Genomic DNA, 72,089 nt, shown 5'->3' with positions numbered 1-72,089 from the left:
TGTTTAACTGCTAAAGTGTTTGTGTTCTATTGGTGGCTCAGGGATTAGCAGTTATCTCACCATAGATATTTCTGCATACCGATGTATAACTGTCCAGGTTTTTTCTCTATAAATGGCCCTGGGAGTAGCTGACAGAAGATTTATCTGCTACAGATGGCCCTGGAAGCAGCAGTTATCTCACTCCAAATATTTCTCTATATTGATCTGTTGATGTATAACTGCCAATTTTTTTTTCAGATGGCCCTGGGATCAGCATTTATCTCACTCCAGATATTTCTGTATATCAAGTGGAGGAGGGTCAGAAAGCAGTGGACATAGTATGCAGAGCTACATGTAATCCAGCATGCTCATATAGATGGTTGAAAGGCAATGCGCAGAAAAATAGCAGTAACACTCTGTCTCTTGGCATTGTACAGAAAAATGAAACTGGAAAATACATTTGTGAGGTATTCAACACCATCCGAGGACAAAGGAGAGGATCCAACATATCATTGGAGGTCATTGTGAAATGTGCGTATTTACTGTATCATAAATTGTTGTAGTCAACAGATGATTTAGATATTTACGTGAATTTGGGTAGCAATTTTTTAAATTGAATATGATTTCCGTGCATAATTAAATTTTTCTTTTGTCATTACAACTTGAAACAATTTGATTGGCCTCACCCTTTTGATTTCATACCTGTATGAATCCAATTTTTATGAAGCCATGACCACCTGCACTACTTTTCTGTACATAATACTCAATGAGGACTATATTTGGAATATTAAGGATCACTCAAACTCAGACTTCTTGCATAAGATTTAAGTGTATGAACCAACTACTGGACCTTCTTTCAAATAAATGAGATTTCTTTGCTAACGCTACACTTTACATGAATAAATAAATATTATCTACTTACATATCTTGATGTGAGAGACATGACAGTACCATGAGAAATTCATCGGTGTGTATGTATTACTTCATGATATGAAATCTGTATACCATTACGATATGTAAATTTGAAATTTATTATATAAAACAATAAAAGGTGAAGAAAAGAAAAGAATATTTTGTGGACACAGGTGGTTCAAACCCACTAAAGTCACATTTGGTGTGCAGAACTTTAACCAATCATTTGAAATATGTGATATTATATAATATATAAAAGCCTATATAGTCTTCTTACATAATTTTTTATCTCGAAATGTCATTTTGCATTGTGATTTGTATACAGTCCTAAACATTGATGAAAATGAAGAACAAAATTGTGCTTTCCATGAATCTTTGTGGATGATAATTTAGATCATGCAAGTATGGATTTTGATATTTTAACTGAAGTGTTGGCCTTGTCTTCAACTGTGAAATGGGCGTGGCTTTGGAAAGCAAAGCTTTTCTCTGAGTAGCTGTAGATATAAATCATGAATATGAACCATTCTGTATTATTGCGCCCTATAAATGAAATTCAAAATATGATTAAATAAAATAATGTTATTAAACTGTGAATTTATTTAACTATTTAAACTGTGGTTTAACTTGCACATAAGAAAGTACATTAGAGTTCACTAATCATGGAGGGGCCCCGAGTGGCCGAGTGGTCTAAAGCGCTGTCCGTTACGGATCACTGCCATCTCACCTCTGTCTGTGTGGGTTCGAGTCTTGGATTCAGCCAGTGTGGATATGTGAGAAAGCTTGCCAGTAGCTTATCGTGGGTTGGTGGTTCTTCCCGGGGTCTTCCCGGGTTCTTCTTCCACCATTAATATTGGCCGCCATGTATAGCCTATTGTGTGCTGAAAAATGGCATTAAACCCTACAACAAAAACAACAACTAATTGTGGATCTCTCAGTAATACCATTTAATTATCATTGTTTTTAAATGGAATTGTATAATGTATCTTGATTTTCAGAAAAACGTGGTTAGGTTAAATTGTAAATATTTGCATTGTTTAATAGAATTAAAACTCTTTATTTCCACTTCCACACACCTTCATTTTCTATACAATAACTCCCATAATTTATTATTCTATTTCAGACGAAGTTTATAAGAGTTGGATACTTATGAAGGCTTGATTTTTTTCATCTTCTAGTCGATTTATGATAATAAAACAATTGGGGTGATGGTACATCCCTGTTGGGCACCGCTGATGATATGAAAGCTTTACAGACATTCACTATGGGCTCAAACATCTGATAGATTCAGTACAGAGATTTTCATTAGGTTCGTGACTTTATCAGACTGACCTATACATTAGAGTCAGAAATGTTGAGTGGCTTTGTCCACTTAGTCCAAAGCAGCTTTTAGGCTAACATAAGCTATCAATAGTGGTTGGTTGGATTCCTTCTTGTTTTGTATCAATGTGTTAAAGTAGTATATGGGGCCACCCTAGCGACAATGGGAATTAGCATTACAGAACCCCTTGGGCCACTCTAGCGACAAGGGAAATTTAACATGGAGAAAAACCCTGGGTCACTCTAGCGACAAGGGGAATTGAACATGGAAATTGAACATGGGAATGTCACCTGGGGATCAGTGGGAATTAAACATTGGTAACGTCATAGGTTTATAGGGTCAAAACCTTTTATAGGGTGAAATATATTTGTAGGGACAAAAGGTAGATAAGGACAAACATAGACATACAGAAACAAACAAATACACATTCAAACACACAGAAGAGGACAGAAATATTCTAAAGAAAGACTCACAGATAGAATAGAGACTCGATAAAGAAAAGTCTGTTGTATGGGTTCAAAACATTTATTCAAGTACATATATACATGGGCTCTCTGGCCTGTGCTTTGGTCTAAGCACTATCCATTAAATACATAAACATTTGAACATAAAAGAAACATATTTACGAGTTGTTTAGTTATTGACTTTAGTAAACTGATGTTTAAAATTAACGTGCACTCCTTTCTAAAATCACTTCATATGCAACGAATTTACATTGAATGTTCGTTTATAAGAAAAAGTTAAAACAAAACAAGTAACAAACAATCAAATAAGAGAAAGTTCGTGTTTGTCTCTCTATCCGTTACACACTTTGTTTAAAATCTGGTCAGCTACCACTTGTGTCCCAGCATAGATGTCTCCGATCTCGTATTCCCTGTCAGTCGTAAATCTGCTGTTACGTCCATCGTGCTAGGTACACTTATCGGTAAGCAGATCAAGAGCAGTGATCGTCTTCTTCCCATGGAGGTACAACATATGCCATATGAATAGTCACTTTTCCATCGGTGATGTCAAATTTTTCTCTCACCGACCGCACGTCTTCAATAGCCCTCAAAAGTTTGGAAGAAGTTATTTCTGCAGGTGTGCTAAATCCGAGACATACAGGCGAGTTCAAACTGTCGTGATACATAGATAGGCTCAAACGACCTTCATATTTGACTTGGCAATGACATTTGAGTTCCTCTAACAGTGAGTCAAGTAGATCCGTAATGAAACCTGATACTTCCTCGGCTGGAACGTCAGACGCGAAGTCTTAAAATTTCACCGTGTAGGTGTAAGTTGTCGTTCTAAATTTTCTCGAGGTCGCTGTCTGGGTCATTTGGATGCTAAAATATACTCCTTTAGGTTTATTGAATCCTTTCCCTTCTTGAAAGCACTTTGCTGTGACGGTATGGTGGTGAAAGAGGTCAATGATGTTTGTTCCTTCTCTTTTTTCTTCTGCGTAGAGTTATTCATCTTTCTCGTCGCTTGTCCTTGCAATGAAGTGTCGTTCTTGGAAGTCGTCCCTTTTTATACTGGGTGATATCAGCATGTCCATAAGGTAAAGTTTTGTGATCTGGAAGTTTCACTGGTTGCACGTAGTTTGTCATGGCATTAGTACACAACAACTAAGATGTGGTATTGCATTGGTGATGTGATCGTGAGGCATAGAATCACACCCGAGTTTTCTCGTTGGACTTGAGTCTTACGCTCTATACTTGCGGTTTGAAAGGATTCATTTTTGTCGATTGGTCTTGGTAGTGACAATGAACTATTGGTCTTGAACGTTGTCCCTTTTTATATGCTGACCAATATCGATGTGACCGTACGGCAACGTAAAGTGATTGGGAAGTCTCACTCGCTTCTGGTACACGATTTGATAGATTTTTTCCAGGGGTCGACTGACGATGTGGTGAGTGGGTAAACGTACAATCTTGTTCGGTTGGTGAGTGGTCACTTTAAAGTTTCCATCCTCTCCCGATTGCAAGGCTTCTTTCAATACCCCAAAGTTGACCACTCGACTGGTACGATAATTCAGAGTCAGTCCTTTCACTTTGCACTCCGTGTGCACTTCTCCTTGTTTGTCCCGGTATTGGTAGCCGTAATTTTTAGGACCGCCACTCGCGAAACTTAGAATCTTGTCGTTGGGATGCTCGTCTGTCCAGGCTCCTAAACGGTTTTCCTCGATGTTAGGGTGTTGCTGACCCGGTCGATCGATGTAGATGCAACTGTCCGTGTCAAAGTACAGGACGCGTTCCCCTAACAGTTCTAAAGCTTCGTACAATTTTAAGCGAGCATGAGCTGTCACGTAAGCCGCAATGATGACATTTCCAAAAGGGTCGTCTTGTACAAAGTCCAGATCTTCTTCGTAATTGACCAAGATCAAATTCTCTCGAACGACGTCCACGTGTTTCATGTATTTGGTTTTGTCGTGAATCATCTGGAAGTAGCGGGAAGGTTCTGTCAAATATTCCGTCTTGGGTAAACACGGTCGTTGTGCCATTTTACCCCACAAGCAATTTAACATCACTTTGGCAAACGATCGCCTGCCTTCGTTTTTCTCGATGTGGTCTAAAGAGATGCCTTCTTGTTCATAGTATTTCTCTTTGAATTGTGTTTGGTCTTCGGGAGTGTGACACCAGGAAGGATAGCCGCTGGCTTCTTGTTTCAGTTTCAAAAAGGCATCCACGTAGTCAGCGAAAATGCCTTTCTGACTGGGATCACCCTTGTGGTATTGTTGTGTCTTGGGAAAGTGGCAAATTTCGTACACTTCTAACAGTTGGTATCCCATGTCCAGAGCTTTGAACAATTCTACGCTGACCCAGCTTCCCGTCAAGGCACGTTCTTCCTGGGTGTGCTGACAAGGTTGGTCTTGGTTGCACGTTTCGGCACAAGTACGGCACAATGGAAACATCAGTTTGCCTTGACAATGGTGAGGTAAGACGGGATGGTATAGGTTCGTGGGAGGCAAAACTTTACACTTGATCAAGCCTTCGTATTGTCGAATGTTTTTCAGGTCGATGTGTTCCGTTAACAATTGCGGGTGCCCTACAGGAAAGCGACAATATTTGCACACGTAGGGATACAGCGAACACACGTCCAAGTATTTGATTTCTTCTCCTTTCTCTTCGTCGGCTTGGTACAGCAAACAGGTGGCATTGGTCCTTCCTCCGTACAAACTATCCCTCGGGTTCAGCGGGTCCATGAACTGGTAACTTTCCACGAGGCGTTTAAACTCGGGATCGGTTTTCATACGGTGATCGTACTCGTGTTCCCACATTTCCACCACTTGGTATCCTTCCTGTTCCAACTTTAGGCGCCGCTGACAAGTATCCTGGTACAAGTCTTCCATGGTTCGTTGTAAAAACTGATTTTTAGTGCTACGATCAGGGTAACAGACGGGACATCCGTGAAATAATCAACCGTTAAACTCGTACACGATCTTTGGGTTTTCTAAGTCCCAGCCATCTATCGAATACGTTCCGATGGTCTTTTCACCCCCTGCGTTGCGGGCATGCTGAATCCATTTGTTTTCCTTGTCGCACAAGTAATGTAACCAACGTAGGGCTTTGACCGAGTATTGACGTTTGACAAAGTTGGTCGTTTGAGGGCTGATGACAGCCACGGTGTTTTCAGGCATGAATCGTTTTCTGTACACTAAGGAACACGCTTTGGCAATGGTGCAAGCTTCTTTCAAAGGATCGACCCCTCCGTGTTCCATGAACAGTTCTCGAAATTTTCCACAGCAACGCCGTAAAATGTCCACGTCGGAACGACAATACTTTAGCATTTCTTCCTGAAGGTCGAAAGGGTCCGAGGCGTGAGCCTGGTACCAAGCGTAGAAAGCTTCTCGTTGTTCGGTACGCATGTTGTCGGGGTCGTAATAGTGAGCCTCAGGTAAATGGGGTAGAACGGCGTGTTGATTGGCTTCCGTATTGAAAAAGTGTGGAAAGTACCCTTTAGCCATTTCTGTCATTCCAAACGTTTTAGGCATTCGACTCAAAGGCATGGCCAAATAGCTCATCGAATCTTTAAACTGTACTTGTCCCACTTGCATGAAAATGATTTTGGCTCCGTTCAAAGTCACTTTAGGACGTTCGGTGCCATGTTCCGTATAGTATCTGAGAAGAAACTGTCCATCGTATCCGGAGAAATTGTGAGCCATCACCGTGGCATGACGATGACAATCTCCGTAACGTTCGATGTCTTCTTGGCTCCACGTCTTGTCGATGGGGTCTAAGACCCATCGAGCGAAATCGGCTAGCGTGTTCGGTCCCCGAAAGATTTTGTCACGTCCTCCAGGAATCTTGCTGCAGTGAGGGCAATGACTGAAGATAGGTTCTTGAATGCACTTCTCGCACGCTCGATGAGCCACGCAGAAATTAGGAATGTGAATGCCAGTCTCTTGCATGCATTCGAAATCGAAAAAGATGAAATTGCTTTTCTTCTTGTGACCATCCTCTTTCTCTGGTTGTGGTTGATATTTTTGCACGTAGCATTGGTGTTTCAAGTCCACGATGTGATGACAAATGTGACATTTTTTTTCCTGAGCATACGTCTGCCTTGGTACTATTGGTACGTATGCCTTGTCTACACGTAGGGCACAATCTCAGGAGTTGACAAGCACTTTTCTGCTGTGAACCTTGCGTCTTCAGATGTTGTTGGTAACAGGCAGGGCTGACAAACGTGCGCAGACAAGCAGGACAATGCAATGGTTTTTGCCCTTCGCTCAGACAGGGTGGAGAGGCCAAACATCCTGGACATTTCGATCCACAATGTTTGTGTTGCTCTCGATTATTATAACCACGGTCACATTTCTCACAGTAATATCTGTATCCCAGGAATCCGGGGATGGCGGTAATGGTATCGAAATGTTCATCGTGATAATAGACATGAATGTATTTTCCGTTCTTAAAGTCTTGGCCTCGAAACAACAGAGGTCCGCGCACTTCTTGAGGGTGCACTTTCAAGGTGTATCGTGGAGCTAGGGCATCTTGCAAATTTTGCATCTCAGGAATGCCACAGGGTGTGTCTTTGGACAGTCCGGCTTGTTGTAACAGGAGTTCTGCTTCATTTCGTTGTTTGGCTCGATCGGATCGTTGAATAGTTTTCCAGGTTCTTTTCCATTCTACCGTGTCGTTCTTGTTGGCATAGGTTCGTCCCACCACGATGGCACGGGCTAAACAAATCTGGTCTTGAGGGTTGTTAATTCGGACGAGACTTGTTTTGGTGTTGCGAAGGTCGTCCACCAATAAGACCTTTTTGCGTCCAGCCCCTTGAGGAGGAGAGACGTGGGCCATTTTCAGTGTGGCTTTACCATCGGTGATGTCAAACTGATCATTAGATTGTTGTACGTGTTGAATCTTGTCCATGACTTTGGAAGGGGTTAGTTCTGCGGGACTGCTAAACTCGATCCAAACAGGGGATTTCAAGCTGTCGTGATCTATGGATAGTGTCAAGAAATCGTCTTCTTTGGGTTGACATTGTCGCTTTAGTGTGGTGAGCAAAGAATCCCACATCTCGGTGATAAACCCTTCTGCTTTCTCCAATGGTACGTCGGACTTGTAACAATGTTCGTCTTAGGAGGATAGGACGAACATTGTTACATTTTTTCCTGAACCCATGTTTTGACTTTAGAATTCAGAGTTAACCATAGGCAGGGTTATACAGTGCAATGTCACTTGCTTCATTCTTGAAAAAGTCGTGTGATTGTCTTTTTTTCTGAAAAACTGTAAATCTAATGTTAGAAGAAAAAAAATTCCGTGACATGTTGCAGTTCCAAAATAGGATAAAGTTAAGATACCAGAATTGTGCAAACTCAAGCTTTTATTTTATCCAAAGATTTACTGAAGAAAAAAAATCGTTCTACAATTTTTTAGAGTGTAAACTTTTGAAAAAAATAAGATGACAAACGGAACAGTTCGCGTAATTATGGTGACCACTGATCACAATTTTGGAGAGGTATCTTCAAACGGGAACATATTTCATTAAGGTATAAATCAAAACCACAGAGAGAGAGAGAGAGAGAGAGAATGTATTCCTACTTTAAAAATATCACGACACGTACGTTTGTTTTTTTTTTACGGTATATTTTCCTTATGAAAGTTTCAAAGAAACACTCATTCCACTTACATAAGATAAGATAAGAATTCTTTATTTCAGACTACATAGTCTATACATCTAAATTAAAATACAGATATAAGGTAAAATCACTGAAAACATAAAAGAACATATAGAACATAACAATCACATCCATAGAAAAAATACACCCTTTAAAAAATATCACAAGAGTGAACTGAAGACGCATGTGATTAAAGAGTGACCACAGAAAAGTACATCCAAACAAGTCGTGATATATTTCGTAACATGACTAACATAATTTCCATGAGTCGCCCATGGCGTGATCATTTGTGTGTTAGTTTTATTGTTTGTGAAGTGACTAATGGTCAGGTACAGAAAAACGCGTCTGATCATCTCGCGGTGCGAATAACACTGGACAACAAATTTTTACAAAAGTCATGTTACTGAAATAAAATTAGTCAATTCTTATCAATTTTTATGTGCTGAACACGAATATGACAGTCAAATTGCAAAATTGGCTCTAGTTTTTTTTGTAATCTGCAAGAAATTAATGTTTACATAACGAAATGCATTCCAATAGTAAAAGGTCAACTGTAATAGCCTACCTATAAAAAATCAAGTCATTGACTACATCTTAGATTTCTTCGCCTGTCTCTTGTACAGCTGTTCGGGAGCATCTCTGAGGAGTATCCAGCAGTAGTCGGCCAGCATTGTAGTGGACCATTTTCCCTGGTATCTTTGTTCCATTGTTGCGATATCTTGATGAAAACGTTCGCCGTGTTCATCACTAACAATACCACAGTTGCTAGGAAAGAAATCCAAATGGGAATGAAGGAAGTGAATCTTTAGAGACATATTGCAGCCAAGTTTCTTATACTTCATCAACATGTCTTCTACTAGTTCCTTATAGTTTTCTGCCCTAACATTTCCGAGGAAGTTTGTAGAAACTAGGCGAAAAGCATTCCATGCTTGTTTCGCGTCACCTTCCAGCAAGTTGTTGAACCGGTCATCTTTGAAAAGCTCTCGAATCTGAGGACCCACAAAAACTCCCTCTTTAATCTTTGCTTCGCTGAGTCGAGGGAATTTTTCATGCAGGTATCGGAATGCTGGCAAAGTCCGGTCAATGGCTTTCACGAAGTTCTTCATCAAACCTAGTTTGATGTGAAGGGGTGGTAGCAAGATTTTCTGAGCCTCAACCAGAGCTGGGTGTTGGATATTCTTCTCTCCAATGGCTACATTCTGCCTGTGAGTCCATTCCTTCCTCATGTAGTGCATTTCCCTTGCTCGGCTATCCCACTCGCATAAGAAACACATGTATTTTGTATATCCTTGCTGCAGTCCCATTAAAAGGGCAACTACCTTCAAATCACCACAGAGGTGCCAGCTGTACTTGTTATACTCAATGGAATTCAGTAGCTGCCTTAAGTTATCGTATGTCTCTTTCATGTGGACAGCATACGCTACTGGAATAGATGGAAGAATGTTTCCATTGTGCAAAAGCACAGCCTTGAGACTCAGTTTCGAAGAGTCCACAAATAGTCTCCATTCTTGTGGGTCATGAGTGATTTTTAAAGCATTCATGAGGCCCTCAATATCGGAACAGAATATCAGATTACTTTCCTTTCTGAAGAAAGGCTCCAATTGCTGGTGGCGCTTTCGATATGCAGTAATTGTGACATCTTCTTCTAGAAGATTCCATTGTTGGAGTCTTGATCCTAGCAATTCTGCCTTGTTCTTTGATAAGTCCAAATCACGAATCAGGTCATTTAGTTCTTCCTGTGTTATTCTGTGTGGGGTTGATGATGCACCACAGTGAAAATCTGGATCACTGCATGCTGATGGACCAGGAGAAGAACAGGTCGACTCACCTTTGTCTTCGTCAGATGAATCAAGAGAATATTCTGCTGGAGGTTCTGGAATAGGAAGTCCCTCACCATGTGGAACTGGTCTCAATGCAGACGGAATGTTTGGGTAGACTATTCTCGACTTCTTTCGCTTCGTTATTCCGCCGGAAAGAGGAGGAACCAAGCAGAAGTAACAGTCATTTAGGTGGTTGCTTGGCTCTCTCCACACCATTGGGACTGCAAACGGCATTGATGACCTTTTGCAATTCAACCACTGTGAAAGCTGTGTTGTACATGTAGCACAGCATATATGCGGAGCCCAAGGCTTGTCTTGGTCACCAACCTTGCATCCGAAGTAAAGATGATATGCCTTCTTCACTTGAGAATTGATACTTTTCTTCTGGTTGGCAAATGTCACTTCCCCACAAATATAGCAAAAATTGTCCGCGGTATTAACACACTTTCGAGGCATTACTGTTCTTTATTGTACGTAAATGGATAAAATAATAAGTTTTATGTAACAGTAGCTTGAACTGTCTCGCACAACGTCTAAAATATTTTAAATGCTGAACCTATCTGATTGGGCTTTATATAGTACACTGCTTACGTCAGCTTCAGCAGCCGCCTGGCATTAGTATAATAGGCCTACACATGTATAGTACACTGCTGACGTCAACTTACTTCAGCAGCCGCATGGCATTAGTATTGCATTGCATCAGAAAATGATGCAATCAACTGTGGATGATGTGAGCATGATGGTATTATGCAATGTTACATCATTATTCCGGATGTTGCTGCAGTCCTACTGGAGAAATTTACACAGTGAAACATAGAAAATGAGGTATATGAATATCTTCAAAACGAGAGCCAATACAAATTTTTCACGGTTATATTCGTGTTCGGCACACCAAAATACTACAGATTAGGGCCTTTTCGAGTCAGTAATGATTTCACTGTTGACCAGTGTAACAAGTGAAACCAATTTGAAGCTAAGGCGGTGGAAAATATCGACTGACCAATGAAGTCACTTACAATGTGCAACACATTGTTTGGTTGTAAATTCAGGGCAAGTAGAGTAGCGACCAGCCGCAGAATAAAAAAAAAAAAAAAAAAACAAACAAAACACGTCCGATCTTGTCACTGTGCGAAACGGTACTGAAGTCAATTCGAAGCGAAAGCGGTAAGAAAATAAGTATAGCCAATGAAATCGTTTATGATGAGTGATGCATTGTTTTTTTCTTAGGTAGTGTGGCAAAATAATGCCAACGCAAGAGCGTTGTTACCATTGCAGTGCAGACAGATTGGAGAGTGTAAACGTACAAACCCATTGTTGCGTATTGTACCATTTCTTCTTGCCAGATCAAATACTAAACGGCCACAGTACTGGTTCGCGTTTTGAAACTGACAAACATTTTTAATCTTACTCAAACATTTTGACAAGCACACTCACATGAATAGAGACAGAAGTGTAAAATATCGGTTGGCCAATGAAGTCACTTACAATGCGTAACACAATGTTTGGTTGTAAATTCAGAGCAAGTAGTGTAGCGACCAGCCGCAGAATAAAAAAAAAAAAAAAAAAAAAAAAACACGTCCGATCTTGCCACTGTGCGAAACGGTACTGAAGTCAATTCGAAGCGAAAGCGGTAAGAAAATATGTATAGCCAATGAAATCGTTTATGATGAGTGATGAATTGTTTTTTCTTAGGTAGTGTGGCAAAATAATGTCAACGCAAGAGCGTTGTTACCATTGCAGTGCAGACAGATTGGAGTGTAAATGTACAATCCCTTTGTTGCGTATTGTACCAATTCGTCTTGCCACATGAAAATATTAAACGGCCACAGTACTGGTTCGAGTTTTGAAACTGACAAACATTTTTATTCTTACTCAAACATTTTGTCAAGCACACTCACATCAACAGAGACAGATGTGTTACAGTACCAGGTGTCAGTTTTTTGTTATTTTTTTTCCCTTCAAGCTAGTGATTTTGGGGTTTGTATGAAGTAAAGAAACTAAAAGTACAGTGAACCACAAGGATGATAACCCAAGCTGTCTATCCATTGATGTATGTATTTACATCAGAAGAAATATGATCCTAAAACAAAAAGATATAAGGCAAGCATGATTAGAACGAACACAAAGACAGCAAATTGTAGTAACAAAGGTATGTTTTCCTTCACGTCCGCGTAACTTAAAGTTTCAATCCCCTTGCAAGACAAACTTGGTACCTTTTGTAGAACTTGAAATAAAAAACTGAACAAACTTAAATACTCCTAATTTCTGCGTGGCTCATCGAGCGTGCGAGAAGTGCATTCAAGAACCTATCTTCAGTCATTGCCCTCACTGCAGCAAGATTCCTGGAGGACGTGACAAAATCTTTCGGGGACCGAACACGCTAGCCGATTTCGCTCGATGGGTCTTAGACCCCATCGACAAGACGTGGAGCCAAGAAGACATCGAACGTTACGGAGATTGTCATCGTCATGCCACGGTGATGGCTCACAATTTCTCCGGATACGATGGACAGTTTCTTCTCAGATACTATACGGAACATGGCACCGAACGTCCTAAAGTGACTTTGAACGGAGCCAAAATCATTTTCATGCAAGTGGGACAAGTACAGTTTAAAGATTCGATGAGCTATTTGGCCATGCCTTTGAGTCGAATGCCTAAAACGTTTGGAATGACAGAAATGGCTAAAGGGTACTTTCCACACTTTTTCAATACGGAAGCCAATCAACACGCCGTTCTACCCCATTTACCTGAGGCTCACTATTACGACCCCGACAACATGCGTACCGAACAACGAGAAGCTTTCTACGCTTGGTACCAGGCTCACGCCTCGGACCCTTTCGACTTTCAGGAAGAAATGCTAAAGTATTGTCGTTCCGACGTGGACATTTTACGGCGTTGCTGTGGAAAATTTCGAGAACTGTTCATGGAACACGGAGGGGTCGATCCTTTGAAAGAAGCTTGCACCATTGCCAAAGCGTGTTCCTTAGTGTACAGAAAACGATTCATGCCTGAAAACACCGTGGCTGTCATCAGCCCTCAAACGACCAACTTTGTCAAACGTCAATACTCGGTCAAAGCCCTACGTTGGTTACATTACTTGTGCGACAAGGAAAACAAATGGATTCAGCATGCCCGCAACGCAGGGGGTGAAAAGACCATCGGAACGTATTCGATAGATGGCTGGGACTTAGAAAACCCAAAGATCGTGTACGAGTTTAATGGTTGATTATTTCACGGATGTCCCGTCTGTTACCCTGATCGTAGCACTAAAAATCAGTTTTTACAACGAACCATGGAAGACTTGTACCAGGATACTTGTCAGCGGCGCCTAAAGTTGGAACAGGAAGGATACCAAGTGGTGGAAATGTGGGAACACGAGTACGATCACCGTATGAAAACCGATCCCGAGTTTAAACGCCTCGTGGAAAGTTACCAGTTCATGGACCCGCTGAACCCGAGGGATAGTTTGTACGGAGGAAGGACCAATGCCACCTGTTTGCTGTACCAAGCCGACGAAGAGAAAGGAGAAGAAATCAAATACTTGGACGTGTGTTCGCTGTATCCCTACGTGTGCAAATATTGTCGCTTTCCTGTAGGGCACCCGCAATTGTTAACGGAACACATCGACCTGAAAAACATTCGACAATACGAAGGCTTGATCAAGTGTAAAGTTTTGCCTCCCACGAACCTATACCATCCCGTCTTACCTCACCATTGTCAAGGCAAACTGATGTTTCCATTGTGCCGTACTTGTGCCGAAACGTGCAACCAAGACCAACCTTGTCAGCACACCCAGGAAGAACGTGCCTTGACGGGAAGCTGGGTCAGCGTAGAATTGTTCAAAGCTCTGGACATGGGATACCAACTGTTAGAAGTGTACGAAATTTGCCACTTTCCCAAGACACAACAATACCACAAGGGTGATCCCAGTCAGAAAGGCATTTTCGCTGACTACGTGGATGCCTTTTTGAAACTGAAACAAGAAGCCAGCGGCTATCCTTCCTGGTGTCACACTCCCGAAGACCAAACACAATTCAAAGAGAAATACTATGAACAAGAAGGCATCTCTTTAGACCACATCGAGAAAAACGAAGGCAGGCGATCGTTTGCCAAAGTGATGTTAAATTGCTTGTGGGGTAAAATGGCACAACGACCGTGTTTACCCAAGACGGAATATTTGACAGAACCTTCCCGCTACTTCCAGATGATTCACGACAAAACCAAATACATGAAACACGTGGACGTCGTTCGAGAGAATTTGATCTTGGTCAATTACGAAGAAGATCTGGACTTTGTACAAGACGACCCTTTTGGAAATGTCATCATTGCGGCTTACGTGACAGCTCATGCTCGCTTAAAATTGTACGAAGCTTTAGAACTGTTAGGGGAACGCGTCCTGTACTTTGACACGGACAGTTGCATCTACATCGATCGACCGGGTCAGCAACACCCTAACATCGAGGAAAACCGTTTAGGAGCCTGGACAGACGAGCATCCCAACGACAAGATTCTAAGTTTCGCGAGTGGCGGTCCTAAAAATTACGGCTACCAATACCGGGACAAACAAGGAGAAGTGCACACGGAGTGCAAAGTGAAAGGACTGACTCTGAATTATCGTACCAGTCGAGTGGTCAACTTTGGGGTATTGAAAGAAGCCTTGCAATCGGGAGAGGATGGAAACTTTAAAGTGACCACTCACCAACCGAACAAGATTGTACGTTTACCCACTCACCACATCGTCAGTCGACCCCTGGAAAAAATCTATCAAATCGTGTACCAGAAGCGAGTGAGACTTCCCAATCACTTTACGTTGCCGTACGGTCACATCGATATTGGTCAGCATATAAAAAGGGACAACGTCCAAGACCAATAGTTCATTGTCACTACCAAGACCAATCGACAAAAATGAATCCTTTCAAACCGCAAGTATAGAGCGTAAGACTCAAGTCCAACGAGAAAACTCGGGTATGATTCTATGCCTCACGATCACATCACCAATGCAATACCACATCTTAGTTGTTGTGTACTAGTGCCATGACAAACTACGTGCAACCAGTGAAACTTCCAGACCACAAAACTTTACCTTATGGACATGCTGATATCACCCAGTATAAAAAGGGACGACTTCCAAGAACGACACTTCATTGCAAGGACAAGCGACGAAAAAGATGAATAACTCTACGCAGAAGAAAAAAGAGAAGGAACAAACATCATTGACCTCTTTCACCACCATACCGTCACAGCAAAGTGCTTTCAAGAAGGGAAAGGATTCAATAAACCTAAAGGAGTATATTTTAGCATCCAAATGACCCAGACAGCGACCTCGAGAAAATTTAGAACGACAACTTACACCTACACGGTGAAATTTTAAGACTTCGCGTCTGACGTTCCAGCCGAGGAAGTATCAGGTTTCATTACGGATCTACTTGACTCACTCTTAGAGGAACTCAAATGTCATTGCCAAGTCAAAGATGAAGGTCGTTTGAGCCTATCTATGTATCACGACAGTTTGAACTCGCCTGTATGTCTCGGATTTAGCACACCTGCAGAAATAACTTCTTCCAAACTTTTGAGGGCTATTGAAGACGTGCGGTCGGTGAGAGAAAAATTTGACAGCACCGATGGAAAGTGACTATTCATATGGCATATGTTGTACCTCCATGGGAAGAAGACGATCACTGCTCTTGATCTGCTTACCGATAAGTGTACCTAGCACGATGGACGTAACAGCAGATTTACGACTGACAGGGAATACGAGATCGGAAACGTCTATGCTGGGACACAAGTGGTAGCTGACCAGATTTTAAACAACGTGTGTAACGGATAGAGAGACAAACACGAACTTTCTCTTATTTGATTGTTTGTTACTTGTTTTGTTTTAACTTTTTCTTATAAACGAACATTTAATGTAAATTCGTTGCATATGAAGTGATTTTAGAAAGGAGTGAACGTTAATTTTAAACATTAGTTTACTAGAGTCAATAACTAAACAACTCGTAAATATGTTTCTTTTATGTTCAAATGTTTATGTATTTAATGGATAGTGCTTAGACCAAAGCACAGGCCAGAGAGCCCATGTATATATGTACTTGAATAAATGTTTTGAACCCATACAACAGACTTTTCTTTATCGAGTCTCTATTCTATCTGTGAGTCTTTCTTTAGAATATTTCTGTCCTCTTCTGTGTGTTTGAATGTGTATTTGTTTGTTTCTGTATGTCTATGTTTGTCCTTATCTACCCTTTGTCCCTACAAATATATTTCACCCTATAAAAGGTTTTGACCCTATAAACCTATGACGTTACCAATGTTTAATTCCCACTGATCCCCAGGTGACATTCCCATGTTCAATTTCCATGTTCAATTCCCCTTGTCGCTAGAGTGACCCAGGGTTTTTCTCCATGTTAAATTTCCCTTGTCGCTAGAGTGGCCCAAGGGGTTCTGTAATGCTAATTCCCATTGTGGCTAGGGTGGCCCCATATACTACTTGTTAAGCATATGTGTGGTCCATGGTGTAAAACCACTCTGTTCTTTTCTGCATAGTTCAGGTAAATGATCTTTGATCCTGGTTAGGAGAATGGGGTTGAAGTTCCTTCCTGGTTCAGATAGCAGGGTAATGGCATAGTAATTAGTGCAGTCCTTTGTAGAAAGGCATGTCATTACTCTTTCTCCAATCATCTGTGATGCCACCAGTCTGAGGACCCACGCAGATTGAACAATCTTGGTTAGCCATGCTATGTACCCATCACTTCCAGTTATGAGCAATTATCTAAAGATGCCTCATCCTGGCAGCTTTCCAGTTGTCAGCCTCTTGAGTACTGCGGCTACCGCATCATCCATCGGTAGATCAGCATTCATGCTCGGGGTAGGAGTGAACATATTAAGGACACCTTTAAGCTGCAGGGAAAGGGGAACAGGAGGTCTAGCAGCTGATAATATTATTGTATCTATTGTTCTAGCTAGCGCATCCTATCGCATAATCGTACTCACCAAATGTTCAGTAGGGTAGGATGTTGATTCAGACTACCACCTGCATAAAGTTACTGAAATTTGCAAATGCGTCCCTGCTACAGCCTCTGCTTAAGGCCTCCTCTGCTTCAGTAGCTTTGCTATAAGCCTGATTTTGCTTATTCACTGCTGTTTCTTTCAGATCATGCCCAGATTGCAATTAGCTGTCAAATTACATTGTAATCTGGTAGCTCTACTAGATTCTGTGGCTTCCATTGTTTTCTCTGAAATCCATGTTTTTTTAACACTCTTTGCTTCACTCAAATGGGGATAGTGTCTTTCTGATCACAGAAGCTTACACCTTTCTCTGGGAACCTCGCCTGATTCTGGTAAGCTCACCTTCTGTAGAGTCATTACTGCAATATTTATGCCTTCAAAATCCATTTCCAGCACACTAGCAATGCCATTTCCTACCAGTTTCTGGACCTTTAAGGTCCCAAAATGGATAGATTACAACAGGCTGACTAGTGTTTTCAGTTTTCACTAGTCACTATAGCCCACTTGTTACTGCTGTCTTGATAGTACTTTCTTTGTTTGACCGGATGGTGAATGAGGCAGGATTTATAGGTTAATACATTTGTTTGAGAGTTGTTGTCTTTGAACTGTGTATTTTCCTTAATTTATTTGACCATTTATTTAAAAAAATAACAGACAATCTAATCAAGAAGTACTTCATTGACACAGCACTATATGCCATTATTACCCCATGACTGGTTCATTGATAGGTTTCAAACTGATTTTATGAACAAAATAATGCAAACACAGCAGTTAAAATCACTCCCCAAAATGTGAAAGACAGTGCTTTTCTATTCTTAAAACACAAATTGTTGCTTACATATCGATGTTTAAGTTTTGAAACACAAGTTGGTATGTATACATCGTCGAAAGATAATTTACAGCTATCACTTCCTTGGGAGAGTGTTTGTTGTCAGTCAACTATTAAAAGATGCCTGTGTATGTGCCATAGTTTGACTGTAGGTGCAAATTCATATCAACACCAGCTATTTGCCATGTTCAATGCATTTCAGCTTGAGCTAGAAAACAGTACTTGGACTACATTGTGACTACATGGATATGTCAAGGGAGCGCCTCAGATGTCTTAAACTATTGTCACTGAATGTAAATCTGAAAATAAAAACCACTAAGAAGCACTAAGAAAACAATTTAGCACTATAAAGGCACCAGCAAGTACTGAATGGCACTAAAATGTTCAAACAATGACAAGCTCCAGTTGGCCTTTTGTAACTAGATCTGCAAACAAAATGTGCTTAATTTATATGCCAGTACATGCATACCTTGATATATGTCTGGCACTACCTTCTCATTTTATGTTTGATCTTTGGCTTGTCAAAGTGGAAGCATTTTGCATTGACCTGCTGTGCTGGGATATCATGTAACCTGACTTTCTAGCACCCTACAAGTAGTGAACACTTCTACCGTAAAGATGAGTGCATTCAGTTTCTATGCCAAGTTTGTTGAGATCAGCATTTTTCCTAACTGGTTAATTCAGCAAAATGTAGTTATACATGAGCAGAGGTAGTTTCAATCATGTATTACTTACCTGGCTACTGTAGCAAAGATTCCCTCATCCCACCCAGCTCTGATGTTCTAGGTTTGAATCAAAAGAGGAATGTATTTGGTATGTTGGCTTTGTCTAATTTACATTTTCACTACTTCCCTTAATCAACCAGTCTCTTCAGTTTCAACTTATGACAGATATTTCAGCACGTACAAATGTTATTTCTGCAATATTTCAACCCTTGGTAGTACAATAAAGACAACTAGAAATTTACCCTTTGACCAAAGACATCCTGAAACAGGCCATGGATTTAATTCCATGCAAAATCACAGGCATCAATTTAATAGTGATATGTGTCATAATGACATGCAAAATTCGTTTCGTTATCAATAATGTTGAATATAATTGAGTTGTTTGTGTTTATTTATATATCCACTTAAATTTACACAGCTTTGAAAGAATTAGTGAATAAAGAAATAATTGACTGAATACAATTGAAACTGTGAAAACTGTGACTGGATAAGTTAAAATAGTTGATAAAGTGAAAATCTTTAATCAGAGTTTTCTTTTGTGGATGAATTGAATAAATTTGTTAATTAATTTGGAATTTTGATCTATTATTTAAACAATTGAGAGTAAAATAGGTAAGAAAAATCATGCATAGTTTACTGCCTTGGAATATAATATTAACCTAACAGATGTGAAATTTATATAAGAAAGACCTGAATTATAACAACAGTGAAATATTACGATACCCATTTCATGAAAAGTGATCCACAGAATGGAATGTAAAGCTAAATTACAGTAAATGTATTCAAATACAATTTATGTTGCACTGACCATTGGCTGGTATTAGTGCCATAACGTTGAAATGTCATCTGATATGAATATGGCAGGGAATCGTAAAGGCCCTAATGAAAGCATCTCTAAGAAATCTTTTACAAAGTCTTGTTGCAGAGCAGACACTTTGGCAGGATGAGGTAATATAGTAAAAAGATTTTGTTGTAATACACTTAACAGATATTCTTCCTTCCTCACAATCATCAGCATTTTTCAGTACAAATGTTCACCTGAAATTTGTATACTTTTTCCCTTTGAAATTAAAATATGCAACTAAATTTAGGTCAGGGCGTGGATCTCTTAGTAATTAAGCAGTTAAGGAAATTGGTTGAATTCTGTACCTGAAATATTTTCAGTGTGTATGTGTGACTTGGACTTTTAACGTAGCTTTAACACGTTTTCAGTCATATCGCTACGATGTCTGCAGTTGTACAGTTTATAGTGATGCTAGCACTGGGGCATCATGCCGCAGACATTTAGCATGATGTCCTACCCAGTCACATTATCCTGACACCAGGCCGACCAGTCGTAATACTAGCCTCTTAATGCTGAGTGCCAACTTGTAGTACCATTGTTGTAAGTCTTTGGTATGGCTCGGCTGGGGATCGAACCCATGTCCTCCCGCATATGAGGCAGATGCTCTAACCACTAGGCCACGGGAGTGGTAATATTTTCAGTAAAAATGGTGATTAAGTTTCTTTGCTTGCTGTTCTGTCCTCTACTAAGCCCTCAACTGTAATGCAAGTACAAATCCGTCACTAAATTGTCATTGCGTTTATATTAGGTATCAAACTAAGACTAGTCTGAGCTGGATTATAACGATACTATTACAATCTTGCAACCAGGGGTAAATTTAGAATTATGTTTTGCATGTACTACATGTAAAGGTAGATTGAAATAATTTCTTTAGTAGGGTTGATCAGCATAATCCTCTTTTCAGATGCACCAGTTGTCAAGCTACAGACTGCAGTACAAGGTGTTAATCCATACAGAGTCAAAGAAGGCCGTGAGAATATGGTTTTTGTGTGTGAGGTAGTAGATGCGTATCCACAACCTACTTTATTTGTCTGGACACACAATGGGAATGAAATACAAGGTGAAGCAAGATCTAACCTCAGCATCCCTGTAGCTACAAGGCAGACAAATGGAACGTGGGGATGTAAAGGACTCAACGGTTACGAAATACCTATAGAGAGTCAGCTTCAGGTTGATGTGCAGTGTAAGTGGATTTTGTGGTTCATTATCAGTTTGCCATAGCATTGTGTTTTATGTTGTTGTCGAACCCATGCAGACAGACTTAGGTGAAATGGCAGAGATCAGTAAAGGTGAGCACTTAGATCACTCCGCCACCCAGTGTGCTATATAATATTGTAAAATGCTACATAATGATCATCTTAGTTTTTACAAAAAGTCAAAACAAAACAGATATTCAGAGAACTAGAACTTTTATCCTTTTTTCTACATATTTGGAACATATACAGACCTGACAATCCTCATGATTTTGGCATGAAATGTACGACTCTTGATAGTGATTTACATATTTACGCGCATGCAAAAAAAACCCCAACTAATAACCGAATTCTCATTCTTAAATCAGGAATAAAATAACTTTATTCCATCAAGTGCTAGTCAAGAAAGCAACAGCGGTCACTGATGCCAATAACAGCCCCGTATTGCTAGCCACGATGTTAGTAGAACTGTATCCATTTGTTACAGTTTTCCCTGTAGCAAGCATTGTAAAGTATATAATTATATTTAGAACAGAAATTTTATAAATGCTCATGAAGAAAACCGGTGCCCAACTGATTTATTTAAAATGGCACATATACATATTTGTAGCAAGAGTAATTGTTTTTAAAACAAACACTAAATGAAGACAGCTTTTTCAAGTGTGGTAATTTTTGTGATATTGAAAGATTAGCATATAATCGTAATTTGCTTGAGTTCGTATTTTGACATGCATCCGCTGACACCACTAATCATTAATTGTTTGATGTTTCTGAAACATCATCTGGGTTAACACCATTTCATAATTAAGTTACAGGACAGTTAAAATGTTTTCACCTCTAAGGCGAAAGATGTGTATTCCACAAACAGTGAAGTATAGATTGGATTACACCTAAAATTGACCTTGCATTCAGCCAAGAAACTTTGATGGACATTATGCTTTTCTCATAGTTGTGTGCCACAAATTTTAGAATTGGGAATATACACGGGGGCTTCGTATCATTGCTTACAATTTACCTTTAGTGCCTCTTTAGGAGCAGGATATTTGCAACAATTTTAGTCACCCAAGATTAAACAACAGGTAAGAAGCCTGAACTGTTTTGAAAACAAATTTACCAAAGCCCAATTGAGGAAGTCTGCCACAGCATCATATCATGACACATAGCATGAAGTTGGTGTATATCAGTAAATTTGGCTGCAAATAAATTTGTACATGTAATACAGTGGTATTGATCATGTAATGTTTTCAGAAATTACAGATGAAATTAATAATTAACACATTTGTTTATGTCAAAACTCTTTATTTCCTTAGTAGGATATAAGCAGTTAAATTCTGAAATGTTTTCCACAGTCTCTTTTCAACAAACTAGGATCTGACAGTCGACTATATACAGCCATTTTCACTGGCACGTTTCAGGCATCTAGGTTTTTGTATATTTAATGTTTTAGCCACCTGGCCCTTTGTTTTGCATGGCAAGAATTCTTTGAAAACATCCTATTACCAATTTTATATCTCATTAAACTTGGAACACATTATGATGTTATCTTCAAAATAGAAGAAATAAAGCAATTTCGTTGTCAAAGAAAATTTCATCAAGAACAGATCCAGGCATGGGTATCTATCACATTGGAAATGACTACATAAATTGTCGACATTTGCCAGATATTAACTTATGGTGGCTGTAATGCATAAACATATGATTGTTGTTCTTGTTATAGCATATGTCATTTTCAACACAAGATAGGCCATACATGGTGGCCAATATAACTGGTGGAGGAAGAACCTGGCAAAACCCAGCAAAGAACCCCTGGCCCAGGGGAAGCTTCTCTCATATATCCACATTGGCTGAGCCTAAGATTTGAACCTACACTGAAACTGGTGAGATGTAATGATCTGTAAGAGTGCTTTAGACCACTCGGCCACTTGAAGCCTCAACATGTGTAATAAACACTTTGACCTGGACCCTACAGAGCTCTGAAGTAGGTTACTAACTCCTAATGCATAAACGAGGTACCAGGGGTTAATGAGTTAAGAAATCGATGACTGTGTGTGAAACTGCAACTTGTGTTTAGTATACAAACCGTGTTTCTTCTTAATATATGTGTATATAAGTGTCCATGTTAGAAGGAGTTTAATCCATAGTCAATCCAAGCATAATGCCTTCATGAAATTGGAAACTTCTGTTGTCAAGTTTACATTTTTTACCTGTGTACAAATCAAAGTTAGTTTCCTCTGTGCTATGTTCTGGACTAATAACAAGATGACAGTATATGCAAAATTAATTGATAATTGACACACATTAGATGTTAAGTAATGTTGAAGCTAACCACTTGTTTCAGGTAGAAAATCAACACAGATTTATTGTCAAGGTGTTGTACAAAGTTGTATCTATCATTGTACAGTTATCCAGTTGCTAAATAGGCGACCACCTTAAAAAATGTAATAGATGTTAGAATTCCAGTGGTTTTGTTATCATTTTCATCATGAAGCATTGATGTAAAACTTATTGCAGACCCGAACTGTTGTTGCTGTTTGTAATTACATTTAGCCATATTTTTATGCAGATAGGATACATTTTAGGTTATTTGTAGTCCATGAAATGATACAGTGAAATATGTTATTTCTTGATCAAAGTAGACATTTGTTTTTCATTTCAGATGGACCTGTCATACAGCCAATTGCAAATAAGACAGTCAATGAGAACCAGATATTTTCAGTTACATGCAACATTGATTCCAATCCATTGCCAGCATTTATATCATGGAAAAAAGATAATAATGCAACCTTCTCCCACAACGCAGCTGTGCTAACAATAGAGAGTATTCGCAGGTATGACAGTGGGACATACAGGTGTACAGCTGTCAACCAGATTCATCCCAGTGGGCAGAATGAAGAAGTTCTCAGTGGAACAGAAGGATTTTGCCTCAATGTTCAATGTAAGTTGCAGTTATTAATAGGGTTTTGTCTTCCAAAAAATTATGAAAAGGGTAATCTCATTATGAACCTACTCAGAAATGTATATGAAATGCACTTCCATGTACATCATATTTCAGGCCAACTAAATGTATTAGTGAATTCATTCTGAAAGAATCAACATTATAAATGTAATGGTCTCATTGTCTGTCAGTTTGGACTAAAATGCTTCCAACGGTGGACCCATTTGTGACTAAAACGAATGCCAAACTTCCAACAAGTTCCCTAGGCTGGATCCAAAGGCCTGGGCAGTTGATACTCTTTTGATAGACTGAAATGACCGGGATGTGTATGCTTACCTTCCAACACCTCTTATTCTCAAGGTGATACGGTAAGTTCTACTCAAATTAAATAATCTTGGAGCAATGACCTCCTCATCAATCTCACAACAGATATTTTCAGGAAAATCAATATAGTCTCTGATCACCTGCTGTAACTACCATGACAGGTGTTTATTCCCAAACCAGATTTACTGAACGTGCACATTTGGATCTTATTAAAGAAGTACTAACTTGGCAGAACAAGAGTCTCGTTGCTTAACTTCTGCTTCCTTAGTGCGTTAGTGAATGGCAGGCGTAATTTATGAAATAAATGCTCTATCAGTGGACACAAACTACATGTAGTTCTGACTTGATGGGTCAGTGTCACTCATGAAGGCCACTGCTTTCATTGCCTGTAACAGGTTCACATTCTTGGGGAATCAGACTTGGTAATGAAATTCCTGTCTACTCTGGACACTTTATTTCAAGGTTGTCTACAGTGTCTACAAGCTCCTAAGTGGTCTTGAGAGAGTCTGAGCAGTTGCATTGAGGGAAATCATGGCATTTCCTCCCCCTCATAGAGGAAAAGGATGATTTATCAGCACTGACATGTTTGTCCTGGATAACTCGCATTATCCATTTTGCATATCAGAAAATAACCCATGACCAAATAAATTTGCTTTGCAACTCAGCTCACAAAGTTAAGTCAGTAGCCAAAAGCGTTTTATTTGAAATGTTCACTGTCATTATCCATACCATGGGATGGAGATCTGAGTCCATTTCCCCATCCTCTTGGATATCTTGCATTCTACGAGGCTGGATTCGATCTGGTGGGACCTATTGCCATATCACAACAGGTTACCTTCCCGAATTGTTCAACAGCTTCGCAAGGATGTCTTAATGACTTTGCTTGATTTGTGGGAGGCACAATTGTTGCCTATCCTAGTGGCTGACCAACATACGGAGTCTATTCTCCAGTCAAGTTATCTAGAAGCTGTCTCACATACCTTATGGGACTGGAGATGGTCTCTCGAGGATAAATGGATGTCTCTCCCTCAACCTCTTACCTATTCTCCTAAACTGTGATGATCGAGTAACATTTGTGAAGAAGAAACCAATATTTTTCTTGCAAAATATGTTTCTTCAATTATATTTACCCTGATCATAATACACATACATCCTCTCAGCGTCAGCACTGCAATTTCCATATAGAGAGCATACCTTTTGCTCCAGTAGTAACTGAAGTATTTATGGAATTTGGTGAGATAATTCTGTAACAAGCGAAGATCACTGTAACTGCTACCTAGGTGGGCAGATAACTTTAAGCCTTTTCGGTAAAACATTTTAGCCTAAGAGGGTTTAATTTGTGAGGTACATGTAGTAGCAGTTCTCCTAATTTATTATAATCAGGTAAGTATTATTGAAGAGACATATTTTAATAGAACAAAATTGTTTCCTAATATGTTGAAGCTTGCCAAAATTGCCTCGATTTTGCCTTAGTCAAGAGCATGTTGTGAAATGGGCCTAAGCTGCCAAACTGATCTATTGTCACTAACAAGAAAGAGCATAAGACTGCACATTAAAAAGACCTAAAAGTCATAATTTTAGTTTGAAAAAAGTTCTTCACATATATAGTATTTAAAATTTAACAGTTGTACTTTTATCTGTCTGTGCTATGCCAGCCAGTATATATTTACTTTTAGAAAGGTCATTGGCCACTTGAAACCACTCAGAAGCAATTGTAGTTTTGACACTGGATTTGAATTTAATTGTCATGCAGCATTTTGTTGCTGAGCTCTTGCATCTCTGATGTTCAGTAGTTTAGGTCATTTTTTTTATAATGCCTCATGTTTGATATTGTAAAGTACCTCTTGTAGGCCCATATGAGCAAAATGGTAAAAGCAGTGTCATTTGTTATGCACACATTGCTAATACTGTTATTTTACATAGAAGATTTACAGTGTATCTGATTAAAGCAGTAGACTTAATTGCATAGAATTCATTTTACAGTTAGCTCCCATTCCCTCTGAAGTTGCCAATCAAACGCTTCCACCTAACATATGATGGAAAATACTTTTATGAATTTTTTTAGCCAGTGTGATGTCAGTGCATTGCCATAGAAATACTGGCATGTTTCTTCCCAATTTATTTTCAAATCTAATAGGTACTTGTTGATAGTTTCTTGCCATGTCATGACCAGTCTATTGACCTTTTCGTCACAAAAGTCAAACTCCAACAACCAGGAGATCTAAAATATAATTTTGCCAGTCTATGTTCACTTCGCTAATTTCTCATCCTTCCCAGAAATACAGATGCAGTTTGGCATTTTTCCTTATACAGTGAATCACACTTCAAAACCTTTCTGACTACTGTATGTTTTGCTTTTTATATACATGGAGAAATGTGGAGTTCCAAGAAACACTGCTTCACTAGCAAATAATCTTATATAAAGATGGCTTAAACATTATTATTGAAGGCAATGAAGATCAATGGATTCCTACAATGGTATCACTGTAGTTATTGTCAGTAATCTGGTCAATGGTAGATGTTTTTTTGTTGATTGATTACCTCTGAATCACCTCTGTGATACTCATCCATATATGCACGGTTTATCCAGGTACCATATAGCCACTATTCTGCTGATGTGACCTAAAACGCTACAAGATACTGTTTTTGCAGGTACAGACATGAATCTTGCTCTCAATCATGTTGAGGCAGTTATACTTTACTGATGTGGTAAGTCTGCCTCTGTGTGGAATACTTGGACACAAACAAAACCTAGTTTTGGGAGAGAGTGCTGTCCATTTATGATTTATATATAATGGACAACATTTGTAAGCTGAACTTAAATACAATTAAAAATGACATAGTTCCTCATGGAAACAAATATTACCGTTAAAACTGAATAAAGCATTTGATAATTTAAAATGCGTATGTACTTTCACGTCCCATTCAAGGGTAATTCGTGATAGTAATATTGCAATGCCATTAAATGTTAATCATTAACAAATTGATTATACTTATAAAACAAATAATTCCCTTGATGTTGCTTATATCGATTAGTATCCCATGAACAGCTTCAGGTGCTGATGTAAATAATGTGAAAGTTCTGATAGACACTGATACAAGAAATGTTGAAATGTAGTCAAAATGACATGAATATAAATGTAACAAAAAACAAAAATATCTGGTAATAAATACACATCTGAGAAGCTTTAAATTTGGAAATAATTGGTCTTTTCATTGAAATATTAAGGAAGAAAACATTTTATGACTGGCAGTTGAAAATGATTCAAATAGTTGGATAAGCGTATTGAATATGTAGTTGGGTCTGCATCAAGTAAAATAAGTTAGCAAAATAAACTTATGAAATTCTTACCTATGCAAACTAGAATATTGTAATACAATACCTAGTTTATTAACTGTTGTTTGATAATATGGAAAAACTGTATAAAAGAAAGAGAGTATCTTTACTAATTCTGGATGCTCCTTTTCCATGAACTGACATGGCTTCAGATAAAGGACAGAAGAAATTTTCCAAAGTCCAAAATGGGTTAGAAATCTATTTCATGAAAATCTTGGAACAAAATTCTTTGTATTATACCTCACCTGAAATTTCTATAACCCAGTACTCAACAGTTAGATAATTTTTAAGCCTGTAGCAAGGATGTACAATTGTTTGCCTACATCAGATATATCAGCCACTTCATTTGAAAGCTTTCTAAAAAGGTTTCTTACAAAAATATTTCAGATATATAAAGCTGGATTTTGAATGATATCCACATCCTTAAATTTTTCGTAATAATAATGATAATAATAATAATAATGTAATTAGGCCTTCTATTATGTACAATATTTACAAATAATACATGTACTATATATGCAAACTTACACACCACATATATATAGTTAAACCTACACACCACACATTTTCTTCCGTATCTCTACACTTTAACTGATAACATCAGAGTATGCTAAGAGAAGCATGTGATATTTTATTTACAAATGTTCAATTTGACCATGTTTAATTTCCTTTGGAATATTATTCCATACAATGGCTCATGAATACTGAAAGGTTCTTTCAGAGAGAGTGTATGGAATTTCAGCAGTTTGGTGTAATTTGAAAGAGTGGACCTCAGATTTGCAGCATATATACTCTACTCCGGTTGATTATAACGATAATGTTGATCTCTTGAAGCAGAAACTTTCCTGGGAAATGTATCAATATGTATAAATACAATTTTCAGCCCTTCCATTGCTCCAGAAATGTTGATGAATGGAGTATCAATTATGGGTATGCAAGCTCTGTTTCTTTACTTTAACAAGATTTTTTTTTTAAATATAGGTTTGTCCCAGTATAATTACTTAATAAATTATTACAGTAGTCTAAAAGTGGCTGAAATTTATTTTACAGAATATAATATGATAATAATAATGAATAATAATAATATTGATCATATCTTAGCAGTGATAAGTAACAATTTAGTTTTTGTCCATAGTAAGTAGTATTCATTCCATTTTTATTAAACCATGCCTGCAATTTGTGTTGTTGTCATTTGAAAAGCGTACATTCAAGTTCGCATTGGGATCTTTTGTTTGCATCTGAGAATGTTATTGAGAGTCTTGCGCGAGACTAGAAACATTTTTATATAGACCTGATCTTAAATGGTTTAACTTAAATGTCCACACTTTAATTTAGAAAACGTATGCCCACTGTTAATTAAAAACTCTATGACCAACAATTTCCTGTCCCTTTGCACTCAGTGGAATAAATTTACTTAGGAATGGTGCATTTCTGCCAAAATTATTGTACACCATTGTGCTAATAAAACTTTTCATGATTTGGATTTGCATCATTCTGCATCATCATTTAGAAGAGATATGGCCCCTGATATCCATCTTCAAATGTGGGTTTAACAATAGTAGTTCCATTGTTTAGAGCTTTGCCAAGTTAAATGTGGTCAGTAGGGTCATTATGTTGCAGCTGTCGCTACTAGCTTTGGTTTTGCTATAGTGGCATATCAAATATTGAATAGATTTTCAGACTTTGATGGTAAACAGATGAGCTGGTGCAGCTATAACACTCAAAAACCTCATTGCTGTACTCCAGTGGATTGCATGTATTTTTCTTTCTCAAGATCACTTAAATATGTTGTTGGGAATAACTTCGAAACTGAAGATCTGCATTTTATGTATGACATTTCACCAAAATGAGTAGTGTTTTGTTTAGTCCTTTGGAAGATAACATTGTTTTTTCCTACTTCCAAATATTTCTAGGTAAGAACTATGGAATAAATAGTTCAGAAAAAATCTATCCTAGACTATACAAGCCAAGTTTCCTTGACATGTAAGATTCTTCAGAGGGGATAGAAAACATCTTGATAAACTCTGAAATATCCCTGCCTTGTCACACAGTAGAAATGACTTTTTACTGAATCAATAATAATAATAATAATAATAATAATAATAATAATGTGGATTTTGTACAGTGCCTAATTTTTTATAAGCTGTATGGTGCACATGAGAATATGAATACAAAGTAAAATATCTAGATTTTAAAGTAAAATAAAGGATTACAGTACAGTAATATTACTGCAGATTAATGTTTCAAACAATTATATTACTTTTGGAATGTGCAGGGTGTAGACTTTATTCAAACTCTTTATTTAGCATTATTATAACCAATATGAACTCAAAAGGATTTTTTAAAAAGAAGTATGAGTTATTAATCCTGAAAATTTTTATTTACAGATGTACAAGTTTGTAGAATCAATCACACACACACACACATATATATATGTATATATATATATATATATATATATATATATATATATATATATATATATATCCCTTATTTCCTTATTTGACATATATATCAGGAGACAATACAATAATTTCTTTTTCCTGTCCCAGAACTTATGGTCAAACATTTTTCCATCAAGGTAAATGTCCCAAGACTTATGAAACAAAATAATTTTGTGTTGAATTTGTGGCCTCCCCCACTGTATGATACAATAAAATAGATAAAACACTTTTTTGAAAATAAAATGAAAGAAACTAACCTTGCATTGCTATCATTTATTCCTTCTTTTATCATCATTCTAAATTTATTAAAGAAAAGTATGTATTCACGAACGCCATATATGTAGTAGATGCCAGATGGCATATGCATCCTTACTGTAATGTATCTCACTAGCGCACTATAAAAAAGTGCTGGATGAAAACCAGAATAACCCGAAAGTTATGTGGAAAGTGTTTACAGGGTTTGGTGCAGGCAAATGTAAGAGTAAAAGTGAAATTTTCTCCCTCAATCATGAGGGCATTTATAAAGCTACAAGTCTTGATATGATTGGATCAAGGCTACTAAAGTTAGCTGCACCCGCAATTGTAGAGAGTATAGCTTTCATTTGCAAAGAAAATATTAGATCTGTTAAATTTCCAAAAACATGGAAAACTGCCAATGTTATACCATTGCATAAACCAGGAACAAATGATGATGTTAAGAACTACAGACCCATCTCTATCCTTCCCTGTCTCTCCAAATTACTAGAAAAACATGTACATATTCTTTTCTCAACTATTTGAACACTTATAATCTTATTCATGATAATCAGTCTGGCTTTTGCCAGAATCACTCCTTTGAAACTGCACTTGTATCTTTGATTGATAAATGGCTGAAAGCATTAGACTAAGGAGAAATGGTAGGCATGATTATGGTTGATTTTCGTAAAGATTTTGAATTTGTAGATCATGACATTTTCCTTGAAAAACTAAAAATCTATCAATGCTGTGAAAACTCCCTAAAGTGGTTTACTTCTTATTTTACAGATAGAATGCAAATATTATCTTTAAATGGTCAACTTTCTGAAAGTAAAAGTATTAAATGGGGAGTACCATAGGGCTCTATCCTTGGACCTCTCTTATTCATTCTATTTATCACCTATTTACCTCTTAAGATTGGAACTTCAGTTATTCCACTGACCTCTATGCAGATGATACTACACTGTCCGAGATGGGTACAACTAAAACGGTATTTGAAAATAACTTACAAGATGCTCTCAACAGACTTCAAGTATCATGAAAGGAAGACAGTATGATCATAAATACAGAAAAAATTAAAGCCCTTTTAGTTACAACGCAACAAAAACGATCAAGACTAGATAGCGACAAACTCCAGGTTATATTTGACAATGTGAACGTCAATATGACCTCTCACGATATAATTCTTGGTGTATTCGTAGATAACAATCTTACTTGGTCTGTTCACATTAAGCATGTTTCAGAAAAGGTTAATTATAATCTTTCGCTACTGAGGAAAATAAGAACATACATTCCTCTTCAGCTTAGTGTAATCTTTTATAAAAGTTATATTCAGCCATATCTCGACTAGTGTTATATAATTTGGGATAATACCTCTAATTCAAACATAACAACACTTTTAAGTGGGCTTGCCATTTATGTCTAGATAGATGTATAGACAATTTTCAGATTGCAATGAATAATATAAAGATTTTAATAATACATGAAAGAATATTTCTTTGAAAGGCCAAATTGATGTATAAAGTATCCAGAAAAGCCATTCCTGTCTATCTAAGCAATATCTTTCACCAAATTTAAGTTCCATAAGAAGTAAACATTACATTATACCAAGGCCAAAGAAGGAATTATTTAAAAAAAGATTTTAAATATACTGGTCCACTGCTATGTAAAAACATTCCCAGTGACATAAGGCAGGCTCCGGGCATTTCTTCTTTTCGTAATCAATGTCGTACATGGACAATATCTTTAGAAAATTGAACAGTTCTAGTACAAAAAATACTGCCTGCTTTTTAGTAATTTGGCATCATTTTCATAGTTGAATTTTTCACTGAAGGATGATATTTTGTTTTATATATGTTTATGTTTCCACAGATGCCTGTGCATGTGTTCCAGGCTTGAAAATTTGAATTTTAAAATTACTTAATTATTTAGTGTCAAGCCAGATTCTTCACATCATGTTGTATATACTGTATATATTGTATATAACAGATAGAAGTCCTCAAGGGAGATTAGTTCTATATCTAACTGAGTTACCTTCTCTAAATAAAGTCTTTATTATTATTATTATTATTATTATTATTATTATTATTATTATTATTATCATTATTATTATTATTATTATTATTATTATTATTATTATTATTATTATTATTATTATTATTATTATTATTATAATAGATAATAAAACTACAAAAGACACAAGAATATCACCCAATTGCTTAAATGCACGTACCTGCCATTCACGCATATGTTAAAAGGTCCAAAATGAGTAAGATTGTATTGTATTCATGATTAACCATATGACGGTATCTCGCAAATAACAATTATTATTTGAAAATACATTCACTTTGATTGCAAATGATAATCTTTTTGCTAGCAAGGGTTACAAAAATATTATTAAAGCAAGTTATTGCTTTGTATATTATTTCCTTATAAATGAACATCGATAAACGTTTGTATCAATTATGATTACATATGGCAAACAAATGGAACCCCAAGTGATGAATGAACACAACTGGCAGTGAGCAATAAACTTATTGCTTAAACTTACTGACAGGATATTAAATACAAAGGCTATTTTATTACAAAGCAAGACAACCCTGGAAAGTGACTTAAGATTCTTTTAATTGTGCCAATTTTTGTTAATAAAGTCGGCCGAAATAAGGAAGCCAACTTTGGTTACTTTGGGTTCTTTTAAATGTGCCTATTTCTTTCTTTTTTTACAAGATCAGATGACATACGGAAGTCAGCATTGATTCATTTTTACCTGTATTAGCAAGATTTAAAAATAAATGGAAACAATGGAACAGTTTTGAAAGCGACACAGTCTAGTGCTTCATGCATGCATATTGATATAAAGATGAATAGTAAATTGGTTTTCAATAGTTTCATCTAAATGTTCCCTATCCATAGTTTATAGTGTTTTATTTTTTGACAACAATAAGCATGTACTTCATCTTGTGGGGATAAATGTATGTCATTACCGGTTGGCATCCTCTATAGGTCGGAAATCGTTGATAAGGGAAGTAACAGCAGTGTATACTTATGTTTTAAGTAATTATTATCTCTTCTTAACACTGGATTATTTTTTATTCGTTTTGTGTGAGAAAATATCTAATTTTAATCTTGTAATGCCAATCGGATGTAAAAAGAAAAATGTTGGAATATGGCTGGTGACCTTTAAAGACAGCCAAACCTGGTCTTTCCTCATCTAAAAATAGATTTTGCCTGCTCTGATTTGATCATGTGATAAATGAAAATAGTAATCTACAGTTTAAACAGTGTGAGAGCGGATGTTGATGCTTTTACATTAGTTTATTTGATAATAAAAAACGATGTACTGGTGTTGTCATTGGGACAAATTTGTTTTAATTCAAAGTAATGTATTCTGCTTTAAGTATATCAGTTTTAATATGCAGTTTTAGAGCATTGGATAAAGCAAGTAGTTTATTGTGTAATGGAATTAGTATGTGTGTCATCTCAAACTGTTAACGATTGAAAGTTTTCATTGTAACGATTCTCTCTCTCAATCATGATAATTAAAAAATATGACTTCTTTATCTGTTTATTTATGTAGTACACAAACATAATGATCCCAGATTCACACACAGTGAAAGTTTAATGTTGATAAGTGAAGCTTTAGAAGAGTTTTATCATGAATAAATAAGACAGTTTCTAGGTTGTGATCCAGGAAAAGCATTCCCACAGAGACCATACATGGACAAGACCAGTGAATGTGACCCAAAGCCCACTGCATATATCATAGCCCTGACATTGAAGATGACATCAACCGATTTTTTGTTTCACCTCAGATGCTTCAAATATTTAGATTGTTGTGGAAATATTAACCATCCATTTGAAGCCACTGTGTACATGTAAAGACTATCCCCAAATAACACTACAAAGTTTCAAGTCTTCGTGTTTAACGTTTTAGGCCATGCACTACATTACTAAAGGATGGATATACAGGCAGGAGGACATAATCCCCACCTTTCTAAAAGATGCATGAGGATAAAAGTCAATGTTATATTTCGACTTAAACACTATGGTTCTCAATCGTAATTATACACAAATATCAAATAATATCAAAACTTGGAAAAATTTCTGATTGTTAACAGTGTTCACCTTTTATGATACGGCTTTTTGATGAAATGAGAAACACAAATCAAATTTACATAAATTATTAATATTATTGTTGTTATTATTATTATTATTATTATTATTATTATTATTATTATTTCCTCAGCTTTATCATTGAAAAACGAGAAAGCATTTAAAGTTTGTGACTTTTGTATGAAACTGTCTGTAGGTAATATCATGGCTTTTGTGATAGCTGAGTTCCTTGGATTACTATGTATTCAACGTACACCTCTCCCTTGATAACTCACGCACATCGGGGTCCAAAACACACTATAAGCGAGGGCACAAGTTACCGAGGGATCGACCAAAAAAAACCCAACCCGCTAGACATCCATAAAACTGCTGGGTTGGAGGGGACTGTGCTGTTTAATGGCTGAATCCTCTTTTTATTATCGAGTCGAGAAAAATTGTCAGTAAAGCGTCTTTTCTGATGAAGTTGTTTGTTATTCTCTATAAATTATTTTTATTTTCAAAGTGTCCAGTATATGAAAGATCGATAACATGATTGCAGTTGGTTTCAACAACCAAACACAGTTCGCGAAAACATTCATACGTTACGTCACGGCTTTTTGTTTTGTTGATTAGTCTGGTTCCAGGAATAATGCACAGTAGTATTTTGCAAAGGTAGGAGTGTAGGATAGAGCTAACCAGACTAACTGTTGATATACTACCAAACAAGATTCCTTTTTATCAAAAACAAGCAACATTTATTTCATGAGACCATCGTTTACGTCGAAACTTAATTTGTGTATTTTTCAATTAGCAAAATATTGATGCCATGATTTCATTGCAGATAGTAGTGAAACTTCTTATCATCCTTGAGGATATCTCTTTGTGCGAATTCAGGAATTCTCTGGAACCTGTTTTTCCCAGAATGGTCCGTATCTGTGAAACGATTTTACGAAGTACTAATTTTGCTTGTTTGCTTTGATATCTTTAATCACATTTATGACTGAATAGGTGAATTTAAGATAGTTTAATTAGATTATGTAAACAATAAAATTTTCAGTGTTCGATTGATCAATTGAAATGAGTTACCCAACGTACGTCCGGAGCCGCTGTTTCTTAAGCATGTAGGATTTGCATGCCTTTTATTTTTTTCCCCAAAAGACATAAACATCGTGATAATATAACAGGAGGCCCACTTTTTATTTATTGCAACAATACAACAAATGCTTCCACTAGTACGATATCAAAACTCGGTGGGCACTTAATTAGGTTCTCAAAGAAATGCTCTCGGTCATACCTGTTACAGTAGATTGACACATTTTACGTTTAATTACAAGAGGACACATTGTATTTATGATGATTACACTTAAAAGGAACTAAACGATAGAGCTAGATCACAAATTTCAATTGACATTTTTTATTTAATTAGTATTTATTTATTAAATTAATGTCTCTACTAGGTGTAAGTGACATTTTCATTTATTGAAATGCCCTTGAGTATAGTTAATTGCGGTGCACTAAGAATGTCATTTGAAAAGAAAATATAACAAATTATGTGACTTCTTATTAAAACATCTTATTAAATGTTGATATTTCATAATATTGATTAACATTTCCAGGTCCTATCTACCATTTTTGATGATAAAACGAGCGATATATCAGTTTCCGTTACCAATTTATATCACGATTATCTTTAAAGTAGAACAAATAATGATCAGTTGTTTGGCATTTTCTGGGTTAAGAAATGGGACCCATGTCTGACCAAGCGTTATAAGCGGGTTCATGAGTTATCATGGTGCACGTTATCAAGGGAGTTGTGTATATGAATGTTGGCAAACAAGAATATTTGAATTCTTCCCATCAACTAATAATTTTAAAATAATGAATTATAATCTATGTTTTTTGTACTGGACAGCATCACTATTTTACATGCAAATATTCATAAAAAGCATTGCTTTTCTCTTAACAAGAACACAAATTTAAATATATTTTATAAACAAAGTAAACCCATTCGTTCGAAACACCATAGGCAAAGTGTCAATCTGATCAGGGTAAAAATACACATAGAATCATTCATCATAACATTTACAGTTCTATCAGTGTAAGCGATGTTCACAATGGTTCTAAACCGAACAAATGATATTATATTCTAAAATAGGAGAATCACTGGTTGGACTCTGCTAAGCTGGCTTCAATAATACTGTTCAACAATGGTTGTAAAGGTCTTTTACGTGATGCAATACCTGAAAAAAGATACTGAATAAGGAGTATAAAACATTAACAAATTATGATACCCCACTGACTGCATTTGAAGGCCATACAATATGTTTTAAAGAAATATTGAGTAAAGAAACTGAATTGTGTCTTAACAGTAGCAGTTCTTTGAGTTAAGCAATGTTAATGACATAATGAATAGTTTCTGGTAATGTAGATAGCATGTGCTGCAATCACGCACTCAGGTAAAGGTCAAGATAATGAAAGGATATATTGATACCTTTACTCACATTTGTTTCCAGCAATGACAACTTCATTCATTACATTGAAAGCACAGCCAAGTAAAATATTCCATATAGGTTGGAAGGGTCTAGCTTTATTTATCTTTTTCCTGTCTTTTAGTTTTAACTTCTCCATCTTTTGGATGAAAATAATCCCATATGTACAATGAGATTTTCAACAAGACATGTCTACTTCTGGGATATGCATTTTTGACAATCTGAATGTTTAAGTGGAATATGAGCTCCTACGGTAACTGCAGCAGTTGTTCGAATACGTAAAAAGTTTGACTTGATTATCTATGTCGGAAGTTCTGCTTTTACAGGTACAAAACTCCTTTTCACTTTCCTGGAATTTCACATTTTTTCGTATTATGCATTAGTGCGACATTAAGTCTCTTACTGTGTTCCAAATCTTGTTGATTAAGTGGATGGTAATTACATAAAAGTGGCCATTGCTTGATTACACTGAAGTGAGCAAAAATAAGTTTTACCTTTATAAGTTTTCATTTTAGACCTCACATATTCTTCATACGTTTGCAGATGGTGCTGAGATAATAAACCTTTCAGTGGCAGAGAACAACACTGTGAATGAGAATACCACTACCACCCTAAGATGCCTTGTGGACAGTAATCCAGAATCAAACATTACATGGACCAGGCAGGGAATTCTGGGAACCTTACAGACAAATGTGTTTGTACATAAGAGTCAGATGATCATTAAACATGCTGAATGTCTGGATACAGCCAACTACACATGTAATGCAAGAAATGGTTTGGGTCATCCTGTGGAAAGAAATGTTCCGCTTTATGTCACCTGTAAGTCCGGATTAATTATGCCTTAATATTTAAACCTTTTAGACACATTGTATAGGGAGAGTTTTTAAAAAAATTTCAAGGAAAATAAAATTTGATGGTTATTTTAGAATAATTACAATAAATTAATTACTGCATAGAGTTAAAGCTTTTATTCAAAAAAGAAAACTGTTCCTGTATTATTGCTTATCCAAAAAAGTCTGATTCTTAATCAGTTCAGTATTACATGTTGTTTCACGTTGGATCATTCATTTTGTAAGGTGCAACCACAGGAGGCAAATACTTGCCCTGGGATTCACACAAAATTAGCCATTTTGCTATTGCTGCCTATCTTATTCTTTTCATTTTGAATTCCTTAACTTACTCCATCACTCATTACTCAGCCAAGATAGTGCTCTTTTGCTGTTAAACCCTATATATAGTACTTCGGAGTGTAATGATCAATCATATCTGAGGCACGTGTCACTGTAATAGTCCCTTTTAACATGCAGGAAGTCATCTTGATCATATAAAAGCTTGATATTGTTTTTATGTGCATTTAAACATAATAATATAAAATTTCTTCATCAATCGTGAGACACATGTTTACTAGTTACCAGCATATAATATTGGCATGCCAGTTCAGTTTGTGTACTAGTCAATACACTGAAGAAGCCTAACCAGCTAGAAGGCAACTGCTCCATTTTCATAGCAAATATGTATTCTTTCTTTATTTTCTTTTACCAGCTGTTTGGATTGTTGATAAATAGTATCAACATTTTGGGCTTTGAATTGCTTAAATTGCACACATGGTCTAAGGTTAATCAATGGATTGGAAAAAATAAAATACTTTTGGATGAGTCTATTTTTATTCAACCAAATCATTTTGTATGACTTTGTGATCAATATTTTTTAATTTAAAAGGGAATTTAGCTTTTAATGGTGTTTATGTAATCATGTTTTTAGTCATAGATTTTGCTTATTGGATGGTCTGTTGTCGTACATATATATTCTAGTGTTTGATGTGCATTAACTTTTCATCTGTTATCACAAGTTTATTATTGCTACTCTTTCAAACTACTTAGAGGATTTCCATGAAACGTCATCCCAAGGTCAATGTAGCCATATTAAAAATCTTATAGCTACTCTTCCTGAATATCTGGTCTTATCAACATGGGGTTTTCAGTAAAGGACTTTATGTCTACTTGGTTCTGAATTAAAATGGTGCCAGTCTGATGTACATTATAGCCACCATCGTGGACTATCTTGAAAATCGTGATGCTGCCACTCTCCTAAATGGATGCTCAACATGGGTTATTCAGCATGGGTTATTCAATATACAATTTTTGTGATATCTAATGTGGCCTAAATCAGATGATGTTGATCTGATATCTAATGTGGCCACGATGCCAACCATCGTAGAAATCGTGTTATGGCCTACTCTTCCTTAATGAAAAGTTATGTTGGCATGGGGTTTTCACCAGTGATATATCCAATAGGGTCACCATGGTGGCCAGCTTCAAAACCTTGATATTGCTACACCACCTGAACTGAAAGCCATATAAACAAGGGATTTCCACTAAGAGTCGTTTTATGATGTCCAATTGGTCCTCAATTCAAATGATGCTGAATGACATTGATTCTTGATTCCTGCCATCATGACATCCAGTTTGATGCTCCTTTGGTGTTTAATGCATTTTTCAGTACAAGATAGGCTATACATGCTGATCAGTATGAGGCATGGATGAAATACATGGCAAATCCCTGGTATGGACCACCAACCCATGGGAAGCTACTGGCAAGCCTTTTCACATACCAGCATCGGCCCAGTCCAGATTCATACTCACACTGACAGGTGAGATGGCATTGATCGGTAAAGGCTAGTGCTTAAGACCACTTGACCACCCATGGCCCCTGGTTGCCATCTCGCCAGTCCTGTTTTCACTACCTCTCCTGAACAAAAAGTCATATTAACATGGTGTATTCACTAAAGACTCCAGGGACATAAGTAGGCTGATCATCTGAAACTAAAGGATTCAAAAAGGAAAAGACTAATTTCACCATAAATCTTACGTGCATATAAAGTTTTATGAGAACATCTTGAACAGTTAGCAAATATTTTCTGCAGAAAGAAAGTGTATCTGCTATATGGATAGGAGGATGGAAAGACAGATGGAAAACAAATTAACTACATTAAAACTGATGATTTCTCAATAGTATAGCAAATCCAAAAGTTTAAAATGTATTTTATAAAATAATAAATTGAAGGAAATGAGAGTCCAATAAACAAAATTAATTTTTAAGAAACAAGACCATTTCTTACGTTTAAATGCTGTGTTGAAAGCATAACAACATTTGCAGGAATAACGATGTTTTCAGATTTGCTGCTGTGGCACCATTTTCATTATGTATCAACTAGACATCGTTAAAATTCTTGCTGCAAAACTCCATGTGATTATGACCATCTGCTCAAGAAAATTAATGAGAACAAGTTCACTAGATTGGCTCCTTAACCAGTAGATTTTTTATCAACATAATCTTTACATGTGTTAAGGAGACTGGAAAGAAAACGAGTGGATTTGAATCACTCATTGTAGATTTTATTTGCATAAGCACAGGATGCTGTGATCATGAAGAAGATCCAGTGTGATTCCATGTTAGCACATGACCTTCCTTTTTAGCCTATCTTTCATGAGGCCATAATGACATCTCCAGGATTAACAACAATTAAATTTGGTTGTAGGCGTTGCAACCAAGATAAACTGTGGAAGCAAGAATAAAAATCAAAAGAATGTCCTTGTTGAGCCTTGAGAAGTTTTCATATTGCGTGTAATAGCCAAACATGCATTTTGCAGGTCATCCAAGGACTGATTTTCGATCACCTCCAGTGACCAGGGTTTATAGTAAGCGGTATGGAAATGCGAGTCTGAGCTACACAGTGATATCACTCCCAGAACCAACATTTAACTGGACCTTCATTGGAAATGGAAGTGAGAACAGATGGCTGCCTGACTCTGCAACCATGCATGACAATGGATTGCAGTCTGTACTAATGTTTAACAACCTCCATATCAGTGACTTTGGATTTTACAAGGTCATAGCAAAAAATATATTTCCTACATCAGCCATTGAAGTGTTTCAGCTGATACTAGCAGGTAAGTAACTTGTCACCTTATTAATCAAATGGTACAATGTTTATTATTGGAACTTTAAAGGATATTTAACTTATTTTTGTATCATTCCCACAACATCATACAAAATGTGTTTTTTACTTTTGCCCAAAAAATAATTCAGAGGAAAATAATATGTCCTGTTATGTAATAGAACTGTTTTGACATATGATTGACTCAACTGGCCATAAACAAGAAAAGCTTTTGTGATGGCCATGACATCCATTCTTTGATCTGGCACCATTTAGCATAGAATTTGTTATGATATCTACAATAGCAACTCCTGAATTTATAATAGAATCTGTTGAATATCAGATATGGCAGGCAAAACGATACACCCATATGATTTGCCATACACAGCCTGCGATATATTAATACACATATGAGCTTGATGGTCCTTTCATCTTTGGAAGGTAGGTGTGCTCTTTTATGTATGTTGACATATGGTTTGTATTTTCGGATGAAGATTACATATAGTGATATAGTTATCATAAATTTATATACAATTCTCATCGATGACAAGAAAGCAAAAATACTTTAAAAAATACTACCTGTTGGTTGTCAGTTTTATTCAGCATTTTAGGCTATTTAATGATGGCTCTAATGAACTGGGTCTTTTTTTTGTGTGGCATGAATGTTTGAAAAACATCTTATTACCAATTTCATGTCTCACTTAAACTTGGAAGGCATAGGAATGAGAATGAATAGCAGCAAAATATATCACACTATACTTCTGCAGATGTAAAAGACTGCTACAGCTACAGGTACATGTATTTGTTAGTGAAGAAGGAAAACTACTGAAATCATCCTGTCATATTATATAACTCTTTTTAATACATTTACATAAGGTTATAATCTTTAGCTGTTTAAAACCTGCCCGCTTGCTTCATTCTGTGCTAATTTTGTTTATTCCATCATCACATTCATTCACTAATTAAACTTCTCTGCATAAAAAGGGAAATTACAATTTTGTTCCCCATTTCCAGTTTAAGAAGAGATGCTGCCATGATTTTATCTTAAAGGGGACGTCATCCTTTGTCACCAAAAGAAGTGGGAAATAGAAAAGAAGAAGGGGAAGGAGGAGATGGTCATAGTTCAATATTTACCTAAAACTTCAACATCTCTCTTCCTGTTTCACTTTGTCTGGGCTCTAATGAAATGGGCATGATGGACTTCTTGAGAATCTTGATATTGTGTTTGTTGTGGGGTTTAACGCCATTTTTAGCACATTGTAGGCTATACATAGCGTCCAGTATCAATGGTGGAGGAAGAACCTAGAAAAACCACAGGAAGAACCACCGACCCACGAGAAGCTACTGGCAAGCTTTCTGAAAAAACACATTGGCTGAATTCAGCTAACTTACTTGGTTGCATGTAACACGGTTCGGTATATAACGCGGTCGTGTTTTATGGCTCCCAACTACCGTGTTATAGCGGGGTCATACTGTACATGTATTTGTTATTGAAGAAGAAAACTACTGATATCACCCTGTCCTATTCTTTAACTTTATATAAATATATTTACAAAAGGTGATAATCTTGAGCTGTTTAAAACCTGCCCCCTTGCTTCATTCTGTGTTTATTTTATTTATTCCATCAGCACATTCATTCACTAATTAAACTTCTCTGCATAAAAAGAGAAATTCCAATTTTGATCCCCATTTACAATTTAAGGAGAGATGCTGCCAGGATTTTATCTTAAAGGGGACTTCATCTTTTGTCATGAAAAAAGTGTCCTTTGTCACTGAAAGAAGTGGGAGAGTAGAAAAGAAGATAAGAAGAAGGGGAAGGAGGAGATGGTCATAGTTCAATATTTACCTAAAACTTCAACATCTCTCTCTTCCTGCTCCACTTTGCCTGGCCTCTAAAGAACTGGGTATGGTGGACATCTCGAGAATGTTGATATTGCCAATGCTCCTGAACAAAGAGCATATTGGAGTTTTCACTTAAAGACTTAACCATAACCCAGATTCATGGTCTGGCATGTACATTTAAATTGTATTGTGTGATTGACCTTTGTTCATAACTGAGTGTTGGAGTTTGGGACTTCCTGACTAATGTCTTTGTTTTTGTAAATATATGGTGGTTGGGGTCCATAGAACCCAACTGTGTTATAGACTGAACTATGTTATAACCAACAGTCAGTAAGCTGAAGAAAATGATGCATATACTTAACAATGACTGGGTGGGATGGTTGTGTTGTAATAAAAGCATTGTAATTCGTTAAGTACTGTGCACATATATATAAAAATTCATGAATTCAAGTACGGATCATTTTTAATAAAATTCTTGTATCAATCACATCCCATTAGAAAACAAAGAACTTATATAAAAAGTTGGTAGTCCTTGTTTGATCTATATCAAATGGTCACTAAACATTTCTCTAAAATATTGTTGCATGTACTTAAATTGGCCTAGAGTCTGGTCAGCTGGAGACATCTATCATCTTAAAGAGGCTACCCACGGTATGTGGCTATTCATAGGGAAACGAAAACGTGAACAAAATATAAAGTCTAACAAACACATTTGCAAGATACCCCATTTTCATTTAACTTAAAGGGTATATATCTATGGTCGCAAAAGATTATAAATTTATTTTGCATTTTATGCCACCATTGGTAGCGAACGTAATCATAAACTGTTTTCTTGCAAGAAAGGAAACTTTCATGGCGCAATAAATGTGTTCCAGTTACTTTACAAAATGCAACAATCCATCAGATTCCATTACTTTTATTTAGGTTCGCTGCTGACTTCCATCATGGTATCACAGACTAGGTTCACAGATACCGTTGATGTGATATGGACGATGCCAATGATATATGTCACCAGCTGCCACCTTGACCATTGTTATGCCTGAGTATAAATGACAATACATTTATATGTCGACAATCATTGTGTTGTATTCCTCGTGTATATCATTGACAGCCTTTTCCGCCGCCATGCTGTCAAAACCATGTAATTTAAGTGTTGATAACTCAGCTTATGTAATCGCATAATGGTGAAGAAATTATTGTGTATATGAACCGCCTCCTAGATGAATACTGATTCAGTAACAACTTCGCAATAATGCTCAGCGTCAAGTCTTACATGGTTTAGATGTTGTATCGTTGCAGTGATTTATTTATTTAAAAGATCATTAGGGTATTCATCAACGTAATCCGACTATAGTTTTCGTAAGTCATCCGTTACTTGTTTGTGTTCATCAGTAACACCTTTTCTTCATTATAATTCATACCATTAGAGGTTTCATTTATTCTGGTTATCATCTCCTCTTCAAATAACCAGGTGCCAGAATTTATGTATGTTTGCAAGAATACTTGTTCTTGTAGCCCTGCTGGTTTTGCTGTTTATGGCCAACCCGACACATTTTTAATTGATGAATTATATATATCGACGGTGTAATGTGGCATTGAAATTTCTCTGGAGGCAGATAATGTTGGCTCGTATACCATAATTGCGATTTTTGATTCTCGCCAGGTAAAAGATTTAATTCTGCGTTGAAATTCATAATTGATTTGTTCGATTTGATAACTTCCTGTTGGAATGCTGATAACATTCAAGTTGGGTTTTCCATCATTTTTATTTTTATACGCGAATATGTGGGAATTAGTTGCTGAATATCAGCCAAATGACTTTGATCTGATATTTTGCTAAATATTATAGAGTCGCAGTGTTCCAAGCACGATTACATTGTACGGTCTTTTTAGGCCTTTATCTGTGTAGCAAACATAATGTCAAATTCTGGTTCCGTTGACATTGCTGACATCATTGTGGTTGCTGGTGGTGTTGGTAGTGTTGTATTAGAGGTAGTTTTTTGTAGTAGTTCACAAGCAAACAGTGCTCACGTTTCACGGTCTGTCATTATTATTTACATGAATTCTAATCGATTGCTACGATCACTGCGGAACACTTATGTGTTACACCACTCTAAGTATTAACACCCTTATCTACCTATTGCGTTTTACACGTGTCATGATAACTATTAATCAGTCTGATCTGATATTATACCATATATCAACCTCACCAGTATCAACGACGACAACGGTGCTTATGCTTGCATGACCGCCGATATCAACGTTATGTGTTTTTGTCACTATGATATTAAGAATACCAGTAACACCTGCCATAACGGCAACACCGATCCCTATTGCTGATGCTACCATTTATATGGCTGATCATGAGGCAGTTAACGCCATTGTTCACAACAATAGCCGATGACACTTATACAACAATGTCAATAACAACGATGCATTTGCGGCATTCTTTTTTCGCTGTGTGCTTATCAATGTGTTTCAGTGATACCTGCATTAACTCGCTTGTTCAGATCTGTAGGATTGTGTGAGACGGTAAACGTCGCTCATTATATTAATGCTAATTAATTAATTTATTCATTATTTCGACAAATTCCAGTCACCACCAATACATCGTTGTGGGTAAGTCTTTATCTGCTTTATCCAGTAAGATATTGATTTAACATGACTGACACATTTCTGGTAAATCTATCAGTGGAATGACGCTAAGGTAAATATCCTAAATTGCACAGCGCTAAACACGGAGAGCCTGTACACTCTGGTGACCTTAGTGGTATGTTTGATGGAGCTATTTTCTTGTGACTATGTTACTGGTAAGGACGCCTCTATACGTACCGCACTGATGAGCGAAGTTGTATGAATTTTGAATCTATTTTTATCTTTTCTTCAATTTCTGTGAGCTTAACGCTGTTGACCATTGGATTAGCAAATAAATCAATATTGACTCTACTTATGTTTCTGCGAAAATTTGTAATCGCGGTTACACGGTTATTATATTCAGAACCTGAATATCGCCAATACATCATTGATTGTTATATACAAAGTCCTTATTGCGATGTCGTTGTAGTCCATGTATTTCTTCATTATATCATCATTGATTCTGGTTCTCTCCAATTAACAATTTTATTTCTGCTCATGTTGATTTCATGTCATTATATTGCCGGTTTTAGCATGATATTTAATATTTATATTCTGGTTGCTTCGATTGATACGATTGATTATTCTGTCATCAGTAAATACCATGATGTTATCATTGGTTGCTCCTGAAACCCGCAGGATAATATCGACCCTCTTCTTATTGCTTGCCTTTAGCCACCCATGCTGATCCTAATAAACAACAACCTCATCCTGGTCAATCCGGGCGAGGTGCATAAGATCAGCAGGCTCATCTTTTATGATATATTTTGACAAATCAACATCATCAGGTTTCTTAACTCTAGCTTGAGATCTTCCATAAATATTTACCATTGTAAAAATCTTAACCTTTTTAAAACGACTTCTAATGTACTCATGCATGACTTTATGCAGTGTTTCTGATGACCTTGATATAGCATCGAGTACAGCAGTTTCTTCAGGACCGCATATAAGTGGATTTGTTAATGTTAGTGTTGGTAACGTTGAATAACAGATGGAATCACTAGCAATTCTGCTGATATATTTTATAACTTCGTTTGGTGGTGCTAGTTAATGCAATCCAGTGAGTACCTGGACCGGAATTTCCATCGGAATTAATGATACCAGTTTCAATATGATTTGGTTCTTTTGGTAATTGATCGCATGTAAATAATCTCTAGAGCTTTTTATGCTTAATCGATAAGCACAATTCGACAATGGAAGCTTGCTTAGTGCCATTGTTAATGATGGGTTCCTGTTAGTCCCAGACCTGAGCTGCAATCGGCTAGACTGAACAACAAATGGGGGGGGGGGTTCTTGGCAGTCTTAGATCCCAACCCTGCTTTCTTTTTTTAGTCTTTAGGCCATGTCCATCTACTTTCTTCAAGGCATCATTGTATTGTTTCAGCTGATGTTCTGTCAGTGATAGTGTTTAGGGCATTGAGACGCTGTTGATTTCAGAAATATTTTTATTCTAGAATATTTTACTAATGCCGATTTTAATTTCTTAATCTGACCAGGAGTCAGAGTAACATACATGTGATGACATGAGATGTATACAGCATTGTGAAAGGTCCAACTGTTTTGCAAGGATCACTTCCAATTCGATTGTGTTGTAATCACATTACAAATTTTCCACTAGTGCATCAAAGACTTTCATTTGTCTGCCAACGCCTTCAGGCAGAATTGCTTTGTCTGACAGTACAACAGCGATTGCTCTGTAATTAGCAATAATAGCTTGTCGTGCTACACGAGCTCGGAAGTGTATGTCGACGACTGATTGCCTGAACTAGTCCAAGTGTTCCAGCGAGAAGTAATAGATTAGATACAACGTTGTGAAATCCTGCTTACATATCTGCAAACCAGAATCAGAAAAATCTGATAACGCCCCATGAATGTCATCAACCGATAACACTTTTGTGCAACATGACTATTTTCAAAATTCAGCAATACTTCCTCTGAAGGTTCTTGATGTCCATGTATTCCCAGAGAAACTTCACAAACCCCAAGAGTATCAAAAACGATTTGGTTTCACATCTGTAAATTTCCTCGGGTGTTTTCCTGAAATTATATGAATATATGCCATGGGGCCGAAACCCTTTGCTGTGATGCTATCTTTCATGTAAATAATCGAATAGCTTTACTCTTGATACTGTCTGTGGACATCGTCAACCATGACACTATGGATTTTCTGCCACTATCCATCAAAGAGAGCAGACATTCTTGAGTCAGCGATGGTATAAGTGTTGGTATCCACAGTGAAAGTTTTGTCAGTATTACTTTGCCAGCATCAACTGTATCAGGGCTCTTGATGACATTATTGTCAGTGGATTTTCTGAAAAGTACCACATTGTGTTTGGCGCCAAAGATAACTTTTTGAGACCCCTGTAGACCCGAAAATGTGTAATAGTAGAATTACACATGACCATTCTTGTCGTTTAACATGAATCACCGTGCTGCGAAACCTCGGTTGAAATCTTTATTCATTGATGCGCCCTCACTTCCAGCGGTGTTTGTTCTCATGTTACTGTCCTTGGGGGATTAGTGGCTTCCTTCGCGAGCATCATTGATAGACCAGCGGAAAAAGCATAACCATCAGAATATCTTGCCAGACCAGTCATCGTCATGATAAAATCAACATTTTCAAGGCATGATTTAATATTTTGTCCATCAATCATGTATGTGGCACTGTTGAACAATGTCATAACACTGTTATTAACAAGCCAGCTCTAGTTAAAAGTCCATATGCTGTAGCATCTGCTTTCAAAGTCGACGTTCAATTTCAATTAAAGGCACAGCGGGCACAAAAAATCTGCATCATAGTAACAATACTGATAATTTTGGACAGATTTGTCCTTTAGGACTGGTGTGTCTATGTCAGTGGTATCAGATATACACTTTAACATTTTATTTATATTTACCGTTATTTAAAATGATGTCGAGCTAGACCACGTCCTGCTATCTGACTTGCTGTTATATTCCTTTCTTGTCTGTGTTTTTTTTTCTCAGTGGTACACCAACTAATTCTTTAGTCGTTCACTTGCAGCTTGATTTATTATATTTCTGACACTTGCTGACATCACTTCGGTGCTGGGCAGTTTTATTAACTGTGGTTGGACCACTGGCAGTCTGCATATTAATCGTGCGAATCTTTGTTTGATTGTTGAGGCTGCTTTACCCGCAACATTGCCAATGGCCGATAGCCTTGTCACATACAACATCATTAGCTTTCGTTACTACTTGCTTTGTAATCGGAATCACTTTTGGGGCTACCATTCTGAATAGACCTTGAACAACATCACCAAGTCCATCACTTCAGGTAACTTTTTATAATGGTAATTGCGAATTGATTTATGTGACCGACACATATCTATGTTGAGCGTTGTATAGGATTATATTATTATCGTTGATCTAATTGCATACCTGGTCTCTGTTGAGATCATCACTGAAGTAACACTCACTGTCAAGATTAGGCACTTGAGTAATCGTCAGTAATTTCATCGACTAGTGCCCGATAAACACTGATATCCATGATACCATCTGTAAATGATTGCGCACAAATAGCAGCTGCTTCATTGATAATTTCTGGGGAAATATTTCCGGTTCATCGTCCACCAATCAGAATTTCTAGTTGATCAACATCAGCAAGGAGATTATTGGGACAAAGTTTATCTAGATTCTCAGGTATTTGTTTGTTATGAAGTTGAGATAACCCACGATTGGCAAGACAAATTCCAGTTGTTTCTTCTTCCTCAATACAAGGTTGTCTAAACTGTGACTTTTTGGACGATACTATATCTCCGCCAACGCCTTCAAGCATAATTGCTTTGTCTGACAGTATAACAGCTGATTGGGTTACATGAGCTCGGAACTGTATGTCGATGACTGATTGCCTGAATAATTCAAAGTATTCCAGTGGGAAGTAATAGATTGGATACAACATTGTGAAATCCCGCTTAGATATCTGCAAACCAGAATTAGCATTCTGATTACGCCCCATGAATGTCATCAACCAATGATGCACATGTGCAACATGGTTGTTTTCAAAATTCAGTAATACTTCCTCTGAAGGTTCTTGATGTCCATGTGTTCCCAGAGAAACTTCACAAACCCCAAGAGTATCAAACCCCATTGGGTTTCACATCTGTAAATTTCCTCAAACACTGTGAATATATGCCATGGGGCTGAAACCCCTTGCTGTGATGCTATCTGTCATGTAAATAGTCGAGTAGCTTTACTCTTGATACTGTCTGGTCATCAACCACAACAATGTGGATTTGCTGCCACTATCCATCAAAGAGTGCAGCTGTTCTTCAGTCAGCGGTTGTGTCAGTGTTGGCATCCACAACAAAAGTTTTGTCAGTATCACCTTGCTAGCATCAACTGTACCAGGGCTCTAGATTGCATTATTGTCGGTGGATTTTCTGAAAAGCACCACTGTGTGTTAGGCGCCAAAGATATTTTTTTTTTGACACCCCTGCAGACCAAAAAAATCTGTGACAGCAGAATTACACATGAAAATTCTTGTCGTTTAACATCGATCGCTGTGCTATGAATCCTCAGTTGCAATCTTCATTCATCGATGTGCCCTCAGTTCCAGCAGTGTTCATTCTCATGTTACTGCCCTTGGGGTGATCATTGGCTTCCTTCGCGAGCATCATTGATGGACCAGCGGACCATGAATAACCATCAGAATATCTTTCCAGACCAGGTATCGTCATGACGTAAACATTCTTGAGGCATGATTTAATTTTTTTTCTTCATCAATCATGTATGTGGCACCGTTGAACAGTTTCAATTAAAGCCACAGCAGGCAGAAAATATCTGCATTATACTGATAATTATGCACAGATTCGTCCTTTAGGACTGTTGTGTCTGTGTCAGTGGTATCAGATATACACTTGAACATTTTATTTATATTTGCCGTTATTTAAAAATGATGTTGAGCTAGACCACTTCCTGCTATCTGACTTGCTGTTATATTCCTTTCTTGTCTGTGTTTGTTTTGTCAGTGGTACACCAGCTAATTCTTTAGTTGTTCACCTGCAGCTTGATTTATTATATTTCTGACACTTGCTGTCATCACTTCGGTGCTGGGCAGTTTTACTGACTGTGGTTGGACCACTGGCAGTCTGCATATTAATCGTGCAAATCTTTAGGATGCTTTACCAGCAACATTACCAATAGCCAATAGCCTTGTCACATACAACGTCATTGGCTTTCATTACTAGTTGCTTTTGTAATCGGAATAATGTTTGGGGCTACCATTCTGAATAGACCTTGAACAATATCACCGAGTCCATCTCTGTAGGTAACTTTATATATCGGTAATCATAAATTGATTTATCTGATCGACTCAGATCAATGTTGAGCATTGTATAGGATTATATTATTTTCTTGTCACTGATCTAATTGCATACCTGGTCTCTGTTGAAATCATCACTGAAGGTTCAGTCACTGTCAAGATTAGTCAAATTCCAGTTGTTTCTTCTTCTTCACTGCAAGGTTGTCTAAACTGTAACTTTTTGGGCGATAATATATTTCCAGTTAATGGCACTTTTTAAATTCCTGTTAACTTGTTTCTCATATTCATTACTGTGTTCACCAGCTGGTTGAGCGTTTTCCTCTAACGTGGGAAGAAGACTCTAGTAGTCTCTTTGCTGGGGTAAACAACTCTACTGCATTTGATGCAAATCTGTCTCTAGCCTCCTGGCGCTGTTGCAGTTGCCGTTTGACAGAATCACAGACGGAGAGATATTTCTTAATCACCTCTTGTCATTGCTAATTTAGCTGTATGACATTCCATGGTTAGCACAGAATGACTGATTATTATTATTACAACAACAATTTAGTTACGCCTGTACAAAATTTTTCACACATGATTTACAAGTGCTCCAGGCGTGATACTTGTAAAAATTCCAGGCGTAAGATTTAATAAGGACTACCTTATCTGAGACGTAAACCAAGTGAATAGAGATGTAAATCAAGTGTTATTTGAGGCGAAATATGTAAATTAGCAATGCCTGGAAATAAACTTTATCTAACACATAATGACAACTGGAAATATGATTTAGCTTGACGACTGGAAAAATTATGTGGGTTTCCGCCTCCTTTCTAAAAGAGCCATCTAGAGTATCATTTGAAGCATGCTATGGTCACAGGTTTTCCAGACGTATTTTTAATTAAAACAAGAAAGAAATATGAAAAATAATAATTTTATAAACAATTGCTCTTTATTCTTAGAATTGATAATTTTACTGGTAAATAAATGCAAATTGAAACAATCTCTTCTCCATCATTATCAATTCAATAGCTTATTCATTTTGAAGCTTCTTCAGTGCCATTTTAATCTGCTTCCTGGTATAGCTGATATGTTCTGTTATAGCATCATTGAGAGATGGCTCCAGAGGTGCTGGGTGGCCATTCTTTTTTTTTTACACCAAACCACAACATAATATAAACAAAAAGACACCATAGAAAGGAAATCATCTTCATTAAAACTATAAACTAAATGTAGAAATGATAACATTTATTTTACCAATATATTTCAGTGAATCAATCTTGTTCATGTTATATTGGCTACTTCATCATACTTGTTATGTCAATCTAACTTGTCACTCTTGAATATAGCAAAATATATTAATATATTAATATATATATTAATTTTAGTGTGTATATCCAATTTAGAGTTTCAGAATACTGTAAATCTGTAAAATATGATGTGTACTGTTTTTCTAATAAATCCATTTGTAATTATATTTTACTTACTGCCTCAACTCCGCTACATAAAAGTTCTACAATATTTAACGGAATAATCAAGCTTATTTTAAATCTAAAATTTTCACTCTTGCATGTACTGGGTCCTAATTTTAGTTCTGGCTTAATGCCAAGCTACCAAGAGAGCAAGGTGACCTTCAATGAAACATTGTGCAGACATTACAATATTACATGTAATCTTAAGCAGAAAGTAAGAAGTTTTAATGAACTATCCACATAAAACAAACCACAGGCTGCTATCTTAATTACCTTTAATTGCACAGACATTGATTTTATCACGGCATGATTAAAGGTCACCTTTCTTCGCTGATGTCATCCCCTCACGGTCATCTTGAAATGGTCTTGAGACTTAAAACTTGAGGCAACAACTTATAGCAAAGAATGTAGCCTGGCTTCTGTGATTTCTTTGCAGCTGAAATGATATTTTTAACCCATCTTTGTGAACAGTCAAATCATAGGCCTAAAGTAACTTAACCTGCTGAACAAAACGAAAACAAAGGAGTCAAATTAGCGGGAGAGTTCCAGGTCAGATATTTTTGCATGTGTAGCATTGCAGTCACGCTCTCTCGCAGATGGAAAACTGTTATATATTATACCATGATCACACTTAAATTAAAGCAGTTATATTATTGTTTAGTGTTTTAGTTCAAGGTAGGTTATATGCCCCTCCCAACTTAATGCTAAATATAAATCAATTTCTGCCTATCCATGGGTGTGTTGGGAACAAGCTAAGATTTTCAATTTGTTTTCAATTTTCCAAACATCTTGCCCTGGACCAGCTGTTTATGATAAGTTTTGTAAACCTCTGATATAAATCCAACAAAATGAAATGACTAGTTGAACAGTTTTTTTCTCTATCCTGTTAAAAAGGATATGGGCCACATAAAATATAGGCAATATCAAAGAAATATTAATCTTTTCAACTATCACAATATGATGTATAAGAAAAGCAAGCAAAATAACCATGTTTGACTGTGATTCTTCTTGGCCACTGCTTGTAAATTCTTTTATAGGAGACCTCTTTAGAATTGGTGCTTTGAAAGTGGCCTTATGTGGGGTACTAGTATTAATTTCCTCCATAGAATCTGAAAGTACATTTCTTTCTTTTTCAAAGGATGAATCCTTGGTTATGCCTCCAAAATCCTTTGAACTTTCTGTTATGTTTGGTAGCAGATAGTACATGTGGGACTTTGAAGCACTGTGTCCAGTTGAGTATAGGTCGGCTGAACATTCTGTACAAAAATATTGCATTTTAAAAAGTGTTAAATGTATAGCATTTTTATAAATAATACTGTTGCCTTTTGCCTGACCATCCCTGTTTCTCAATGCTGACCATAAAACGTTTTCCTCCATGCTAAAAAACAAAACAAATCAAACACACAAATCACACTAGTATATATGTTTGAAAAAAATCTCCTCCCTACCCAAATGTTCAAACCAGTGCAATAGGAAATGTATTTTTGGGGGCCTAATATAGCTGCACAGATAGACTGCAATGCACCCAACTAGGAGTAACAGTTAGCACCGTGACTGGAAAAACACTAAGGTATTCCAATATGCCCATCTTGATACGATAAAAATAACACGTTAAAGTATGGCCGAGTTATATCTGAATGTAATCTTGGGATTTTGTATCAAACATGATAGATGGATGTTCATAAGGATTCTAATCCATGATCTAGGCTCAAAATCATTCATCAAATGATGAACTGTGTGATACATGGTTTGCCAGTATACAGTAACTGCTATAAAAAACCAGTACATCCAATATATTCATAACACATCCAATATGATACTGAAGACTCGTTCCTCTGGTAGCAATCAACATACAATTCCATAATAAAATACATTACATATTGCATGATGATCTTGACATTGTTGTATTTGTTGTATTAAAAGCCAACTATTTCATCACATCACTAATTCTTTTACTTAGCACAAAATTTTAGCTAAAGATAAATAACCTTGAAAACAAATTGACAAAAGTACTTTACTAAAAACATTATGTTAAAAAGTACTCTTGGGTTGCAATTCATTAAACTGTTATGCTAAGAATATGTAGATTAAGTGTCTGCCAAAATCAATGAGTCACTAAAATAATAATAAGTGACTATTCTCTCTATGAAGTGGTATACCAGAAGTATAAGAGTACCATAACAATTTTGTAAAGATTAAAATAAGAAAAAAAGTATTTACCTCAAAACACTCATTCCCCTGATGTGAGCATGCACCTTCACTAAAATGATCCATCAGTTTTTTAAGAAATTCTTGTACATCAGACCGACACAGCTGCTTAAGTATGCTGACAACTTCAGCCGATGGTACTGGTACTAAATAAAATAAATAATAATATTAGATTCATGTTGGTCAAACACGTCCCCAATTAGGACTAGAGACAAAAAAATCCAATTTCAAGTCAAGAAGTTTTAAAAAAGTATTTAAAATTCTGCCAATTTCATTTATATATCTGTGTGTGTGTCTGTGTTTACAAACAATGGTTAACCAATTTCACTTGTCAATAATGTTCACTGGTTTCTGATTAATCTTGTTAATAAAATTTAAATAATGAAAGCCACAATCCAAGACTCAGGAAATTAAATGGGCAGATTAGAAACTCACCTTTTTCCAACAATTAGAATTTACTCACAAGACATGGGATGCTCCAGTATTGCCCAATCAGACAAACAGAACAAAACTTGAATGTACACAATGTTATACTTACACTAAACTGTACCTTACACTCTGTGAACTATGTTGATTTGCTGTTGTCAGTGTGTACAAATATAACGCTGAAAGATAAAATATAAACCAGATTTAGTAGTTAAAGCAAATAAAATCTTGTTTTATTGACTTCAGGTACTCTAATTTGGAGATAATAAATAAATTGTCAGAAAAATCGTAAGACACATAATTAAATAAATAAAACCATAGTTTAGGAATTCTGGAACATTGCCTAAATTTGTGTCTAATATAAAAATAAAGCGTGATTCATTACTTGTCATGCATTAACTTTTTCTTTCCATAAATTAAAAGAATTGTATGCATCACAGTTGGCATTAAAGTCACATCAGTCCACAAAATATATTTATTACAAAGAATATGTCACTACGGAATGTTGACAAATATCTATACGGATAACTAACTCTTTACATTCCTCTGGACGTTTCTATATTTAGATGTTCTAGCCATAAGCTTAATATTGAGGCAGGTAGATATGAAGGTGACATTGATTCAAGAGTGTTTTATTGTAACTTCTGTTCTAGAAATAACTATTAGTTCATGACAAACACTATGCATTATTTAAAACAATCTATTATGATATTTGAGAAGGTCACTGATAAGATCTATGCTGGTATGCCACTCCATCTTAATAAAATTGTATAGATTTTCTTTATCTTCGAGTCCACAGTTTATGTACCATTTATTAGCTAGACAAACACCTGTACTTGACAAGTTATATTATGAGAAGTACATTGTGCTTAGCCTAAATTACTAAAATAAAAACTAAATTTACGTTGATTTCCACTTTTAGGGAGAGGATTTGTAATCACCGTTTTAACTGTATAACAGGTACTTTCTATTAAGGTGTAAGATAATTTTGCACTGGGAACATTGTCTTCAGTTTAATCTACCCATTGAAACATAGTGGCCATGTTACAAAGTAGATATGAAGGTGACATTGACTCAGAGTGTTTTATTGTAATTTCTGTTCACGAAATAATTATTAGTTCATGATGAACACTATGCATTATTTAAAACAATCTATTATGATATTTGAGAAGGTCTCTGTTAAGATGTTTGTATGCCACTCCATGTTAATAAAATTTTGTAGCTTGATTTTATCTAAGAGTCCACAGTTTATGTACCATTTATTAACTAGACAAAGACCTGTACTAGACAAGTTATACTATAAGAATTGCAATGTGCTCCTTAGAATACTATTTTATAGGATGGTAGCCTAAATTACTAAAATAAAGACTAAATTTATGTTGATTTCCACTTTTAGGGAGATGAAATTCATAACCAACCTTTCAGTTTTATAACAGTGACCTTCTATTAGGCTGTAAGATAGTTTTGCACTGGGAACGTCATCTTCAGTTAAACCTACTCAATGAAACATAGTGGCCATGTTACAAAGTTTGTCCGTAGGCTTAAGATACAACCCGCATGTGGCTATTTTCAGACGTGTGATCAGTACAAGTAGCATCACATCCACCTATTCATAACCTGCCCTATTAAAAAAGTATACAGTCTGTTAGAGTGGTCTGAAAGATCTGTTAAGTTGATCTATATATGCATACAAATATACAGACAAGACCAAATACAATACTGCAGCTGTACGAGAAATAATGCGTACAAGAAAAACAATATGTGCATAAAACTAGAAACAAGATGACAAGTATTATCCAAAATAAATTATGGCTATATTTCTTCACATAATTCCCTCCAAGAATTATACATTATTCAAAAGCAGCTAGGAATACCTTTCAAATTATTTTTGGTGTAAAGTGCTTAAATTCTTACCCCCAATCCACCCCCAGGATTTGGAAAGCACAATCTTTTTCTTTCATTTAATATTTTTTTATTCTTCTGTTTTTAAATACAAAAACAGAGTATATTGATTAATTCTGACAATGGAGTTAGTAAAACTTTAAATTGCATTGCTTTGACAGCTGGCCGAAAACATAACATCTCTTAAATCCAATCCAACCCACCCCAGGCCTTAACATACATGTGCATGCAATATATATGATATGCTAAAACAGAATTACAAAATTAATTTTGCCACACTGGAAGCTGAAAAAGTTAAAACTTGTATTTATTGTTACACCTAAATTGATGAGTATTTACTAGTATTCATTTCGCTGTTTTCCTCACAAACTGGCACAACTTGCTGTATCTCTTGATTCGTTTGCTCATCTGCCAAATTAATGTATAGTGCCCATGTTTCTGTGAATGTGGTGAACTGGCTTGAAACATCCATATGTTGCACTGCTGGATCACTAAAATGATCTGCCAAACATGAATTGAATATTTGTTTACCAATGTCACATTAGATGTGGCTTCCTTATGTTTTTTACTTTCTTTACTCATTGTGGAAGGAGTGTAAAATTTCAGCTTTTTTACAGAGACTGTGCCTTTTTCAATTGCACCTTGCCTAATTTGAGGCTCTTTGGGGTTGGGTGGCATAGTTTCAGAGCTCTTTTCAAATGGAACCTTTTGTTTCTTCCTTTTTGGACTTTAACTCATCTTGTCTCATGCTTTCCTTAAGTTTTGCTGTCAAAATTCTATGGCGTTTGGCGGGTGATGATTTGTTATCCAGTGCGAAGGAGAAGAGTTCTTTGGGCACACTGTCTGGCGTTGTTTCCAGTCTTTGCCAGATTTTTTTTTGTTGGCCTCAGTGGCCAATTTGGTGAGAAACACCTTATCATCTGAAATATAAATTATTTAAAACTCAAGTTTTATTTATAACTTTTATAACTCATACACACATAAAGATTATATATATAGTAAATGTGATACAGGTCATATATGTACATTTACTCAATATAAACTAAATATAAATTATTTTAAAATTGAATATTAACTTTGTGTAACCAAAGTTTATTAAATCCTGATTAATCAATGCTCTGCATATTAGCTGTCATAAAAAACTTCCCACTGAAACTTATCTATTTAGTCATCGATTTATAATTTCCATTGTTAACAATATACTGTACTGTCGATAACAAAAAGGCATTCACCTTTTTCTTCTTACATGACTGGTGGGTTCATGTCAGTCAAAAATAAAAAGTAGCAGTTAACTTGTTGGTCTTATGAACACTGTTGTATCACAGGTGTCTCAGACATTTTATCAATAAGTACGAAATCTGTAACAGCACAAAATCGCTTAATGTGGTGTATATATATATATATATATATATATATATATATATATATATATATATATATATATATGTGTGTGTGTGTGTGTGTGTGTGTGTGTTTGTGTGAGCAGAGATAAACAGTTGCATCATATTTTGTTATGTATCATTTATTATTTATAATTTATTTTGAACTGATAATTATTACAGATGATCTAAGAATTAACACTTTTGATTTGCACACTGTTGCACATGTATTAATGTGGCATACAGTATATTGGACAAACCAGTCAACAAGTATCTAAACATTTGAATATTTTATATCAATAATTATATATATCAATCTTTTTCATCTCATGTCACCACACACTTTAATAATGGTTTCAATACTTTACAAGATTTTGTATTTCAGCCTATTGATTCTGGATAGTTAATTCAGAGATGTAACATCTGTTAAAGGAAACTTGGAATTTCAGTCTTAACGCAATATATCCAAATCTAAATTGAAATAAAAAATGTTTGACATTCATTATTAAATAAAATCAAAATGTATTTAGCATTTTTTTCGGTTTTTCTTGGGAGGGAGGCGGGCACCAGACAGATGTCCCCCCTACTTTTTCCAGAAAAAATAAATGTGTTTTACGTGTTTGTATCCACCAAAGGTCTGTATGTTTGTATTCTGCCAGAGGTCTCTTATGTCCTATGTGTGCTATAGATGTATGCTATAGGTTTATGTGTTAGTGCTGTATATGTCAAATGTCCCCTCGAGATTACAATATCTTGGTGATGTTCCTTTATTTTATTTTTTTGAAGTTTGAATTCCTCATGTTTTTGAAATCTTATTGAAATCGGCAAACTTTTTCGAAAATGTCATCGAAAGTGGAAATCTTACTTTCAAATCCTACCCAGGAACAATTAGATCTTTTCAAAAAAAGTCGATTTGTTTCAACTTGCCAGAAGAAACGATATTTCTAAAGTAAATGCTTCCTTAAAGAAACAGGAAATAAGAAATATTTTGGTTCAGTATTTGGTAGAAAAAATGTTTAGGATTATAGTGCTTTGGTTTCAGTCAGTAAGTCTGTATTAGACTCTTACACAAAAGTGAAGGAATTATAATTAAAATGCAAGATGGAATTGGATTTAAGGAAGCTGGAGCTTCAGAAAGAAGAAACTTAAAAACAAATGCAGTTACAGTTGGAGAAAGAAAAAGAACAAATTTTATTGCACAAAGAACAAATACAGTTACAATTTGAGAAAGAGGAGAGACAGAGAGAGACAGGAAACAGAGAAAGGAAAACAAATGGATTTGCAAGCAGACGAAAAAGAGAAAGAAATACAAACGCAGTTAAAAGAAAAACAAATGCAAGCAGATAAGGAAAAAAGAAAGAAATACAGGGAATTTCAATGTAGAATAAAAGAAATGGAACTGGCAAGTTAAAATCACATTCATACTTCAGATCCAAATTTAAGTTTTGACCTTGCAAAGAATATTTGATCAGTGCCCTCTTTCAGAGAAAAAGAATTAGATGAATATTTTACTCATTTTGAAAACGTTGCTGAAAATTTGAAATGGCCAAGGGAGCACTGGACTCATCTTTTACAATGTGTACTCACCGGCAAGGCTAGTGATGTTTACAATTGACTGCCAGTTCATCAAAGTGGTAACTATGATGTGGTTAAAGAATCAATCCAAAATGAAGACAAGATATAATAAAAACTCGAAGGAAAGGAGATTTCAGCCTGGTGATATAGTCCTGCCTCTCTTGCCAATACCACAAAGTCCTCTTCAGTCCAAGTATTATGGTCACTACACAGTTGACAGGAAAATAAATGATTTAAAGTACATCATACATACTCCTAGGAGGCGTAGACAAAAACAACTCTGTCACATTAACATTCTAAAAGAGTATATTGAAAGAGATAGCCAGCTTAAACATGCAATTAATTTAGTTGTACCTGCCCCACTCATTGAAGAGTTAAGTGAAGGAATATCATTGGATTCTACTGACATTGGAGTGACAAATCTTTGGAATACAGAAATTATGAAAGATCTGGACCAGAAACATTCACATTTGCAAGAGCAAGAGAGATATGAACTAAAACAGTTATTATTTGAATATGAGCGCTTATTTCCAGATTTTCCAACAAGGACAAACAACATTTTCCATGGCGATAAAATTGTAAATTCCAAACCTGTCAACCAGCTCCCATACAGGATGAACCCTCTCAAACAGGAATACTTGAAAAACGAAATTCAATATTTGCTGGAGAATGATTTTACTGAGCCCAGTAAATGTGACTGGAGTTCACCATGCATAATTCTTCCAAAACCAGATAATACTTTCCGTTTGTGTATCGATTGTAGGAAGGTGAATACTGTGAGAGAAAAAAAATAGATTCATTCCCATTACCAAGACTCGATGACTGTATTGATAAGATTGGGAATGCCAAGAATGTCACCAAATTTAACCTGAAAGGATTTTGGCAAATACCACTAACGGAAAGAGCAGAGGAAATTTCGGCATTCGTGACTCCAGATGGACTTTAGCAATATAAAGTAATGCCGTTTGGGATGAAATGGTCGCCGAGTACATTTCAGCGTCTCATGAATATTATTACCTCTGGTCTAGACAACTGTGATGCTTACATCGATGACTTCGTCTACAACGACACCTGAAAAGAACTTTTAGCAAAAATTATGAAATTCTTTGACAGACTCATAGATGCATGTTTGACAATTAATTTTTCTAAAAGTGAGTTCTGCCATGGTAGTGTAACTTTCTAAGGACACTTCATGGGACATGGACAAGTTAAACCTATATATGCTAAGCTCTAGGGTATTTCTGAATTTCCCATGCCTGTGAATAAAAAGCCGATTATGCAATTTTTGGGTTTGGCCAGATGCTACCAAAAATTTTGTTCCAATTTTTCTCTAATTGCTGAACCCCTGATAAATATTTTGAGCAAGGGAAACAAGGTCCTTTGGACTGAGAAATGTCAGATAGCTTTTGACAAGTTGAAAGCCATACTTACAAGTGCGCCAGTTTTTACCACTCCACATTGCAGACAATGTTTCAAACTATCTGTTGATGCAAGTGATATTGTGGTTGGAGCAGTTTTGATTCAAGAAGATGAAAATGGTATTGATCATCCAGTGTGCTATTTTTCTAAGAAATTAAATAAGCACCAAAGAAATTCAACAATCGAGAAGGAATGTTTGGCTTTGATATTGGCATTACAACATTTTGAAGTTTAACTAAGTTCAGCTCCTTCTTCGATTATTGTATTTAGTGACCTCCATTCCCTTACTTTCATCTGCAAGATGAAAAATCAAAATCAAAGACTATTAAGGTAGAGTTTGTTGTTACAGGAATATAATCATGACATCAGGCACATCAAGGGAAAAGATAATTTAATAGCAGAAGCACATTCCCATGGACAACAATGTATTATTTCATGTACACTGTGTGCAATTTATACGAGTTCTTTTTAACCTCATTTATAATTAGTCTGTGGTTAAAAAAATCTTTATGTATAAATCTTTCATCGTCTTTATGGAGGGAAATATGTATATTTGATTTACTTGTATCTGATTTAATAAATATTTATTTAAATTTAATTTTTTTTCATGTTTTTAAATTTATTTCTTATTACATGCTTTTGTAATGTACATTTATTCACTAGAGATGATACTTTTTTCAGAAAATAGTTTGACCTTGACTGTTAGTTTATAAACACCAAGTGTTGATTTAAATCCTAAGCGTGTTTCTAAATTTGTAGCAACCGTCGTAAACAAGTTCTATTTTATTTTAAAAATGATCAGTTGTTGTCGAGGTCATGAAGAGACTTCATCTTTAACACATTAACCCCTGAGCCAAACAGCTACACAATCCCTTGAAGCATACATGCAGAGATCACCTAGAGCAGTGTTAGCCTTTCCAGTGCCTGTATCCCTGAGACTAGCTGACAGCAATTGGATTGCAGATTTTTATAGAGGGGGCTACTTGCTATAAAATTGTTATTATTTTATTTGTATTCATTTAATTAAGCTGAAATTTGGCGCGGCAGTTCTCAATAAACTTACATAGATAATGGTATAAATTCCATGCTGCACGCAGAAATAAAACTAATGCATCATGATGAAAACAAATGATGTACTAGCCAGTTTGCTTCTCTTGCCGTGAATAATCCGTAAAATCCATTATGAATTCACAAAGAATTATTAACACCATCAACACATGAAATGATTATATTTTATGTACACAGAAATTCCCCTTGTAGTCTCTTGTAAACTAAACATCCTGTGAATACTGTACACAAATGGACATATTTTACTTGCTTTTTACTTACCTTTCTTCCTTAGAACTCTCACTGAAATTTTTAAAACTAATAAAACACTTTACAAACCTTGAACTATGAACTCTCATGTTAACAACATATATTTCCCAAACATTTATTTAACGATTATTCAAAAGAAAAAGAAGCTCCACGAAATCAAATGCATTTGCATCAGGGTCTATATCCGTTGCTGGTCCTTTGTATAGCCTCTTGTCAATGTGGGTTTTATCATTTACGATCGTCGATCAGGTCTACTTTCATTTTCTTCTTCTTCTTCATCATTCTCATTCTCGTCACTACCACTGTTATTTTCAGTAGCTTTTTCGATGTCACTATCATTCTCGTCTGATTAAAATCCAGAAAATTCTCCGTCAGAATCAGTCAGGTAAAAGTCTGCTCCTAGAGGCTGATTCTCGTCAATTTGTATCATTTTAAAATCGAAATATTTTCACGAAATCAACTGATATCGAAGTGAGTTTTTCTTCCCTTTGTTCAGCAATGTGCGCTCTATCTATGTAAGCTAAAATTCGATTGGCTAAACGGCCTGCATTAGTAGGAAATGGCTTTAAATCAACCAATGGTTTGCGCCGAGTTAGCTCGTCGTGCGGGAGAAAGGCCTTACTAAATGCTGCCTCTTAAACTCGGCGCTCGGGATACAAGCTATGCAAACTCAGCCACTTTAGCGAGGCACGCGGTAGATCAGGGATGTAAAGTACGACGAGTATACTCATCGCCAGGGGTTAATGTGTTATGTAAACAATTTTTTATATTTTTCATTTCTTAGAGTAAAGTGATTGGTTTTCGTCAGAGTCACACTGGGTAGATATGATCTCTAACAAGTACGTAATTTATATAACCTTCCAAAAGATGATCACATGACCCCCGTGTTTACGTTTAGAATACGATATAGCCAATGTTTTGGAGAATTAATCTCAGTAGAAGCTGAGATATTAAATTGGAAGTTTTATGTTGTGCTGTTTGGAGTTATATCAGATTACCTGGATTGGAATTATGTGAAATTACTTGGATTCAAAGGGATTAATTCTGTTATTTTTTCTGGAAAATACATGTGCTCATGTAATATTGTGGAACAATGACAGTTTTTTTTATAAAACTTTATTCAGCTATCAGAAACCGGAGTGATAGTTCTTGTTTCTACAAGGATCTGTAGATTTCAACACTACAGATTTCACCATACGTCATCGTCTTCCATCTTGGATTCTTCTTCGGGATTTGAACTTGAAACCAGTAGATCATTTTGTTATTATGACTACTAAAATTTTATTCTTGGATTATTATTAGATTCGATTCTATAAAACCATAATTTCATATTTTCATATTTTTTCATTTTTACAGAATTTTTCCAGGGAAATAAATCATTGTATTTTTCAAAGCTTGTTTTCACTCTTTCTTGTGTTATCGTTGATTCGAGCCTAAACACGTGACTTCAACACATGACATAAAAATTATAATTTTATAAATAAGGTTAAATTAATTGGAATTTTGAATCAAAGGGAAATGAGGCTTTCTATGTTTATAAAAATAAAGACTATTTCCCTATTTTACTTCTAAGGTGGACAGTCATGCAGTGTATTGGTATCCACATTATCTTTATTAAGTCATGTTTCTCCTAAGCAGGGCACAAACGTATCCCCATTTATTTGCCAAAATTTAGGGGAAAAAGAAAAAAGATAAAAGAGAGGACTTGACTTAATATTTCCATGTGTTGATGTTAAGTTTGACTATTGTTTTTTTTCTATCTCCAAGAGTCTTTCATTAGGCCTGTCCACTTCGCATTTCCTGTTGGATGCTGCTTGCTATGTCCATTAATCCTTCACCTTTTTCATGCCTTTTCACAAAATACCTTTTGTAACAAGGCTTGCAGACTGTATGGACTTCTTGTTAGCAGATGCTTTTCATGAGTGCTTTGAACTCATGACATAATGCAATATATTTTGATATAGCAGCAGGGAGGGCGAACAGATCAATAGTCGAAAAACGTCCAAATATTGAAAATAAGGCTTCCTACGAACGTTCAAAAAATAAAAAGCGTCGACAGATTTAAAAAAAGCGTTGATACTTTACTGAGAAAATCTCTATGGAATTTCCAATTGATATTACTCCATTGTCGTTGGTGATTTTTTCTAGGTTATTATGCACGCGTTTACGCAATTACGTCTTTGCGAGGTCCCGCCCCCCTGCTGCTATATAAATTTATCCAAATATTTTATCAAGTCCAATACGATATCTTGTTCTAGGATCGTGCAAATTTATTGTTATAAATCCATGCGGAGTAGCTTGCGCTTGTGACAAGTTTTTAAATTTAATTATATCCATGTTACCGCTACACCAAGTTTGATGAATATTTCGCAACGTGTGTGTATCAACTCCATTAAACACAACTAAAATATTACAGTTATCTCAGATCACTTTTGGTATTTGCGTGTATCGCTGAGTAACATAAATGACATCGGTGTTTTTATGTCTACCTCGAGAAAAAATCCTAGCTGGATTTGATTGTTTGTCCAGCATCACATCGTCGTATACAACTAAATTATTAATAAATCCGTCATTGGAATATGCTGATGGTGCTTCATCAATATCGTTTATAAACTTGATAAAATCGTTATCTTTATCTATTTGCGCGTTTTCATTAAAATCCCTAAGTACAGCATAACATCGTTGATCATCAACTGACGGGGCTACCAAATACAATTTATCCCACTTTAACCATCTCATTATAAGATTAAGTAACAACTGCATCTTTCCATTTCCAGATGGTCCTATTATTATCATTCTGATGGAATTCGGTAACGCAGGATCGTGCTTGACAGGTTCTCGTTTTTTTGTCGCTGAGAAATCAATTATATCCATGCTGTATAAAATATCTATGGATTTATATTGTGTGAAGTGCAGGACGCGTACCCCGACTGATACACTAACAACTATTACCACAAAAAATAATAGATCAGCGGTTACGGGTAAGTGTACGCGGTGAAGTACAAAGAAATTTAAATTTATCTCCACGCAGTCAGGTGAAAAACCAAAACCAAAGCCAAAACCAAAGTCAAAACCAAATCAAAGTCAAAGCCAAAATCAAGTAAAAAAAAGCAACGCGGAGGTGATATTGCAGCAAAATTAACAAAGTTACCGGGAACTCGGTGGGCTAAATACCCAGGAGAAAAAGATCTACGAGGATATAATTATAATCAAGATCAACCAAAACCAGACGAGGAACCAATAAATGCTATTGATAAAGCATGTCATGCTCATGATGTTGCGTATAAAAGCAATGATCTACAACATAGGCATATTGCAGATGTGAAATTAATTCATGCGTTAAATTCCATAAAAAATAAAAATATCAAAGAAAAATTAGCTAATTGGTTAGTAAGATCCGCGATGAAAGGTAAATTAGCACTAGGGGCTGGTAATATATAAAATATTATCGATTTATTATTCACCAATTGGATACTAGAAAGGTAAAGCAGCAATTAGTAAACTTGCAGATGCAGCAGCCGTTAAACATTCTACTGCTAAAGCATGATTATCCAAACAGGCAATATGGCAAATTTACCTACCACCACCGAAACAAATTCAGTACACATATATCGATGTTAGTGTTCCTAATGAAGTTCATCAAGCTGATATTCTGTTTTTACCACATGATACTGTACGTAGAAAAACATACAAATACGCGTTAACTGTCATTGACGTTGCAAGTAGATACAAAGATGCAGAACCGTTATTAACGAAAACAGCATCTGAGGTAGCCGATGCTTTTAAACGAATTTATCAACAAGGTGGTTTACGATGAACACAGCTGATACAGGTTGATCCTGGCAAGGAATTTCTTGGTCCAGTATCATCGCTGATGAAACAACATAATACCAAAATACGACGAGGACATACTGCGATTCATCGTGATCAGGCAATTGTTGAACGATTTAATCGAACACTCGCTGAGCGGTTATTTGGATATCAATATGCGAAGGAATTTATTCAGGATACGAGATCTCGTGAATGGGTTGCAAGATTGCCAAGTGTGATAGCCGCGTTAAATAATGAAGTAACTCGAACGACCAATATGAAACCTATTAACGTAGTCACAAAAAAAGTGATTTTTCAGCGCAACCAGTATTAGGTAATATCACTGTCAGGTATTTATACGAGCCCGGTGAAGTTGAAGGCGGTAAAAAAAGAGCGATTGATCCTATTTGGAGTGTTACCTCACATAAGATATCTAACATAACAAGATCCTCAGGTAGACCCGCAATCTACATATTAGATTCAACTGCTCCTCAGCGTGGATTTGTACGTGAACAATTACAAGTAATTCCCGAGGACACGCAATTACCACCGCGATCACTTAACTAGCTCCTCTACGTCGATTACACTCAAGACAGGTCAACATGATATTTTCGCGTGTATGACCGCGACTGTTATAGTTTCTATCCACGGTAAATTGTTTTGGATTATTACTCAAATATCTCCATAACTTCACACAATTACAACTTGCACAATTATTATTCTGTTGTTGTTTCAGCGCAATGACAACGTCAGGTCTAGATCAAATTCTCGATTATATTTTTTATCGCACTGTTTATAACCAGTTAATTTTTTTCTTATTATGTCACCGTCATCATCATCACCATGATAAGTACACGATTGTACTCCTCGTTGTTTCATCTCTCGCGCGAGTCTGTGTTTAGGTGTCAGCACGATCATATCCGAGTTCTGAAATAGTTCGATCGCTCGAGTGGTTTTACCAGAACCGCCAGGTCCGTTTAGATAAACCGTTTTGTGTCTAGTTATTGGATCGTATACCGGTGGTGCAGAAGATATTTGATTATTTCTGCCTGATTTTATCAGGTAAATATCTTTAACCGCAACATCAGCGGATTCGGAATAATCGAGTATATATTCCTTTTTTATTCTCCACGAACCCCAACATGTACAAGTGCCTATGCTTAATCTTTCTAACAGTATTGAATAATTTTTGCTTATATAAAACGAATCAGTAGCAACTCTAACAGCGAATGCAGAAACTTTATTTATCATCGATAATAAATTTATCGAAACGTACGCGAGCATCGATGATCTTAAATGAGTATACTGCGGTGACTAACCGTCCATGTAACTTACAATTGTACCTAATTTAGTTCCATTTGACAAGAAAGCTATTTCTCGACTTATAAACGTATTTCTGTTCGTTGTATCAGCGATTATAAAATCTAACTCAGCATCGTCCATGATCAATCTTGTACAATGTCGTCTGTAATCTTATGCTTCTCCTTGGGTAAACTTGCCAATTATTTTTCTACCAAGATCTTTTGAATCGGTTTCATCCGAATGTGATAACCAAACTTCGGTTTGTTTCCGGTATGATATAATTGCTTCACTTGCAATCAACCGTGTTAACATTGCACATTCGAGCATATACCGCAACAGTACTATTGGTGCCCATATTTTTTCTGAAAAATGTTTTCCAAACCAGGTATAACAAATCACATGGAGCTCTTTAAACATTTCAAATGACTCGATACAAACAAATTCAGTTAGGTCAAAATCTGGTAATGGTCGATTTATCGATACACGTGTCATCTCGTGCGTCGGATGACCGAATCGCTCAAAGTACACAGAACAATCTCCGTATCCAAGAAAACTTCCCGGATAACATGCAACCATATCAACTGAAATAACATCTTTATGATCGTATTTAGTATTCCATAGTCCGCCGTGTACATATTCGACACAGCTAGATATTATGTCATTGAGAAAATCAAACCTAGTTGGCTTCCACAAATTTTTCTTTCTAGCAAAATGAGTCGCAACAGTAAAACAGTTGCTCAGTAGTTCGTCAGTGTCATCAGTATATTGCAGTGCAAGATTTTTCATTTTTTCGTGGAGAAGATCTGTTCGATAAATAACACCATTTGGTCTTACAAACTGATCAAATTTATTATTTCCTCTATGCATGATTCGTCGCTAAAACTCTGAAATAACCATACTGACACAGGATCGATTTTACTTATTTCGTTAATAAAATCAAACATATCTCCATCAGAATTATCTCCGGGATAACATTTAACAGTTCGATCTCGTGGAAACACTGTTACTGCGTTAGTCCATGCGTGTGCGTTATGATCAATAATTTCAATCGAAGCTCCTTTTGATTTTTATTTCGATTCGTACAAAATCTCTCCTGTTATCGTCGCTACAGTTATTGGGAATTTTAATCTTTTCCCTAATTCAGCGACATCTTTGATAGACGCACCGGTATCTTTAACCGTTTCGCCCCACGTATTTATTATTTTACGTCGTTTATCCGTTAGACCGTTTCCACGGGCCGCGTTTGTAAAATGCTCTATTACTCGTTCAGCCACACAATTTGTTTTTGAAAATTTGATCGGCGTCAGTTTATCAACGTTAGGTTTTTCATTTATCACATAGATTCCATAAATAACCGCGGTCACAGGATATGCTCGTTCCTAATACGGTTTGTCAATACCGGTTACGAGACCTGGTTTGGAATCTCTACTTTGTATGACAGTTTTTTATCATCGTGGACAGGATCATATTTGTCATGAATAATCCAATCATCTGTTTCAGTCAACACGACAAATTGTATTCTGAAAAGATATTTGCGATTATCAAGATAGTTAATGATAATTGCTGCTCGTTTGTCATTCATCGTAGCTTTGATTATATATTTGTCGCGTATAATCTTGAACGTTGACCAGATATGAGATGCACCATCTGCGTGAAATTCTTTCTTGGCGTCGTGAATTTTATTAATCAAATTTTTGTTTTTCTTATCAACTAGATGTTTTATTGGTATATCAGGAGATATTCCGTCGAGATTAAATTTATCTGCGCTGCAAGGCTTGATTAGGGATAATCTATCAAATTCGTTCATATTATATTTCAAACAAGTATTTAAATTAAAATATTATGTATACAATGTCTCGATGCAAACGGCTGGTGGTGGGTTCATTGACTCGTTGCAATAAATCCTGTAAAAGGGAATTTTGCGGACAACACATGCAAAACGTTCACCGTGGAAGCTTGGGGCCAATACCATGTCTGCGATGTGGTGTTGGAGGACTAGGTAAAACAGAGTTATGTGCGTGTTGTGGTGGTAAACGATATAGAGAGCTTAAAAGATATTATGATTAAAAAAATTGATATCAGTGACGGAGCTATAAAATCCGTGGAGGATTATCTAAGTTTTTAGACAAATTATGATTTAAACAAATGATATTATTTTATAATGGAGCAAAATATGAACCACGAATTTATAAAGCATCCTACAATAACAAACTACGAAGCAAATATTGATGGTATGATCAGAAATTGTCAGAAAAAAGTACCAGTTGGTTTTGTTAATAATACTGGTTATCTATTGTTTACTGCTGGGAAGAAAAATTATCTCTGTCATCATTTCATATACGGGTGTCACAAGGGGTTGATCAAAGATGGTCTAGTGATCGATCACATCAATGGGGTGAAAATTGACAATAGTTTATCCAATCTTCAAACTGGTAAATATGACAGAACAATTGTAAGGAGGGCTGTAAAATCCACAAATATAGAAACTGGCGATGAAATTATATTTCAAACAATGAACGCGGCTGCGAAATACTTTGAAATTAACTCGCATGTATTAAAATACGTCGCAGAAAATATAACCAAATCCACTCTTTCCAAGAAATATAAACAAAGAATCACCTTCCAATAATGTTAATGAGATAAACTATCATCATTATCAAGTAATTACCTCGAATTATATTTATTAACCATTTTTTTAACCATTTATCTTTTTTTGCAGAAAGCCTCACTTTTATACTACTTATTTTTTGACTCATGCAAAAGGGAGATTACTTCTGTATGTATATATTTATTCGTAGATTTCTGATTTTTATGGTCGTAATTGGTCAATTAACTATCTACGTCGTAATTAATTACTCGAAGAAGAATATTTGTTTTTAGCTTACAGAATAAATATATAAACGTATTTCCCATCATGCAATTTAGTGAGCTATTTTTAAACCTGTTATGAGAAATCGAGGCAGAACACGCAGTTTATATACTCACATTCAGTTTAGAAACCGCTGTTATAATGCATGAATATTTTAACCGATCTGCATAAAAACGTTTGATAATGCAGTGGTAGTATTGTAAATAGGCAGAACACGCTGTTTTAATGCAGATATTTACAACCTATTACGAGAAATCTTGGCAGAACACGCTGCTCTCATTTACATATTTACAAACCGCTGTTTTAATATAGAAATATTTACAATCTATTCAAAAACCGCTGTTTTAATGCAGAAATTTACAATCTATTTAGAAACCGTTGTTTTAATGCAGAAATATTTGCAATCTATTCAGAAACCGATCTGTAGCTATATAACAACGTCTGAAATGTATAATGTTAAGAAGGTTAGATAGCTCAGTCGATAACGTATCTGGCCGTGATACTCACGGTATCAGGATCGAATCCCACGACTGACAACCGTCGGTGGTTACGAATATTAGCGATTTTTATAATTAATTGGGGCACCGCCAGCCCCTCTACGCATAACAGAACCCCTCCAACCACACGTCACTGGTGGTTGATATATGTTTTGTATCACCCACGGGCTGATTATTGGCGGGGTTCTGTTACGCGTAGAAAATGGCATCATATACGTTTGTGCCGTCCTTAATTAAGATTTTTATTCAATGTATATATTTCATTTCATTTATTCATTGCATACTTACTGAAGCTGCTAAAACACTTGAACAGAGGTTCATTCATTCATTTATATATGTCTGTGCAGTCCTCCCTCTTAGGCCTCTAGACCGTTGTTTGACGGGTTAGGGGCTCTCATAGGGGGTAGTATTTCGTGTGCCTGTTGAACTTGGTAGAATGTGCTGGCAAGCTACGAGTTCTTGGGTTGTGCCGTCCTTAATTAAGATTTCATTCATTGTATAGTTACTGAACTTGCTAAAACACTCGAATAGAAATTAAATCATTCATCATATATGTGTGTGCCATCCTTGAAACATCCTCGTGAGCTCGCTAAAATACTCGATTTGGGGCTAACACGAGGATATATTTTTTTAATTTAAATAAATATATACTAAATAATGAACTACGAAAATATTAATGATGTAATTGGTGCTATTAAAAAATTGGAAAAAGATGGAATTAATATATCTAATGAACTATATCCTGAAAAAATAGTTTCTGATTTTGAAATTTTACAAGAACGCATAAACCAGGGAATACACACACTATCATCTGAATACAAGTTTATGAAACAGATTCAAGCGGCGATGTTTCTTTCGCTAGCTACCATAGAAGAAGATCAAGTGAAGGAACTTGCCCATCTCTCTGCCGCAGTAGAAAAAATTAGATTGGAGTTATCCCACGAATACGAGGCAAAAAAAAAAAAATAATTGGTACTCGTATAAAACAGTTAAGACACATCATGTTAGCGAGTAACTTCGTTGGTGAAGTGGTACAAAATAATTCTGGTGAAAATGAATGTTTCGGTGGGGTCCCTGTCAACGCTGATCACATGTAGATCTTTGAGCTTAATGTTTTATTTTATCATGGATCTTTGATCTTAATATTTTATTTATTGAAATATTATATATTTTATCTGAAATCTTTGATCTTTATTTTATTTTTTCTGAAATATTATATATTTGTTCGGAAATATTATATATTTATTCCGAAATATTCTATTTTTTCTGAAATTGATGGGTTAGTTGATACTCAGAACTATGTAAAATGATCATTTTGGTAATTTTGATGTGCTAGTTGGTACTCAGAATCATGCAAACCAATCAATTTCGTAATTTTGAATGGGTTAGTTGGTACTCAGAACTATGTAAAATGATCAAATTTTCAGAAACATTTAGATCTTTGATCTTTATCATAGATCTTTGATCTTAATATTTTATTTTTTCTGAAATGTTTTGATTTTATCTTAGATCTTTGATCTTGATCTTTATTTTATTTTTTCGTAATTTTGATGGGCTAGTTGGTACTCAGAATCATGCCAACCAATCAATTTCGTAATTTTGATGGGTTAGTTGGTACTCAGAATCATGCAAACCAATCAATTCCGTAATTTTGATGGGTTAG

Source organism: Sinohyriopsis cumingii, unplaced genomic scaffold, assembly GCF_028554795.1.
Source record: "Sinohyriopsis cumingii isolate HCF-2022 unplaced genomic scaffold, ASM2855479v2 utg000127l, whole genome shotgun sequence".
Classification (NCBI taxonomy): Eukaryota; Metazoa; Mollusca; class Bivalvia; order Unionida; family Unionidae; genus Sinohyriopsis; species Sinohyriopsis cumingii.
This window is presented reverse-complemented; position numbering follows the sequence as displayed.